At 44.2% G+C, this 72,089-nt stretch overlaps 1 protein-coding gene across 1 annotated transcript; it reads right to left on the reverse strand.

Annotated features, from left to right (window-relative positions):
* Positions 1-9,069: 9,069 nt before the first annotated feature.
* Positions 9,070-19,109, reverse strand: INSIG1 (insulin induced gene 1). The gene is made up of 6 exons (XM_074157139.1): positions 18,916-19,109; positions 18,259-18,629; positions 16,071-16,195; positions 15,227-15,393; positions 14,639-14,738; positions 9,070-11,351 (listed from the first exon to the last, which is right to left on the reverse strand). Exons 2-6 carry the CDS (start codon positions 18,611-18,613, stop codon positions 11,322-11,324), a joined length of 777 nt encoding a protein of 258 aa, XP_074013240.1. The 5' UTR covers positions 18,614-18,629; positions 18,916-19,109; the 3' UTR covers positions 9,070-11,321.
* Between the last annotated feature and the right edge of the window lie 52,980 nt (positions 19,110-72,089).

Below are 72,089 nucleotides of genomic sequence, written 5' to 3' on the forward strand. Positions count from 1 at the left end.
AGATTTCAAATTAACCATAAACATGACATCGGGATTCATTTGGCTGCACTGGAAAGGAGGGAAGGAGTGGGGTTGGGGATGGGGGGACCGGGTGGTCTGGGAGCCCTGCGCCCAGCATCGCTTCCCCCTTGCCCCAGCCAGGTACACTGGGCAGAAGCATTTACCCCGAAGAGCCTGTGAAGGTATTATTATAATTATAAATATATATATATGTACACAAATTATAAATATATATATATGTACACAAATTGAAAGATATGTATGAAACCACTCTGAAGTGCTGTCTCAGGGGGGTTCAGAGTGGCCTGATCCATCCTGGGGCAGAGCAGCAGCTCAGCCTCCTGCCTGCTGCCTTTGCTCGGCCACGGGAAATGGAGGGCTATAAAAAAATCTATTACAGATGAGTTAATTAATGGTAATTGGAAAAGGGACCTCCCCTACGTAAAATCGTCTTTCTCCACAAAAGAGCATTTAAAAATAATCTGAGGAAAAAAAAAAACCCACAACACCATAATGAAGCTTTTGAGCAAAAGACCTTGGTTTTGATGCCGAGGGGAGTGAGGAGGAGGAAAGTCCCCATGGCCCCAGCCCTGGCTTTGCCACTGCCAAATCCTGGTGACGGGAGCAGCTCTTGGGCTGCGATGAAACCTGCCTGCCCAGCCACCCCCTGGCTGCACCCCCCTTTTTGTTCCTTCTGCGTGGAAAAAGGTTTTACCTGGGGAAGGGGGACCTGGAGGGGCTCAGGCTCCGGGGGATGCCGCTGCGGGGCTGGGGTCCCTGCCCTCCCCACCAGCCCTGCCGCTCATCCCCTCCAGCCCATCTATCTTTCCACCGCAGCTTCAACTCTTTAGGCCTGGTGGAAAGTAAATCCTTTTAATGAGTCAAATAATTTTGGACACGAGAAATTTCCCCCCCCCCCCCCCTCCTTTGTAATTAGAGCTGGCCGCGTGTCTAAAATGATCTGCTTTCCAGAGGGAAACAATAATTGAATTGTTGGGTGTCTCCCGAGCTTTGCAGGGCTCCGGGAAGGCTGCGAGGGAAGCTGAGCCGTTCTCTTGTTAGCGTCTGCAATAAGAGTGAGACACCCTAGAATTCAATTACGCGGCTCCTCCAGGAACCGTTATAATTATAACGTCAAGTTGTTTTTTAAAATTTCATAATTACGTTTTAGGAGCCATGCGTGGGTATTGGGGAACGCGCCGGCCCGGCCCCGGCCCCCCGCGCCCACCCTCCTTTGCCGCAGCTTCTTCCCTGCCCGCGGAGCGGTGGCATCCTCCTCTCAGCACCCAGGGGTGCCCTCCCTCGCCATCCCTGTCCCCGGCACCCGTGCCACGGCCTCACTGAGACCTTCTCTGCCCTGGTGTCACCAGACGTCTCTCCCGAGCGCTGCGCCCCAGCGTCACGGCACATGCTGTGAACAGGCTGGTGACGCGTCCCCGTGTCAGATCTGCTCAACCCCTCCGACTCCTCTGCCTGCAAAATTGATTCCCACGCATGCCTATTCCAGAAGGAAATCGGGAAGAAGCAGATCGGAGTCGCCAGTTACTGACAATTCCGTATTCAGCTACTTAGAATTGGGTGTCCAATGTTGTCCTCCCTCTAGAAGGGTGAGATTGGGGGCACAGCGGGCGGTGCTGGGGGACCCTAGGAGTGGGGGTGCTGTCGGTGCTCCGGTTGGCATCGTCACCTTCAAAACCGCAAAGTTAAAACGCTGAAAAACTCTCCTGTCCCTTTTGCAGGAGGAAATTAACAGCTCGGAAGGGCTTGATGTGCCACTGGTGATGCCTTGCAAGGTAGGGCTGGGAGCAGCATCGCGTTTGGGCAGTGGTTGAGCTGCTTTTAGGCTCTATTTAGAAAAGTGGATCAGAGTGCTCAAATTTTACCTTCCTGCTGCAATGAGAGAGCTGTGACTCCTGTCTTGCTGCAGAGCCTCTGTTCAGGGCTTCTTCCGTCCCCTGCCCTCACCACGTGCCTGTTGCAGACCCACTGCCAGACTCCTTGCCAAAGCTGAAGGAGACCAGAGAACATTCCTGAGTTTCATCCAGCCCAGTTTCAAGTGGCAAACGGGGGGAAGGGTCTGGCTCAGCCTGTGGTCTGCACACTTTCCACAGACCTCCTTGCCAAGGTGGACTGGGTCTCCCCAGAGGTGTGCACAGAGGATTTTACTGTACGTCAGCCATGCCATTTTTCTGTACAGGGAGAAACTTGACCATGTCTTTAGCTCCCCGTACCCAGCAAAAGAGCCACAATGCACAGGGCCATATGCAGCAGGAGCAGGCAGCAGAAGGCCTGGTGTCCTCCCCTCCTGCCCTATGGCCATTGCTGAGAAAGTTTGACAGCCCCAGGCAGAAAGAGGGTATATCAAAATGGATCCCAGTAACCACCCATCAGCACCAAATCACAGGTGCCACCAGAATAACCTTGGTTTGGTAGCGCATCTTGCACTCAGCTGCTCAAACCAACTTCTCCTGAGCTTGGACCCAGGTCCTGAGGAGGCTGGTGCACACCATTGGCTTTATGGACCCACATCGCTGTCTGACCGAGGTGCAGAAGATGAAGAGCGTGTCTTGGTCTTTGCAGGTCAGTGCCCCACGTAACAGTTGTGGCACTGGGACGGGAGAGCGGAGAGGAATATGCAATGACTGTGCCGATTTCAGGCTGGGAATAGATTCACTTTTCATTCTCTCAGACAAGCAATTAGAGCCGTCTCCCCAAGCAGTTCCCACCCAGCAAGGAGTTCCAAAATATGAAAATTCTTCCCTTTCATATTATTTTCCAGATGTTCAGTCTTCGCTTCCCTTTATTAATGCTTCTTTTGCCAGGGTGACTCATTTAACAATTAGCTGAGGCATAGGGTGTAGCAGCTGTTACAGATATTACCTGTGCCTCTAAGGCAAAGCTTCTTACTGTTGTTTTTTATCCATCTCTCCTTTCCTTCTAGGCCTTTAATAACGTGTAAAAATATCTTTAAATTAATGGAAGCTCTGATTCCTCAACCAGGTCAACAGATGGCTCATTTGGACCTGCCTTCAATTAAGCAGGTGGAACATGCCCAAGGAGTAGGCAGGCAAATGCAGCTGTTCTTTTCCCAAGTCCCACTGCAGATCTGACGGGAAGGACTCATTTGCAGGCTCCTGCGTGAGGCTACTTGTTCTATCAACCTCATGACTTGTGTTCAGACTTCCCTCACCCGGCTGCACCTTCCAGGAGATCACTCCTTCTCATGACCATGAGCTGTGGATATGATGATCCTGAAGTATCTGTGCAGTGTTTGCTTCAGGGTCTACTTCCAATGTTTGATTGAGGGTGAGGTTCAAAACTTGAGCATAGTGCCATCTGAGATGTCCCACATCATCTGTGTGGCCTTCAGCTGCTGCTCCTGCCTATGGGTCTCCAATCTATCAGCGCCATAGGGATGCCTTGAATACCCTGGGGTATCTGAAATTATGATAACAAGTGAGTTCCACTGAGAGAATCACCGTTCCCTGGGTCGTCTCTTCAAGTCTGTATTCAGTATGGACTCGTTCACACCATGGAGGACTCCATCCCAGCAGCACTGCAGGCTGTTTGAGTAAAGATGAGGTAAAAACTAAGCAACGATGTCAGGATCTGCCCTGGTGATACCAAGTGCTATCTTTGCATGACAAGCAAAGATCTGATAAAAATCTAAGTAAAATCATCAGGACTGGTTATCCTGTTAGACACCATTACTATCTTCTTCCACTTCAGCTGATAACTCTTACTACTGTGTGGCTCTTCTCCTGCCTCATGTTTTTATTCACTCTTACTCAAGTTGTTCCAAAATAGCCTTAAGCCAGGTGCTTGGGAGGTGACCTATGGGAGGTCTGGTAGGAGGGCTACTCGGTCGCTGACCTCCAGCCCTGAGCTATGGTGGTCACTGCTGCTCCACTATGGCTGCTGCTCCCTTCTGCGAGCAGAACTCCAGACCTGGAGCTGCTTGTGATGCTCAGAACATCTCCAGTCCCACTGACTTCACCTAGATGCACCTCATGTCCTTGGGTTTGAATCCTTTCTGAGATCAGGACCTCACTGCCTGCACTGTCTCAGTGCTTCAGGGAAACAAGGAAAAATGTCTAAAACCAGAGCTTGCAAAGAAGCTCATTGCTGCAGAGCTTTGTGTGGAAACAAATGTGCTCTGCTTGTCTGGACAAGGTCTCTGTTGCACAAGAGAGACCCTGAAGTTTTGATTTTTGCCCTGTTTAGTTTGCTAACACTGGGTAAGTCAGCTGGTGAGTCTTCCTTAGCTCAAGTTTGCATCTCCGTTAGCTTCACAGAGATTTCTGGACTACACTGTCTGATCCTTGTAGGGCAAAATTTGGAGTTGGCTAGCGTGATGCCAGCTGGGATGTGTTGAACCTCCTTCCTACACCAGCTTCACCTCTTCCACTGGCCCAGCACCAGCAAATTTCCTGAAGAAGTCAGAGCCTCTTGCTCAGCCCACCAAGCACAGCTCCGCACAGTGCCCAGGCTCCTATGCCATGGGGTCCTGGTGCAAGAGCTCAGCAACATGGACCCCCCACCAGAAGGACAGAATCATAGAAGCATCTAGGTTGGAAGGGGCCGTTCAGATCATTGAGTCCAACCATCAACCTAACGCTGAAAAAAACCATCACTAAACCCTGTCCCTCAGCACCATGTCTACCTGTCTTTTAAATACCTCCAGGGATGGCGATTCCACCGCTTCCCTCTACCCCTGGTCTCCCAGCTGCACACCAGCAGTGATCAGGGATCACAGACAAGATTTCTTGCTTTTAGAAGACATCAGGTTCAAATTATACCTACCATTAAATTCAACAGTAGCTTGTTTTTCATGAAGCAGCAACAGTGCAATAGGTACTGGTATGAAAAAGTGAACGATTCTTGTAGGTTTCAGAGTTAACACACAGCCTGAGGTGTCCCATCTCCAAGAGCTGCTATTTGGAATTGTGGCAGTCTCCAGTACGACATGACAGCTACTTACCTGGCACTGCAAAGATGCTCTTCTGAGCCAGGGCAGAACAGGTGAGGAAATTTTTTTGTGTGTGTGTGTTTATTTTTTTTTTTAATCCTTCAGTTCATTTTCTGAAATGCAATTGTCAGAACAAGGCAGAGATTCTGCAGAACAACCCAGCTCCCTGCTTGCTCCCCCAGGCACCGAGGTGGGGGATGCGAGTCCTTCCAGCGAGCTGGCTTTTTTTATTGTGGAAAGAAGTTCAGAGACAGCCAGGAAAAGAAGGGAGGGGGGAAAAGCTTTAAACAAGCTGAGAGTAAAGTCTGAGAATGGAAATGTCCAGACAGCACAGTGTGCAGACTACAGATCTGGCACAGGTCTCTGCTGCCCTTCAAGTCACCATTGGGGTGGCACGGAGAAGGAGGAGGTCTGAAGGGTGATGAAGCCAGGGCCGGGAAATAAAAGATCGATGAGGCTGACAAGTAAGTAAAGAGAAACATAGTAAAAGTGATCAGGAATTTTTGGAAAAACCTTCCCCCCCCCCCCCCTCCCAAATGCTGATTTATCAAAACAAGAGGTAAATCCTACACCAACATATTCTTATGAATTTCTGTAACCTGAAAAATATCCAGGAAAAAAGTTTGGAGACTGAAATTGCTCATCACATTTTTATAAAAAAAAAAAAAAAAAGCATGGCTTAGATTTTGGAATTGGTGAAACACTGCACTGTTAAACAACTTGGACCACTTTTCAAAGGTCAGAATGAAAACAACGCTTTTCAAGACAGTAACAAGTGTTTCAGTTGACCCAAACTTTGGGTTCAGAGTTCTTGTATTCATTCAAAAAAAAAAAAAAAAAAGGGTCTGGTCTTATTTTTACTGCAGTCAGTGGCAGATCTCCCACAGCCACCTCGGATGGAGGACTTTTGTCATCGCTGGAAGACACGAACAGATTGTGCTGCGTTTGGGTAGTTGCCCTCGCATACCTGCCAGCCTGTGGTGACAGGAAGCAACATGAACCCACAAAGCCCCACATCATGGGTCAGACCAGTGGGTTTCAAGTGATGAGCTGAGGAGCACCCTAATGTGTCCAGGAAAACCCAAACCTCAGCGACTTCTCTCAGTAATCTCACCATCTCCTGCTCCTAAATTACGTCTGTTTATAACATAACATCTCCTTTGTGTCCAATCCCAGGGTTTAGAAACCTCCCACCCTATAAAAGGGATCACAACCCCCTTGTTCAACCCTGCATGTCCCAGCAGTTCATTGGTGATGGGTAGGAAAGGCTGTAGGTACTGCTGGGCATGTTCCCCGTTGACTGTGGGCCTTTCTGCATTGCCGGATAAAGTCCTCTCCAAGCTGTGGTTGTCCCAAGCCACCTGATCTGAGGCTTTCTGGTGTCTCTCTGGAACGCTGCAATTCCAAACTCGGCCAGAAAAGCCACCAGACCTTTTGTCTTGAAGAACTCCAGTCACATGAAAACAACTTACGTTTCTGCAGGAGCATCTCAGCGAGCCTTTCTGTCACAGGCCCTCATCGGATGGGACCTCAACTCTCTCATGAATCCAGGTTACCTTGCTTTAATTTTTGCGCACCTACTCTAAGATACCTTGGAAAGGATGAACTTCCTGTGCATTCGTATGCAGGTAAGAGACATACACAGCTTTCAACAGGACTTACATATATACGTGTGTATATATATATATATATATATGTATTGTAGCTGAAGCTAGTTCAGCTTGATACTGCTAGAATATAGTCCTCAAGGCTCTCTGAACGGGGCTAAGAATGTTCAGGGTGAATAAACGTGACCTCCGTGAAGTCACTTAGCTTTTGCTTACACTGTAACGTCAGCTGCTGTGATGGCACTAACCCAGATTCAACCCTGACTTCAGGCCAGATTCTGCAACGCAGGAATGTGTCATTTTCTGTCTGGTGGGAATCTGGAGAGAAAGGGTGGGGAAAAAAAAAACCTTTCCTCTCCTCCATCCTCCCCAGAAAAATGTGGGCCAGCTGTAATTCATTCTGTGATTATTACAGCTCTTGCTGTTTGACCTACTCAGCTGCTTTTGACTAGTTAGAAAGCAGATAACATCAGCACAACATCTCAACAATACTCAACATCTATTGCTTTAGGGAAGAGGGAGCTTGGAGCATCCCTGGAGTGACTATAGGAGTTGGCCTCCCCTTCCCATCCCCACGCCACACTCGCCTGGCTGCCACTGGGCACTGCTGGAGCCAGGGAGCTGGGAGAAAATGATCTAGCTGTGTTGGATTTCTGTGCAAAAATGCTGATTTATAACTGGTGTTTTAATCCCTAGGAAACAGCAAGTTGGTGTAATCTCTATAGCCCCTGCCTGATATTTAATATAATAGCACTTAAATACTACATAGCACTATATACTATAGCACTTAAACAGCTTCATACACAGGCATGACTTACTGTAACAGAGAAAACATGACTTGCAGCTGGAACAAAAAGAGTTTACTGTAGAGTAAAACTCATGTGAGCTCTGATCCTTTAAGACTTTGGGGGCAGTGATGCATTCTTTATATAAATTAACACACGTACATTGAATTCTGTCTTTGAAAGTTAACCAGATCAGGCCAGTAGCACCATCACAACCTACAAACTTTCTTACCCACACTGATGGGCATGAGGACTGCGGTTTTATTGCATATACAATTCATTTGTCCCCAGCTGTAGCCCCTGAAGATGGAACATCATCACTGAACAACAGGATTTAAATGCAGGGGGAGAACTCCAAACTAGGGATGGGTCAACTCAAGTGGCATTTCATTGCCCAGAGAAACAACCCACCACCTGTAGGTACCTTTTCTTGACCTTTTAGCTGGAAGAAGCTGTGATCACCCACAACTCTCACAGGTTTCCAAGACCCTCAATCATCTCTTATATAAAAGTACGCTTTGTTCAATTAATTCAGCGTGTAATGCTTTGTTCTCATGCATTTTGGAGCTACTCTGATGTGTGATAAGGCAATTGAGACTTAATTTCATTATTCATCTCAATATGTTCCTGTTGCACTTAGAGAACAGACTATGGGCCCTCCTGTGGCTAATTTAGCACCTGCAAATCCCCATGCTTAAAGCCAAAGGCTGAACAACCTGCTGAATGAATCTGCAGGAACTATGCACAGGTGGGAATTCTTGCTATTCTTGCTGGGAATTTTTTCTTTAGAAACTTTGTACACACCTTCCTGTCTCAAAAGGGGACCATCATGTCCTAGTTCTCCAAGACCAGGCAGTATCCCACTTTTATTTTTTTTTTTTAATAATATATATTTTTAATTCCTTTTGGCAAAATCTGAGCAGAGTTTGAGAGAAAACAATCTACCTGGAGGATCTGGGCCATCCTCAGATTAGAGCTGTTAACAGCTACCTCCTCAGCTCTCATGGAGCACGCGCTGCAGTTAAGCAAGCACAGGCTATTTAAGCTAAAATAGTTATGAAGTTCCTAATTAAGCCTTCTTCACCTAAGCTGAGAGACTCTGCACTGATATAGATGGAGATTGATCAAAAAGCCATTCTACCATTCCACCACAAACATAGCAGCTTCTAGAAGTCTGAAATAAATATTTAAGTGCATTAAAACCAAAGACTTCTTGTCTAAACTCGCAAGACAATTCCCTAAATCAGACGATGCAACAGTTTTAGAATTGCTCACCCTTATCAGCTGCGATTACTCATTCTTACTGTTCACACTCTTTAAGATGCTTCAGTTTAGTAATCATTACTGCAGACAACCAAGCTCCAACAGGAATTTGCATGCCTACCCTGCCCCTCCATATTTTGTTTCAAACTATGAATTTCAGCATCTTGGAAGGCAATAGTGGTAAGATTCTGTACCCTAAGTCACATAACCATAACACACACTTACACCGCTTTCTTGGCACAGTAGCAAAATTCTTTTTCTTCAACTATATACCCCAAGCTGGAACCTCCTCTAAAAGCTAATCTCTCAGTTTAGGATTTATTTTTTTTTTAAAACCACTGAGTACGCATGACTGAATATTTGTTATGCAACCATAACAACTGTCCCTTTCAACAAAGATTCCTGCATAATGTGAATACAGAGAATCCAAGGCAAACACGACTTGATCTTAAAACTTTAATAGTAAAAAAAGTGTAAAACCAAACACACCGCTGAAAACTTATCAGTAAGAATGAGAATTTAAGTGTTCAAATTCAGAATAGTGCAAATTTTCTTCACTCCCCTCCTGTCTCTTCCAAACTTAAATCACTTTGGTTAAGATACTCAGAAGTATTGGCAAAAAATGAACTTTTGACTTACATTTTTGGCTGCATTATTTCTAACGCATACAGATTTAGTTTCAGTCTTTACAAATAAATCTTAAATACTTCTCTATCAATCAAACAGCTGTAGACATCACTGTCACCTTTACTTACATCTGATTTTATGTTTTGAAACTGTTGTCAAGATGATTACAAAATTGTCTCCCCAGCAGGTAGCACACTTCTTAAAGCAGCTGAGCTGAGGACCTAATTTCTTCAAGTAGTCCTATAAAATGTGATTATTTAGGTTTTAAACATTTGAGGAAGGATCTTATACCAATGAAATTACTCGATTTACACCAAAGCAAGATTAGAATTGGGGTCTGCTCTGTAATACAGACTTTGTGCTAAACTTTTCCTGCTACAAAAAAGCACAAGCAGCAGTTATAGCTTTCCCATAGAAGAGTGAAAACAGCCAGAACACTGCTACCTTGTCTCAACATCTTTTTTGATGGGTCAGACTTTAACTGATGCCTCTAACTATATCTGAAGCCATGTAAGATTGGAAATGAACACAAAAAAAATAATAATTGCATAATAAAAAAAGGCAAATCCATAAAAGTTTACAAGTACACCATAACCACAAAATTGGAGTATTTCTAAAAATTTGGGTTCAATGAAAGATACAACAAAACTAGCTTTACTAGTTAAATAAATTATTGCTCCATTTGACTCCATGCAGCATTGAAATGAACTCAGAACCCTTTTCTCTTTAATCTCTCATAAGAAATGATCGATATTGAAGAGAACACGAGGCTCAGATTTACTGTACATTGCACTTCAACTTTAAGACCTAATACTTGCTATTTAGGTCTTCTGTGGTCTAAGCTATCAAATGAATATGTTGTGCTCACCAGAACTAAGTATTAAGAAACACCAAATGTTTAATGTAGTGACATAAGCACTTTTTTTTCTTTTTAAGAAGGCAATCACAGATTGCAAGTTCTATAGGGTTGTGAAAAAACAAGTAGTGATCTCTTTCAGAAACTGAACTGAGAAAATAAGCTGTTTGCTATTCTTCACATACAGTTTAAATCACATTTTAGGCCTGCTTCTGTTTCCAGCCATTTCAAGCCAAAACCCTGACGCAAACAGAGGCAAGATCAAGGACACCTCCAGGAGGAAACTGCAGATCTCAGGAGTTGGGGGCACATACTCAGTGGCCAAGCACTGGCCTGCAATGCATGGTTTTTCAGTGACACCAGACATTTAAAGATACCCAAGACCCCCGTCAGTGAGATACTGAAGCATTCTGCTTAATATTAAGCAGGAATATTGTACACACACTTAATTTCTTCCTGAATTGGGGCCAGAACTTGATTTTTGGAAATCTGGCTGGAAGCTTCAGAAGTGATGAAATTTATCAGGAAATTCTGACTGGAAAGTTCGTGTTAGAACAAGATTGTCTCCAGGGTTCACCTATCCTACTGAAGAAATTTAGAAATTCAAGACTAAGCGATTTCCAACCTTTCATCCCTCCAACCCTCTCCACCAAAGACAGAAACTTAATGCAGCATTACAAGTAAGGGCATGATTCCTTCATAAGACTCCTAAAAGCATTAGTGCAATGCCTTTAATCTGTTTCGATCACTCTTATTTTTAAATAACCCTATTTTTAAAAGATTTGGATAAATACTATTCCTATTAAACCATACTTCATCATTGTTAAGCACCATCGATCTACTTCCTTTGGGCACTGATACAAGAGCTTGTAATTAAATTTCAGTTTCCAGGCTTTAAAATACGGCAGCTGCTTCAATAACTTATATTGGAATCTAATACTTGGAAAACTGCCACTTCGCCTGAACAACTTGGTGTTAAACTCTTCCAGAGAACAGCCATACGCAAATGCTTATGCGGTAAATCAGGGTAAGATTTCAAGATAAGCAGTTAATTTCACTTGGCTATTCTAAGAGTGGATTAATATTTTTTTCCACAAGTCATTTGTGCAGTGAGCCCATAAAGAGATTATTTTTTCTAAATAATCTTCAATTTGAAACAGGAACACATCTTCGTAATGTTGCTTTCACACTGGCACCGTGCTCTCTTCAAAGATTTAGTCATTGTGTGGTTTCTCTGGAATACCCTATGGATAGAACAACAACAAACACAGGTTATATTTTAATGCCATTCGATAAGTGACTACATTATGCAATATTTCCAATGATTAAATAGTCAACTAACTTCAGGTAGGCTGACAATGACCTACCAGACATGGCTTCTTATAAAAGCTCAACAAGGATGTGCTCCTTAACTGGGGACAAAAAAAGTCACTATGGGTCTGTGCTGCCTCAATTAGTGCATCTGATAAAGCCATCTACCAATGGCATGGATTTTCGTAAGACTTTGTTAGCTTTCCTCCCTATGCCAGTTTATTACTTAGCAGAAGGTACACAGTGCTACACAGTGCTTCACTTAATGGGCATTAATTCAGTTGTGTTTTTTTTTTTTTTAAACAGCACTCTTTCAAACTCTCTTCAAGCATAAGTTACTTTACTTTCCAATCAAAGCCTAGTGTCAGACAGCCTTACTCATTTCCTCCTAAACCACTTTTCTAGTATGAAACTCTACAGTACGTCAGTGCAAGAAATGTAACCAACTTTTCTTTAAAGCAAAGCTTGTACTACATTCTTCTCATTCTACAGCCAAAATGCCAATGTATTTGCAAGTACTGAATGCATTCACAGTTCTGCAGCCTCAAGCAGTAGCAAACAACAGATACTTGTGAGGGCCAAGTTCTGAATACCACCCGAGTTTGCCAGATGTTGAGAAGAACTCGAAATGAAGTGTTGCCATCCCTTTAACCCAGCTGATGAACACTGATTGAGCAACTTTAGGTGTCATAATCAGCAGCGAGAGCTGATGATGGCAGCAGCAGCACCTTCATCTTTGAAATTAAGCTATTAAAGAAAATGTTGATTTTCATCCTCAAGCTGAGAGCAAAAAAACCCCCACAATAACAAACAAACAAAACCCAAAACCCTCTGCTGACAGCAGGGTTGCTTAAAGGTAACGCTGCACTTGGTTACTGCATGTAAGCTCACTTGAAATCCAGTGACTGAAAAGCTGGAATCATCTCCCAGCTAACATTTCTCAGGATGGGAGGGGATGCCTCAGGGACACTACTCATTCTACTTCTTCTAATTTCTTTTCTAACTGCAAAAGCCAGGCAGGGGCTGAGGAAGAAGCGAGGCAACTTTACTCGGCTAGAGCATTTGCCCCAGGTGCCGCCTCCTACTCCAGATGTGCCCAGAAAATGTTTGATCTGCAGCTGTCACATGCAGCCAAACAGCACAGGGACTAGAGGAGTATAGCTACAACAATAAATGTTTTATTTAGGTTCAGTTTAAAAAAATGCAATATTCCATCTTCTTGCCACAGTCACAATGGCTGACAAAACAGACTGATGCTTTTGGTCCATCTTTGTAAAAGAAAAACCTAGTAGACTGAATGCTACCATTCTGTTTTAGAAGTGGAATTCTTTGAATTTTCAGCATTGAATGCTTCACAGTGACTTGCAGAAGTGTTCCTCTGACTATGTTTGGCTTCTCCAAGTTTTTCCCAAGTAATGGTAATCTAAAACACATGAGAAGATACTTCTAGATAACCAGAAGAGAATGCTTTGCCTTGCCAACTTCTCTTTCTTTGGAAGAAAGATAACAAGATTGACAGGAAAGCTGCAGGCAGGAGCCAGTCTGATTTTAACTATATTCAGGTGAGATGCCAGGTGAAAAGAAGGAAAAGGAAAAAAATATTTAAATCCTATATGCCTAAATTTCTTTAGTTCTTTCTTCTTTAAGACTCCCTTCCTTTGATTTATAACATCAGAAGCATAGCAACTGGAAGTGCTGCATATGCCAAATGTGAAATACAGAACCGTAGCACATAACCGACTATAATTTTACTCTGAGACTCTGCTTGCAATAGCAAAGCTTAAATAAAACCATAGTAATATATCTTTTTCACTTGATGTGAGTGGAAAATTTAAAAAGAGAAATTATACCCTCTCTTTCCCCCATATATGTAATCCTAAGAAAGAACACATGCAGATAGCATGCACCACTGGGATCTGATGGGAGAGAAATGACCTTGTATTTTAAAGAAACTCAGAGCAAATCTAAATTGACTGTGAAGTTAAGATTGTGACCACAGTCCCAGGAAATCTGTAACTTGGTATCAGGTCAGTATGAAAAAAACCCCTCAAGAACAGGAGTAGGAATAAATTTACCACAGGTTTTTTTTTTTTTTTTTTAACCAGCCATTTCTATCAGAGGTTACTGTTAATTTATTGTAGCTGAGAATCAATACTAAAGAAATTGATCTTTAACGTTAGCCAGTGGTGATCAAGCAACGTGGCTCTCTTGCCCAGCTTGTCCACAAGCCTGTCCATCTGGAGCATCAAGTTCTGACTATTGACACTGGAAGTACATTAGCACCCATCCACTGGGTTAGCAAGGCCAGGCAGAAGAGACAGAAAGCCTGTTGCAGGCAAGACAGCTAGCTTTAGACTAGTCCTTTTATTCAGTTGCGGCTCAGCCCCAAAAAGCAGCTTTCCCCCTTACTAAACAGTTCAGAGACTAGTATTTCAGGAACTCCCAAGTCTACAAATGCCCTTCCTTCAGTAAAAATTCAAGGTACCTAAAGCACAGCAGCCTTAGAGAAGTGAAGTACTTGAAGGATGTTTTCCAGGATAAAGGGCTTATGTAGCAAGGAAGACAGAAGTTAAATCAATAGAGTATTAATTATTCCTATCCATCAGCGTCAGAACACTTTTCACAACCAAACCTTAGGCTGACAGGCAAGCATAAAGCCAGGTTTACTCTTAAGTACACTATAAGGAAATACTTAAAAACCTAGCAAATGAGACAGCCATCTATACTATATTATCCCATTTATGGAGTGATATTTGAACTACATCTTAAGTTTCTAGAAAGATTATATTTGATTCTAAAGTGGTGGACTTGAAAGGTGAAGTCCCTATATAGCACTAATCTAAGTAACAAAAATGCTTTACTGCATAAATAATTAGCAAAAGCCCATCTGTGTCTCAGTTTTCTAGCCAACTTAGACATTAATTCAAAGTACTGATGAAGCCGGAGTGATTAAGATTCTCACCAGAAGCAGCACACTGATTCCAGTCTTATTTAGGCTGTTGCTGGAAAAAGTTAGCTACAGAAGATACTCAATCACTAAGACAATTCCCACTCTACTGGCAACACAAGTTGTGCACTTACATTTCAACTCTTGGGAAGATATCTTATATACCTCCATCAATATGTGAGTCATACCCTTAAAGGCATAGTTTGTTCTTGGACTAAAAACAATGAAACATATTTCAATAGTTAAAGGAAATGCTAATTATACAGTAATTACCATAGCCAGTTGGCGTCCTATGTTTCCTACAGTCACACCTCCTGAGAAAAATATACATGGAAGCCAAGAACGGATGTAAAGAAAATCTGGGGATGTATACCTAGTAAAGAAAAGGAAATAAGTTAGAGACAAGTTATCATCATCGCCTTACACACTGTTAACAAGAGGCTACAGAATTCTCTCCCTGGGCCCAGGGAGAGACAAAGCCAAACCAGTAGCACAGGAAGAGAAATAGGGAGACCAAGTGAAATCTGTTAACTTAATAAGCTTCCAAAATGCTTTGGTAGCTTTAGGTCTTAGGTAGCAAGCCTTAGAAATACTCTCTCCTGAAAGCCAGTTAGTGATACACCAAGCCAGCAGAAGTTCAGTTTGCCGAGCTGTTACCATCAAAATTTGTCTGCTCCCCACCCTCCACCCCCAGTTCTCAATCTGATCATTTGGAACAACTGGACAATTAGCTGCCTTGGACAAACAAAATGTCTTCTTATAAGAAGATGACAAATATGTTAATAATTAACTTTCAGTGCATGTGACCCCATTTTTATCAAGACAAGACAGTTGAAATAGTATTTTAAAAGTGTAACTTACTGATAAACACCATTATATACAAGAAACTGGGTTATCAGAGTTGCTACAAAGGCTATTGTAATTCCAAGTCCAAGACCACTTCTTGAACGATCAAATGTCCACCAAAGACCCAGTGATAAGGCTGCTAGAGTCAGGGACAGCTGGACGTTGTTTGCAAAATCTAGTTTCTAGAAAAAGATGTTAAGGACAATCCTTTTAAGTCTGCAGACATCCTGCTGCTGCAACTGAACAAGGGAAGACCCAAACTCTAAGTGAGCATGATTCTGTATCTCTAAATACAACACATTAAAGATCTGGTTTTCAGACCTGCTGAGCAATCATAGTTCCTGCTGACTGTGACTGGAGTGTGAGTGCAAAGACAACGTCATTTTTTGTCACACTGAGCACCTAAAGGATATACTACATTGTAACACATTTTACTTTTATGGATTTTGTCTTGAGTAACCTATCCTTGCTCATTTAGGTTTTCTGCATCATTATTCAACACAAAGAACACTCTTACTAAACAGTTCAGTGTACCTCACTAGTTAATTGCATTAACTATTAGATGTAGACAACATACAGATTAAAATAACACAACTTATACTGTTATGCTTGCAGTTAAACCAGACATACTATGATGTCTATTCCCTCTCTACACCCAGACCTCCCCCCAACTACTGGTAAGTGACCTCTATTATCTTAAAGTAATTATTGCAGCATACTGCAGGTCTCACATAAGTTTATGCCTCTGCCAGTAGCACCGTCCTTACCTTTGTATTTCTCCCAGACATGAATGGGGGAGACTGTTTCATGACAAGAGACTAAGCACATTGAGCAACAACATAAACTAGTTCAAGGATACAGCACTTGCATGGTTAATGCCAACAAAAACTGCTATACATCGCATTACGCTGGCCCATTCTCTCTTGAATTTGTGTGGTTCCCCAAGGTGGCTGTCAATGCAGGGATACAGCAGGCCAACAACAGCTGCAAGAGAAGTAAGACTACTTGTACTAACTGTTATACAATGATTACTTCAATAATACTAAATATTAGTTTGGCAAATAAGTGCTTGACAAAGTATTGAGGTGCATATCATGCTACTGTAAGCCTGATGAAAAGACAATTACTACCTCCTCCCCTTTAGAAAAGAAAAAAACCAAACCACTCTAACAAGCAATATTCTATTTGAACCTTTAAAGCAGAGATATATATTGCAATGTTAAGACATCTGACTGCAAGCTCCTTTTCTCCCATGAGCATATATCATTTGACATCCTGAGCAGATGCTTGTCTTGTACCAATAAATAATAAAGCATAACAAAAAGTGTAATTACATTAAAGAATGGAATATATGAATGTGTATTTATTGCTTATGTGCAGGGCAGGCAGTTTTATGAACTCATTAGCTGGGAATCAGGCCCTGAATTAAATATTTGCCTGGATTCAAAAGTTTCTCGGCAGAGCTGCTTTCTCTCCTTCTGCTCAGCTGTAAGTCAGCCTACGCTGCCATCCAAATCAGATGAATTTTGATACCAAACAGAAACAGAGCTGAACTTAAAGAAGTACCTGCCATCAGCCGTATTTATGTCAGGGAAAAAGAACTACTGATACTATGAACCAGACAAGGTTTTTATCCTCATATAGTATTTTCTCAGCCTTATCAGTCTGCAAATTCGTTGCAGAAGAAAAACAAAGGCCACTGTTAGCTCAGTTGCTAGCACAAACACTAGATAAGTTTCATTCTTCTTAGCCTTACAACTCCATGTGTTGTCACCAACTCCAAGTGACAACAGCTCAGACAAGCTGCTTTAACTGTATGTAACATCTATGTTTGTTTGTTTCCTTTCCTACCCCCTTTCCTCCCCCCCCCCCTTAAACCCCTAAGAGGAATAATTTCTATGTTAAGAAAGCTACAAGACATACCATTCTAAGAAAAACATATGATCTTATGCTGAAACAGCTACATTATTCCGATGGCAGGTACCAGGACTTTTACCTTACGAGAACAGCTAAATGCCAAAGTTTAATCCAACTGTGACAGGACTATGAGGCTTCTCACTGGAGCACACCCCATGGCAATCTTTTTACTACGCAGTTTATCATTCATTCATGAATGAAACCAAAGTTTACGGTTTACCATTCATACTCCCTTACTATGAGGTCCAAGTACCATGTGACAGTATCACCACATTAAAAAAAACAAAAAACACATGGAAGGCATGTTTAAAGTACTTTCAATGCAAATTAAAAGATATTACAATGGGTTTATTTACTTATTTTTTCCTGCATTTTCCTTATTTCTCCCTCTCTCCCTTTAATTTATCGCCTTTTTAAACCCTTTAAACCCTTCATCAAGGCTTTATTTTGACAAGGAGAACAGGGAGTCACCCACACCGGGCAAATACCGGCTGCTCCGCCAACCCCACCGAGGCCCACGAGGGGTTCACAGGCCGTTTTGCGCGGCAGCTCTGGCTGCTCTACCTCTGGGGCGGCCAGGAGCGAGTGTCCAGGGGCGAGTGGCGAGCAGGGGCCGGGGCGGGCAGCGCGCCGCCGCACGTGACTTCCTTGTTTTTCGGCCCCGCCCGTGGCCAGTTCGCGCCGGCAGCCAATGGCGAGCGCCGCCCGCCACTCACCAGTTCGCCGGCAGCCAATGGCCGGCGAGGGGGCGGGGACCCGCGGCGCGGCCCCACTCGTGCCCCGCCGTGGGGCGGAGCGCGGGGGAATCCCGCGCCGACCTGGGGTCACTGGGGAAACACGGCGCGGGGGAGCGCCCGTGTCCAAAACACATTTACCCACACCGAGTGCAAAAAAGAAAAAATAAAAGAAAAAGTAAAAAAAGCCTTCGGACACGCGTGGGTGTCTGCCACCCGTGGGTAAAGCTGGAGTAGCCACGCATCCTTCCAAAAAGCCAGGGTTCGCCTCACTCGCCGAGGGTGGTGGACCCGCAGGGGTCACACTGGGCCCCCACCGCCTCGCCTCCCCACGGGAGGAAAAGAATAAATAAACCACGCTGGGGTGGGGTGTGGGGGTGTGTGTCAGCAACTCACCCGCTGCCGTCCCGCAGCACGGGGGCACCCACCAGGCGGAGGAGAAGAGGGTGGAAATCACCTCGTCGGGGAAGAGGGTGACGTTCCGCTGGATCTGCAGCAGGTTCAGCACCAGGGCCATGAAAGCGCCCACCACGAAGAGGACCACGCTCCGCCGCACCAGGTGCTGGCTCCAGTTCAAGGTGCTGCCGGTGGCACTGTTGGGGCTGCGCGCTCCGGGACCCGCCACCGCGGGGCCGGAGACGGAGGAACTCAGCATCTCGCCCGCCTTGGCGGCCGCGTCCCCCGGCGGGGGTTTGTGCCTTCCCCGGGCGGCGCAGGAGCAGCTCCAGGCGCAGCTCTCCAACCTGGGCATCGGCTTCGCCGCCGTCCTGGAACAAACACGCGTTGGGGTCGACAGCCCGTCACAGCGGGTCAGCGCGGCCCCCCTCTCGCCGCCGCCTCCTCCAGCATCCCGCGGGCGGGGGGCAGGCGGGAGCCCGGTGGGCGGGCAGCGCTGCCTCGGCCTCTCCGCGGCGGGGTCCCCAGCCCCAGGGGAGGAGGAGGCGGCGGAGGACAAGGACACCCCCCTCCCCGGCCGCTGCCGTCAGACCCGCGCATCCCTTTCTTCCCTCGGGGTCCGCGTTAAACCGCCCCGCCAGGTCCCCGCCCTCTCACCTCAGGGGACTGCTCGCGCCTCGGCCCGTGAGGGAAGGCACCCGACCGCCGCTCTACCGCCTCGCCGCCGCCGTCTTAAGGCTTATAAGCCCCCAGCCGCGGGTGTCACGTTACCCGCCGCCGACCTACCGGCGGCCGGAGGCAGCGAGGCGCCCCGCCGCTCCGCTCCGCGCCGTTCCGCCGCCCCTCCCCTCCCTCCTCCCCTCACCCGCGGGGCCGGGCCGCGGCGGGGCGGGGGCGGGGACGGGCCCGGCGCGAGCGCCGAGCGCGGGAGGCGCCGCGCCAGCCCGGGCGCCCGCGTCCAGTCGGGTGAGGCGGCCGCAGCCAATGGCGGGCGGGCGGCTGATATGACGTGCGGGACACACCACCCGCCTTCCCCCCCTCCGCGGTCTCGCGGCTGACGGCGGCGGGACGGCGCGGCCGCGGCCAATGGCGGGGCGGGGCGGGAGCGCGCGGAGGGCGCGCGGGTCGGCCCTCAACGTCCACTCGCCAACGGTCGTAACCGACCGCTGAGGGGGCGAGACTTGAGGAGAGGCCTGAGACGAGGTGCGGCCGCCAGCACGGCCCGGGGTGGTGGTGAAGGTGGTGGTGGTGGTGGAGGAGATACTGGTGATGGAGGAGATACTGGTGATGGAGATAGTGATGGTGGAGATATTCTTCCTGGCACAGGGACATAGACCTGTTGGAGCAGGTCCAGAGGAGGCCCTCTCAGAGGGCTGGAGCACTTCTCCTACAGGTTGAGTTTGGGTTGTTCAGCCTGGAGAAGAGAAGGCTCTGGGGAGACCTTGTAGCAGCCTTCCAGTACCTAAAAGGTGCCTACAGAAAAGATGGAGAGGGACTCTTTACAAGGGCATGTAGTGATAGGACGAGGGGTAATGGCTTCAAACTGGAAGACGGTAGATTTAAGTTAGATATCAGGAAGAATTTTTTCACTATGAGAGTGGTGAGGTACTGGTACAGGTTGTGCAGATAAGTTATGGATGCCCCATCCCTAGAAGCGTTCAAGGCCAGTCTGGATGGGGCTTTGAGCAGCCTGATCTAGTGGAAGGTGTCCCTGACCATGGCAGGGGGGCTGGAACTAGATGATCTTTTAAGGTCCCTTCCAACTTAAACCGTTCTATGATATTGGTGGTGAAGGTAGATGTGGTGGAGATACTAGTGGTGGTGACAATGATGAAGGTGGTGGTGGCCTCCACAGCCCAGCCCTTGCCTCCGCAGCCCAGCCCACCATGGTGGGTTGTCCCCTTGGGAGGTGGCAGTTAGTCATGGGGAAGGTTGAAAGGCATCTGGTGCCGTGTCTCCCGAAGATGAAGGGACTGGTGATCCTGGCTGTTGTAATTCTCCAAAATGATGGTGTAAGGAGATCGTGCCAAACCCAGATACTGCATCAGCAGCCAGCCATGGGGTGCACAGTGACCCCACACTCCTGACAGTCTGAGCAACTACTCTGCCAGCACTGGCAAAGCCTGGGTCATGATGCACCCAGCCTAGTGTAGCATCATTAAAAGAACTGTTAAAAGCAAGTTCACCCTCTGGATTCTGTAAGGGTCTGGAAACTGTTGACCTAGTAGAGACGGTTAAGAGTGTGTGTTGCCCAGAGAGGTGGTAGACGCCCCATCCCTGTAAACGTTCAAGGTCAGGTTGGACGACGCTCTGAGGAACCTGATCTAGTTGAAGCTGTCCCTGCTCATTGCAGAGGGGTTAGACTAGATGGCCTTTAAAGGTCTCTTCCAACCCAAACTATCCTATGACTACCTCACATCAGAGTTCAGCACCAAAAGTTGTCTACAGAGCAGGAGTCAGCCACTAGGCTTCTCTTTTAAGATGCTGATTCTTCAGGACACACTGGAGGTTAGTTTGTTGATAGTAGGAATAACTAGATTTCTTGTTTATTTAGGCTGGCCTCATTAGAGCCAGCAGGTCTTCTTTTTCACATGAGGTATGCCCTCTTTGCAGTTGGAAAGAATATAGGACCCAATGGCTTCCCAAGTGATGACACTGAGGATTTAAGAATAGTTGCTAGCCACGCCTGTGACAGGCAGAATGATGGTCCAAGTTCTTGGACCATTGATGTTCAGTGATGGTTCGATGGTGGCTCCAATTGTCTTTCATCAGTTTGTTAAATGTAACAAATAAAAAATACAGAATCAAAGATATGGAAAGAGGCATGTATATGGTAAAGAGTAAAATTCATCTAGGATTTGGCTATCCCTTCTGACCTTTGCTTAGTTCTAGTGGGATGCAGAGAGTTGGGATAGCTGAGCCTGCTGAGCAACATGCCTTTGGATGAGGTACTCGACTGTCTTGGTGATGGACAAATTGCAGTGCCACTGTTGGAACTGACAGAAGAGCCCAGTGTTTTTCTCTTAATGCTGACTAGCTTAGGATCAATCAGCCCAGCCCTGTCTCACAGACTTTACTGCTGGACTGCTGTATACATATACTGTGTACGTGGAATTGTAAATGTTCAGTTTCTATTGCTGTTTTATCTCAACAGTGTACTGAAACAGCTTTTAGTTTTGGTCTCATATGCTAAGATGGTTTGGATTCTTTTGCCAGATTTTTTAAAGACATGATTTACTTACCTGCATTTTTTTTCTGACCCAGTGGACCTGGACTATAAGTTTGAGTTAGCTATTTACTGAGAAAACGGTCTTAATATATTGTACGCATTTTATGGGTTCCTCTGCAGAAACATTTGATTTGTTCCAGGAAATCACATGCAGACATAACACTTCCTTCATGGCAACTGTGTATGAGTTTTGAATTGACACAGGCAATTTATCTGTACCCGTGGACTGCTAAGCAATACCTTTGGCAGCTCTAAATAAGGGCTAGAACTCATTCCCTGGGAAATTTTCTTCCTTGTTGAATCACTTTGAGATTTATCAACAGGACTGTGGATCTGAGATAAAATGACCCATCTTTGTGAGAAATCTCTTTCTGGAGTTGACTTATGGGAAACCAATATAATTCATCCTTGCTTGTGCTACATCTCTGCTTTATTTGAAAAGATATCTTTCTGTATTAGTTTTTTCCCCCTGCATCTTACCCATATTCTCAATGTCTGGCCAGAGTTCACATTCCCTTGTGCTGTGTCTGCTACTTTTCTTTCCTAAAGAACCTCTTAAGCATTTATTCATCCTCTGTTTTTCCTTTCCTCTTGGGTATGTCTCCTTTGCTACTTCCTGCAGCATCTTTTTATTACTTTTTTTTTTTTTTCTTATTCGTGATATCATGTGGTGGTGCCCCTCTTTCTTCCAGACTTCTTTCAAACAGCGGAGATGAACTTCTGAGATGCTAAAACTTGCTGCATCTTCGCTAAAACCGGGAGAAGCATTACGACCATGCACTAGCTGAGAAATTGGCACTAAACTTGTTTCTCTTGGAGTCACCTGCTTAGAATAAAGTTTAAATGCCTATTTATGTTTGTGTTGCTTTACAGTCATAACGCTTTACATTTCCTTTTAGAATCCTAAAAAGGATTTGGCATCTGCATGCTTTGATTAATGCCTGAAATTTTAAGCTTAATGTGTTTTTCTGGAAAGAAGTGCTCACATGTCTTCATAAGATTAATGACGTCATTATTTTTATCTCATTCCCTAGCAAAGACAGCAGAACCTGGAAGTACTCAGCATCACAACTCATTACATAAAAAAATAATTTCACATATTCTTTCATGTTTTCTGTATTAAACTCTGTGATGTTCTGGAATCTGACAACGTGCTTCTCTCACGATGACTATTTCATGGGCCTTTTGGGCAGGAAACTTAGGATATTGGGACATTATTTTTCTCCCTGCTTAAACTAGATCAAGAAATGAGCTGGCTGCTGATGCAATTTCAGAAGGCAGTGGTAGAGTATCATGGAGCAAGACCTGTATTATGCCTAAAGCTGCTCTCCCTCTGCTTCACTGGGGACTTTTTGGAATTTGTTTACCTTCAAGACTTTCTCCTATTGATACAGAGAATAGAAACCTTCCCAGTCATAAACTAAGCCTTAATCTTCTGTGTCTCTGTAAAAGGATTTAGTGACATGCATTGTTTGATTCCTGATGCCAACCTTATGTATGACAGTTCAAAAAATCTTTTGACATCAGCAGCAGTTTATCAGACTGAGTTCTTTGCTTTATCAGTGGTCTCCAGTGTAGTTGTGTGAATGCTCAGGAATCTGCAGTGAAGCCTGCAGATCGTGTGGTGCCTTCTCGGAGGTCGGCATACCTTGGTAATAAATGGCGTACGCTGAGTTCTGTAGCATAGTTTTGTGAAATTGCCCAAGTCCCAGTGCAGGAGCTCGTTAAAAACCAAAAGGGGAGTGATTACATGGTACAATAAGCAGTACGTTAAACGTACAGCCTGAACAAGACAAACTCCAGCCAGAATACTTCAGGCATGTAAAACAAAGGAGTAAAACAAAATGTGTTGGTGGTTAGTATATAATAACATGAGTAATCCACAGTGAGCAGGACTTAAAAACTTGGCTGCTTTTACATAATCTGAGGGTGAGAAACTGCAGTTGGAGTCTGAGCATGGAAATTAAACCCTAAGATATCCTAACAAAGCTCTGTTTTTGTGTAGTTAATAATATTGTAGCGGGCATATGAAAAATGTTAATTGAAGTTTTTTTGTTTAGTTGCCGACATTTCTCTAGCTGCTTTTTTTACCAGAACAAAACAGAAAGAACAATTATATGTAGGCTGCAGTCTTCAAGTGTCTATAAATTCATGTAACAACTATCATATAATTAGCTAATCAACATCCCACATGCAGCTGTGGCTACTGACTCACTGTCAATGAACCTCTGTCCTGACACAAAGACAGCATCTTTGTCTTGGTTTCAACTTCATTCATCGCCATTGTTCTGTATATTTATGTAGCAGCAAGTTCAATGAGTTCATACTTTATATTCAAGATGTTGGTTTGATCTGAACTTTATTATGAAAAAACACTATATGCTAGTTATATTGTTGTTTAAAAAAAATCACGTTGATGATATCAGTAGGTTTGTGGGGCTGGTATGCGCAGTGTTACCAAGGCAAGCTGTTCTATCCAGGTGTGACTAAAAATTGTTGGAATTCTGGTCTTACTATATTTGCTTTTATACATTTATTTATACTACCTTGAGATCTTTAAAGATACCACTTAGAAGTAGTGTTTACATCCTTTGGTTTTTTCAGCTGTGATATAAAAAGCAGGGCACTATAAGGAGTGGGCTTCCTTGAAAGTAAAATTGTTGGCTACAATGCTTTTGTAAATGAGTAGCTAGTCAATTGTCATATGAGGGGATGGCCAGTTTCTCATAAAAATAGTCCAAGTCATAATAGTCTAAAGAATAGGTGAAATAAACAGATGTATTGTGATAAAAAAAGCGCAGAAGGAGCATTGTCTTTTACATGCATTTATTTCTTGATAGAAACATTAATTGCATGAAGAAGAAAACTAAGTACATTTCTATCACTGATCCTTATACAACACCAGCTTTTGTAAAAGACTTCCTCCAAGGTGCGTGTGCGATCATGTCCATGGTTGATTGCAAGCTCAAATGTTTTTCCCTTGATTGGCCACTTGGGACTTGGTCATTCCCATATAGGATAAAAAGGAAATTTCCTCAAGGACTGCAACTTAAACTAGGTTCCCCTTACAGCCCTCTTCTTGTGGTACACAATTCCAGCACTTTTCATCTGCTTATGATGGCAACCTTCCTGCTTACTCTTGTCACATGGATCTGATGAAGATGCTTTTGGAATTCATATGCTGGCTTGTAGGGTTAACTGTGAAGCCACTGCAAAGGAGCTACTTCCCCAATACATGCTTAAAGCTTTAGATTTCATCATGCTACAGCTGGGCAGACGTGTAGTGACAGTCTCCTATAGCTATTCAGCTTGGAACGAGTAGTTCCACAGGAGAGGAAAGAACCTCATTTCTCAAACTCTTCTCACTGTCTCAGGTAGAAGGGCTGTTCCCATCTAGGAGAGCTAGCTGCAGCCTCGATGTCTGATGAGATAGCCAAGGTCTAAAACAGATCGGCTCTTCTCTGCTCTGCCCCTTCCTTCCCTGTCCTTACGGCAGTAATAACTATAAATAGAAGTGCTATGGCTACCAGGAATAGAGTCAGTATCACACACTCAGTTATATCTGCACGTCTTCATGTCCCTTAAACTCTGGAGTACAAGGCTGAGAGCTTTAGAGCTGTTGCTAATCTATGGGAAACACTTTCTTGCAGAGCTTTTCATATAGGATGGTTCTGCCCAATTCACATTGGTTTTAAAAAAAACAGTACTTCAAGATATCCGTAGCTTATCTTCCAGGACTATGTTACGACTGCACGGAAGAGATTTGAGGAGGTGCCTGAACACTGCCAGTGCCTCTTCCAGGCTGCCATCTTGAGAGAGTGAATACGTAGAGCTCATCTACTGTGAAGGGCAAGTGATTAACTTTCATTTTTTTTCTCCCATCATGCTGTAGTGTTGTATATTCAGAGAACAGTCTCAGTTTTGAACAGAACATTGGGAAAAGCTTTCCAGGGTAAAGCTCCCAGTGCAACCAGGAAGACCAATGCGGAGGAGAAACAATATCAGAGAGAAAATGCGTATGCAGTAGTCCATGAAGAGGTCTGAAAGTGTGGCTTCCATGTAGCATCATGATTAGTACTGTAAACATTGCCACTTTTCAGGCAAAGTCTTATGATTCCCATTTCAGTGATTACGTCAGCACTCTTAAATGCAGTTCACTGCACTAGGTGGTAAGAATTGCCGTTGGGTGTGTTTTCAGATTGTCAAGCTGAACTTTAAGTTAAAAAGTGCAGCATATAGGAAGTCTACAACTTTGCCTGGAGCAATACTTTAGAAACTGCTGAAGCTAGGTTATGCTGAAAAATGTGTTTACTTAAAGCCAAACCCTTCAGCTTTTACTCATAAAATGACACACTTGTAATAGTATCAGGCCACTTTACATGCAAACTCAAAGGACATAATTATGTGCTAAATTGTACTAGTTATACCCTAATGTAGCTCTTGCTATCATTGTAATGCAGGGTTGGACCTTATACAACAGCTTCAAATATGCCACAGTAAATTTTACTATTTTTACAGATACTGCTAACAGATTAGTCTTAAATTGAATACTAGGTTAGGATTCTGCATGTTTCATCTTGTTAATGATCTGAGCCGCACGCTGCCAGCTTCAGTTACTTATTCAGGCTTATTTGGGGATATTGCTTATGGAAAATGCTGAAGGAGTTCAAAACACATAGGAGAACAATGTGCATGGTGTAGGAACGTGGACTGCACCCACTTGGTCTGCTCAGATGGACACACGAGATGGAGGTACCAAAGTTAGTAGCTGTTGCTATTGGTTGCCCTTGGAGAGAGCAGGGGGAAATGGTACGTGCAGAGTGCTGCTGAGATCCCAGTTTGTCTGGACTGGCGTTGGGAGGTGCCCTTTTCTCTCCTCTGACTGCAGTGAAAGCTTCTGCTTTCTTTATTCAGAAGTGAAGTAGGATAGATTCAAGCTTTGAGGTCAGGGGGCAACTAGATGTTTCTACCCTGCTATCATACGGAATGGTTTATAGGTCCAGAACTCACCCAGGTTTGACTGTTTGGTCAGGTTTGTTTGTGTATTGCCTCACAAGGTCAGGTCTTTGTGACATTTGTAAAGATGAGATCGGTGCCTTCACATCTATTGCAGAGGATGTGATTGCAAAAAGACCTCATGGCAAACATGCATTAACCTCTTGGGTGTTACTAGTTTCTTATGTCCCGTATCTGCCAAGTGAGAAACAAACACAAGGAATAAAGAACCAGAATCCCATCAGAGGAAACAGAAGAAACAAATACGAAATACCTTAAGATAAAATGGCTTTGTGTCCCATCTGAGAAGATAAAAAGTCTCTGCATCCCATCTGAGAAGCTGTTGGTCTTCTTATAGGCCAACCTCGGTATCTATTCAACTGAATATGTATTTAATTTTTTCACATTCACTGGAGGAATCTCCGCTGGAAAAATCAGGCAGGCATCTATTCCCTGCTTCTGAATCAACAGCACAAAGATTTGTGGATATCAAAGAGAACTTGCCCCTATTTTTTAACATTTAAGAATCTGCTGGTTTTGCTGCTTTGTGGTTAGCTGGTTGCCTGTGTTTGCATGTGGAAATCTTTGTTCTTGCGCTGTGTTGTTTCTCTGGAATGCTATGAGCAGTTGTTTTTGTTTGTTCATACTCGGGTGGAGCTAACTGTCTAATTGGGTAAATATTTGCAATGTTTTACTTGCGTGCACAGAAGACAAAGACGGCTGGATTCCTGTTGACATAAATGGCCTTTTACACCGGCCTGGTAATGTAAAGATTTAAATAAAATTGGTAACTACAAGGCCACTTCTTATGGTCAGACCATATAAAGTGGATTTAGTATAAATAACTGTCATGTCCATATTTATTTCTAATTACAGATGGACTATATTTTCCAGTGTGAAGGTCTTGTGATTACAGCCGTGAAGGGGGAAGCTGCCTTATTCACTGAGTTCATGTTCAAAAGTGCTTGACTTCCACTGGGACTTAGCCCTGTTGAAAAACAAGGTACTTATTTACCAGCCTGTCTTGGGATATCAAGATGTAGATACACAGATGTAGAAATTTCCTAAGTGAACATTAATAGATCCAAATGCCTGAAGCTGTTTGGAAGATTGCAAGCTTGTGGTGCTCATGGAAGGTGTGTTTGTATATATAATAAATACCTCGTATAAACCTCACCAGGTGACTGTTGCATGTGTTATCATTAGCTAAGCTACAAAGTACACCATAAAGATCTACACACTTATGAACAGGTTGTAATGAAGACTTGTGACTGACGAGACTGTTAATAGGTAATTGAGCCTTTCTTTGTGCAAAGGTTAATAAAAATGGTTGTGACATGAGGAAAAGTGAAATTGAACTCCACAGGTTGAGGTGTTGTGTAGACCTGACCCCAGTTCAGCTTCTGTGTAGCTATAGCTACGAAAGCCTGGAGTTTATTGATTTATCCTGCCTAGTCTTGGAAGAATTGCATAGTGTCATAGTGCCATTGCCTCACACATGTCTTAAGGGAACAAGTGCCTGTCTGTAGGTCTAAGAAAAAAACTTTAATATATGAGAGTTTTATTTTATTAACAATTATTTGTTTTGTTTGAAATTCTCACTGGTTTCTTCAAGGTTCAGCTATTCTTGTCTTCAAAAAACAAATAGGAATAATTTCGAGTTTCAACTCCATAGGGGCAAGCAGTGATGCTCTTACACTGGCTGGTATCTTACTTCATTATTAGTTCCACTGGGTTCATCAATACTAATTGTGGTGCAAAGTATCCCTCAGACTGAGTAAAATTTCCCAATCTGTTTTAAGCCTTTTATTACCACAGTGTAGCCGTCCACTCCTTTGCTCCCCCTTGTCCTTTACTGCAGGTCCCAGATTTTTGCCTTTACAATGTGTGTATTGAAGCTCAGATTGTCTCTGAGCAAGCATTCATTGCCCAGGTTGTCAGCCCTATCTCTACTCCTGCATAGTTATTCCTGTTGCCCATCCCTACACTCCCTGTGTAATCGTTCTGTGGAGTAGAATGGGCACGTGAGCCAGATAACACAGATTGCCTTGCTGTTTCCGGCTGTATCCCTTCTCTGATCTAATCCACTTCTCATCCATCCATACGAATGGCGTGGTGAGTGGGAATAAGCAGCTGGGATGGAGCCTGCTGAGGTCAGTTATACCACCGCCTGTTTTGCCTTCCCTGCTTGGAAAACGTGTCTAGCTGCAGTTCATCACCAAGTCATTTCACAAGGGCTGTTCAGTCTCCTATGAGCTCATACCTGGCAACTGATGGCAAACTGACTAACTTGCTGTTGGGGTCCTTGTAAAATCCTTTGTAGATTCTTGTAAGCTCATGTTGAATATTTCCCTCAGTCATGTGTAACTGGAATTTTTAAAAAAGCATGTATGATTCTGTGTTTTTCCTTGCTACCTTCATTCTGAAAACATCTTGAACTTTATTTGCTTATTGACCTTTATACAGTTGTAAAATCAGGTTAAAATTGGTCAGTGGTTTTAAAAGTAGAGGATAAGTATGAAAGCAAATACTAAACAGGGCAGCAAGGCTGAATAAATCATTTTTCATTAAGAAAGCAGGCTAAAAATGGTACCGCTTCCCTTCCCCCACTCCGTATTGGTTAACATACTAAATATATACAGACAGTCTTCCTTGTAATTTTGAGATTAGTATTACCAGTCCTATTTCTCTACCATGTTTTTCCTGCTTCTTGGGTGTAAACAATCTGAAGTAATAGTACAGCGGCACCTAATCCTCATCTTCTGGCAGCCACCCATGGAAATGAGTTCCTCATTCAAGTCTCGCCTTTTCTGCATTTAGTGAGGCTGGTGATACGAGTGTGACTTGCCTAGGACATTTCTCACTCTCCATCAGATCTTTATCCCACAATCACTGTGTTTTCTGAATACTGTCATCTGGTTTTGCCCCAAGATCTGGACAAAGCTTTCTAACCTGGATTATATTATGTATTCCATTGACTTTACTGTGAATGCTCACCTAGTTGGGCGAGCAGAATTTTTCCTGTTGTTTGGTCTTGGGATATTACTGAAGACTCATTTAAGTCGCAGAGAAGCTTTCATGAGCTTGAGGAAGGACTACATCCTTTTCTGCTTCTACTTACCTACCTGGGTCTGCTAGGAGTCTTGTCCATTCACAAAAGAAATTTCACCATGAATATCTGGTATTTGGATTGGCAGCCAGTCAGAAATGCCTCATCCAATGACTTTCCCCACAAGCAAAAGTTAAATTTGCACTTGAAATTTTTAAGCACATGTTTAAAGTCCACAACCTAAGTTGCTGAGGGAGGTCATTAACATTTTGCTTTGTATTAGGAAATACTCTTTACCAATAAATTTCAGTGGGAAAAGCAAAAACCTGGGTTTGTTCCAAAAGATTCATTCATGAAAAATTCTGTTGAATGAAAATTTTTTTAAAGACTTAAAGTGTGTTAATCTAGACTAACTGTATGTGTTACAGATAACTATTAATTCAACCGATGTTTGAGACAACAGTATAATATATACTGTAAAAATTACTGGCATACCTTTAATGTTCCCATCTGCCTAACATATCTGGATTCTCAATAGAAATAAAGCCTGCTATTTAATGTTGAAGATGAAATTGTCCATTGATATCTTTCCCAGGGGAAAATAGAGAGAACAAGGACTGGGAGAAGGCTGTTCAGCAAACACACTCCTCATGAGGAGCAAACTTGCGGAGTAGCTTGTCTTTAACTCTTCCCAAGCAGTGCAGCGTGTCATTGCTTTTGCAATAAACCGTTCTTCGGGAACAGATACAAACCAGCTGAAAAACAATTAAAAACACAATTTTATGTAATACTGTCCATCAAACAACTTTACTCAGTCTTTTTGAAAGGCTACTCTTCAGCATGGAAAAAAGGACTGGCAGAAGTGCAAGGAGAACAGGGAATATTTATGACCAGTGGAAAAACAGTTGGCCTTTTGCCCTAGAGAAATGGCTTGATGAGAAGATCTTCTGCTTAAACCAAGCATTAGAAAAATAATTTGGACCTGGACTTGAGTTAATGATGTTTAGCAAAACTGCCGCAAAGGCTATTTTACTGTCCAGAGTGGTACTGAGCTGAATGAATGCTCTAGGCGTCTGTTGTGAGCTAACCCACAGCTGCACAGTTGTTCAATCCTACCTTTTGGGAAAGCTTGAACTTGTACTGAGATATGAAATTTTTAGCTCAGTTTTTTTGCAAAGATTTGTTCCCAATTGCTAAAATCCTGTTTGACTCATCTTTTGAAGTTCCTTTACAGTTTATTGCATCAAGAAGGCAAACAAAGCTTTATCCTCCTCTGGACAGCTATTAGGAATAGATCCACTGACTCAGCTGGTCAAGAGGACAAAAAACAAGATTTGAATCTATTCCAAACTAATGCACATAAAACTTCTCTCCTTCCCACAGTCTGATGTACTAAGTATGAACACATAATAAAGAACAAGAGAAAATACAGCAAACTTTAATATTTATGACTGGATTAGCTACTGTAGCAGTGTTGCTAGTGTCCTCATTTTGCTGGTAACCACAATGTTTTCTTTTTTTTCCTTCAAACTGCCTGAGCCATAGCTGTTTTACACGGATTTCCTATTTCCTTTCCTCATTTAGTCCATCTGATAATGCCACCAGATATTATTTCGGCTCCTGAGAAGACCAAAAGGGGGAGGATCCAAATCTGGTTTAAATTTGCTTTCCTCTGCTCACACCTTAATCTGTGTCAAGTTCTGCTGGATATGCTGTTCCGAGAGACAGCTCAGGCTTCCTTATCTGTCTTAGTAGCACTGCTTTGCTTTTCAAATCAGCAAACAAGAAGCCATGCCGTAAATAAGCCACTTAATTATCTTTTGTTTTGGAACTTTTGGGGTTTTGATTTTCTGAAGAAAATTTGGATATCACTGATAACCATTAAAACATTTATTTTTCCTTGTAGATCATAAATTGAATGGAGAGTCTGTAGTCATTTGTCTAACATTTCAATGTGGAAATCAATTCTCAGTTATCTACGCATGGCTTCTCTGGATTGCGGATTAACCAGGCTGGGGATACACTGACCTCAGTTTATTTACTACATGGAAAGTTGACTTCAGACCAGTAGGCTGTATCGATTCAAGCAGAGTGTTGCATGAACATCTGTCAAATCCATGGCTCCCTCCAGTTCAGCAGCAGATTATCTGCGTCACGCCTGTATGAAGGCCTCTCCAACAGGCTCCGATGACGGTGTGCAGAATCAGCTGTCATGATCAGGCTTCCTAGAGGAGAGCAAGGCAGAGATATAACACTTCTTTGCACTCTTACCTGGGCTTATTTATGCTCTGGGACCTATGGTGGCACCTACAAAGTCCCTCAGCTGTCTGAAGCTGAGAAAACAATCTCCTTTGCTCTTTAAACTCCCAGCACAGATGACATTTCACAGCTTTGAATAAACTAATTAGTTACTAGTTAGTTTAATTTGGTTAGTACTAAACTGGAGTAGAGTGAATACACTGTGCTTGTAGGCATAACTTGTTACCAAAAACTGGCCATGGCCACAGCAAGCTCTAGTTCCATGTGTTTCCCTGCTGATGGCCCCAGAAAAATGGTTTTCCTTTTCACCTTCAGCAGCAAACATGGACTGCTTGACCGTAATTTGTGTTTACTTTAATAGAATGTTGTGAATTTAGGCCTTAATGCAGGTCATTGGTTCAATGGTTCAATTTTAAATGTCTAGGTGTTTAAATAATAGACTTTATGCTAAAATGGTATCATCAAAAAGTCTAGTTTGTTTTGTTTAATTGAAAGAAATTATAGATTTGTATTTACCTTGCTATCTTCATCTTTTATTATTCCAAAGAGATTGTGGATAGAGGTGCTATCTCACCTTTAAGTGTGTTCTTGCGATCCTGTAATCAGTCAAACCAGTAATTTATGTTTCTGTTGAAAGCAGGTGAGAAGTAATTAACTCATGTATTGCATCCATGTCTTTGAATCTCTTTCATTTTCAGGAAGTATCTGCACTAGCAGGCTTTTTTAAATTTCAGACTCTTCAAAACTCCTGAGCTTTTACAGGAAAGCCAGCACTCTCAGCACTGTACAGGAATGCTTGAAGCCTTGCAGAACTAAGTCTCAGGAGTTTGATCCTGTACACATTGAAGTCGTTGGCCATATTCACATCAACTTCAATGTGGCAATTGGAATCTTGGGGTAACAAGATTATTTCTCCCGCTGAATTACTGGTCCTGGTTTTTAGGATATTTCCTCATTCTGTCACGCACATCCAAAAGTTGTTTATTTGCCCGTACGTGCTTCTGGCAGTCTGTATTCCTAAATTACCTATTTTTGCAAGAATCGAATGCTTATGACGGCAGGAGGTTTTATTTGGTCCTGGCTGGGCTGGTGTGCTGACACCGTTGCAGTGAGAGTGCTCTCGGTCAATGACAGTGACAGTGACAGTGCAAGTCCTGGTTAAGCAAACTCATGACTCGCCGGCTCTGCAGAAGCTCCTGTATCAACCACTTACTAGCAGCAGGTATTCTTGAGGATGGGCTCATACAGGTGTGTTTTCTATTAAGAGAACTGAGGCTAACTCCAAGGTTAACTCTATGGCTAACTCCAAGGCTAAGTAGCAAGCATGGCTGGTGTAGTGATGGAAAAGAGGAGTTGCTGTGCAGAGCACACTAGTAAAGGAAGAAGAACACCCTCCTTTTATCCTATTAACTTGGTATTGAATCACTTATAACTCATGGCTTCCTCTGTAGTTTCATCTTACTCAGCTAAAAATATTAAGGGTGTGACGGATCAGCAGAGGTCAGGTGAGACTGGATGGAAGGGGAGGAGTTGCTCTCATTTAGATTTTTTTTTTTTTCCAAAACAAAGTTGGTCACACCTCTAATAGCTACGCTGACCTGTGTTTTCAGGTAATCTTAATAATAGGTTGCTAGAGTGCTTAGCTTGTTCAGTCCACTCAGTAATTAGAACCAGCACCAAAGTAATAAAATTGAGCAGAGGGGTGAGGTCTTATGAACATAGTAATTTGGCTCCAAGTACAGGTCTGTACAGCTTCCTCTTGGATGGAACAGGGCAATCATCAGATAAAGCAGCAATGTGGCAGCTGAGGACAAGAAATGAGCATTTAAGTGACCATCGATAAGATCATTCCAGCCATGCAGGTTAAGGAAAGCAGAACTAGCAATACTCAAGATGGATTTGTTCTCTTTTAAAGTCTCAGAGTGCTGAGAACTTTGTGTTTTTATTCAATATTAAGGCTGACACCTACAGCAATATCCGCATGCTGAGGCAATGTTTTTAATGACTCAGGGAAAGATGCTGCCTACTGGATCACCAATATCCAAACCTGAAGAACCTAAATGTTTTTCGGAAGTCTGAATGTGATTAATCATAGTCTTGTTTTTTTCATTAGGTGTGAAATAACCACAGATGATAGGACTTCACTTACATAACAGTAAAAAAACTACTTGGTTTAGTTTTCTACCACAGAATCCGAAACCTGTAACCTACAAATAGTATGTTGTTCACAAGAACTGAGAAAGGGATAGAACAAATAACTAGAAGAAATGTATATATAAAATAACTGTACTAAATATGAAGACAACATTTCTGCTCATGAAATTCCTAAACTAGAAGTTGCTAGAAGCTGGGAAAATATTCTGGAGGGCAAACCACACAAGCTTGTGCTGTTCTTAACCCATTGGCCATTGTCAGACACTGGGCTAGCTAGACCTTTGATTTGATCTAGGATGGCTGTCTTCTGCACTCAGCATGTTGCCCTTCTTCTTTGAACACCACAAGTAGTTGCATCAGATTATAAGAATAGACAGTGGGTGTCCCAGACTGTCCCAAAAATATTTAATAAATCGCCAGGTAAACATTGTATGAGGACATGACAAATGTAAGAAGGACACAGGGTGAAAACTCAAGGAAAGGCAAAAGTGATTAGTCATAGAAAATATGTATTTCCCAAGACCTAGAATGTACTAAGAAAGTTCCCCAGGGATGAATGCCATTTAGTTTCAAAAGCAGACTAAGTAGGAGGTTGGAAAATACTGTAAAAGAAATTCTCTCACATTTTCACCTCTTGACATACTAGCCTTTTCTTTACAACATCTGTTATAAGAAGTGCTTTGCGAATAATTTGGTGGTGTTTTTTTTTTTTTTTTTGTTACAGCAGAAATCATTCTGCTCAGCTGCTGGCTTGTCTGTTTTTCAAGCAGAGATATGCCAGAACATCATCAGAGTCACAGAGATTACCCAATATTTGCCTGCTTAAGTGTTGGCAGTAACTGCTGGCAAAGGGAAAACATCTTTTTTGGCTATGTAGGCTACTTTCATCATATGTACCAGACTGAGCGTAGCTATAGAGGCGTACAACAGTTATAGACATCCAGGAAGAAGGACCCTGAGGCCTTAATTTTAAGCTCCAGTCCTGCGTTTACGCATCTGTTAATCTGGAGTAGATCACATTACATTGATCTAATCTTAAAAAAGTTTACCTGAAATTTAAGTATTGGATGTACTAGAGAGTTGTGCTGTATTCTCTGCTATACTAAATGGATACTGCTATCTTAATTTTGGTGGAATCAGAACACTTTCCAGTGGATAAAGATAGGAAAATAGGAGCTGGATCCAGAACTTTTCATGTCCAAGTTATTAAACTCACCAAGAAAGATGTTCCATTGACTTGCCAATGATAAATGTTATCCACATTGAAGTGGCAGCTTTTACCATCACAGTGGCATCAGGCTGACTTACCTCTTCTTCCAGTTGGTGATTCCTTCCAGAAGAAGACTAAAGAAGCAATCCAGACAAGCTTTCGCTTGATCTGGTGTGTGTATTACATGGCTAGAGGACTGCAGTCACACTGCAGGTGCTGAATTCAGTTATATACACACAAAAAATAAGTAAGATCACAGCTTAACTCTGCTAAAATGCTAATTCAAAACTGACCTCCTGTTAATCTTTTTGCTGGAGTGATTACAGAGCTTGAAAGAGCTGAGAAAGGCCAAAAGCTTTATAGTTATGACAAATTGCAAACCAGCTGGAAATAAACAGTGGAAAGGGAAGCACTTTGTTGCGATGTCTATCTTCAATTGCAAGCAAAGCTAACTTGTTGGCTCCGGTGCTATTGTTGTTCTGACTTATCTTTGATTAATGCATGTGGAACTTCAGGAGCCCTGGAAAAGTGCTTTATACCTTTTTCATAACTGCCTGGAGTTTCTTATTAAGTAAGCTGTCTGTGAGAAGTTACAAAGCTCTTCTGCTCCCCTTAACATTTCAGAGGAGAAAGAATTTAGTGTTTTCCCATACTGCGCTGTAACAGGGACAGAGGCGTGTGTCTTACACCCTACCTGTTAATTGGGCATTGTCACAGGGTGCGATAATTTCAGAAATCCACTGATAACCACAACAGCTTCTTTCCTAAATGCCTTGAGTGCCTCTCCTTCTCTCTGCCTCTCCCGGAGCCACAGCAGACCTCTCCGGCAGCCTGGGAGACTTCGCTGCCTTTTGGGTGCTGCAGCACAAGACGTTGTTATGGGTCTGCTTGTGATCCTTCTCCCCTTCTGAGGCTCAGGAGTTTCTCCTCTGGCACTGCTCTTTCCTCTTTGGAAAAAGCCTCTGCCTCCATTAACCACCTTGGAGTTGAGGACTCCCACTCCCATCTGGTGCAGCCACTGACGCCACAGACGCTCTGCTCTGAATGAGCACTTTTCTGGGGAGACAGAGGTGCTCTGGCCATGGAGGTAAGGAGGTGAGAGAGAATGTGGCTGCCTTCCAGCCCTCCTCCTCTCCACGGCCACAGCAGCAAAGCTGTGCAGGCAGTGGCCACCAGCCGGGAGGGAGTGGGAGAGACAGGGCAGTTCAGTGCAGTGGAGGGGTGCAAGGTGGTGCAGGAGAGGCAAAAGACTAATATTGCTGGTCTGGGGGGTACTGTGGCACTGTGGCAATATAAAGGTCATACATAAATGTCATATGTTAACACTGTTTGCGCCATTCACACTTACGGCTGCAGTACTGTAGGGCTGCTACATTTAGCATCTTGTTAGTTTATACATGGAAACATGATATAGGAACAGAAAACCTGTCAGTATTTCCTACTATTACTGGTGAAGGCACTAAAAAAAGAAAAATACACTTTCAGTGAGAGAAACAGAGCAGTGAGTGACTCTGAACCATTTGCCACCACACGCAAACTTTTCAAGGGCAGCTGTCTCCTGGCCTGGATTGTGAGCACACAGGGCTCTAACCCAAGGTGCTGGAGCTGTTGGAGCTTTTGCCTTGAACTGCTGGTGCAGGTGGCAAAGTGCGGGTGGGAGAAGGGATGTCAGTGTTTATTTTTTTTCTCAGTGGTGAAAAACAGAGGGTTGGGCCGATTGCTTCACCTCTTCAGCGTTCAGGGAGTCATCGCTCCACCGACCCAGCTCCACCTTTCACTCCTGTGGCTGCAAACCTGATAGTCAGGCAAGTCTGCATATATTATTCTACTAGATAACAACTTACAAAGTTCCAGTTACTTTTTGTCACCCCGTTTTTCATTTCAGTCTACTTGTAAGGATGGCCGAAAAATTATCTTCTGCTTCGGTTTCCTTATGCTGTTGCTGGAATTAATTGTTAACTAAGCTTCTTGTGGGGAATGTAATGAAAATACAGTCTGATAGTAATACATTTCTGGCATGACTCATGGTTACCAGTGGAAATATTTAATGATCTTTTTGTATACATGTAATAATTGCTTTTTCTGTATCACAATAATAGATTGCTGTACAATTACACTCTTGTTCTTCTTCACATGAGAAACGGGCACATGAGTGGAACAGAATCAGAAAAGCAGAATGTCGCTCATATCTTTTCAATATTCATCGACTCACTTGAGATTCTGCAGTCTTTTGAATAACACTAGACTTTTATAATCAAAGTGATTGTGCAGCCTTAAGATAAACAATTCATAAGATAGCTAAAGTTCATTTTCATAACAAAACTAGGCATTAAGGAGTTATTCCGAAGGCTTTCCCTAAAGGTAAAGACTCTGAGGAATGCAATACATTACAGATAAATCCTCCTAATATAAAGCAATATATTCTCAGTTACACAGAGATGAGCAACACTTACTTTTCTCTTATAAACTTCTGCTGGAACCTGACTGTTGCTGAAAAAACCTGTCTCTTTGAACAAAGGAGTCCCTGTCTTGTGAGAGCTCATTACCCATATGATAACAGTATTCATTTCTCTTGCACTATTCATCGGAGGGGCAGCGGGCTCCTTGCAAACATCTAATTAGGTCTCACATCATCCCTGAGCAGCAAGTATTATTTTACCCATTTTACAGTTATGGAAGTTGGGCAGAGGAGCTGCAGCCAGTGGCCCAGAGCCACCTGTCCTGTCACTTCCCCAGCTCGGAATAGACCCTGGATGTCTTTACTGCCAGCTCTCTGTTCCAAGCTGTAAGCCATGACCTCTTGCAGAAAGTAATTAAAAACTAAGAAAATGCTTTGACAAGCTTTCGAAAATGTTATCGGTACAGCAGATTTCTGCTGGGATCAGAGTCAAGTTTCCAGTGCAGCTGTAATCATTGTCTGTGTTGCTTAAGCTTTTTTAAACCGGTCAGAAGACTAAAGACACACCTGTATTCCTGATACATCGCAAAGTCAACCACAGTTCCTTGTGCTTGTGTTTTCCTTGGCACCCTAGCTCCATTTATCGCGGACATTTAGAACCCCGAAGTCAGTGGCGCAGCTTCTTTCTGTCCTATGGATGCAGGCAAAAGTTGCCACTGTCTGCATAAGCAGATTGAGAACTAGTAATGATTTGTTGTTGATTTATTATTTTTAAGACTATTTTATTTCTGACAATCTACTTTTAAGAATATAGAAAGCTGTTAGAAGACGTATCCTATGTTAGAATTCATTGCAGGTCAGCTGCCAAAACATGAGTGCCCTTACATTTGGACTGATGTTAAATCATAAACCTTTAGCTTGTACATTTGGTTAGGGGGTGGAAAGAGTTAATCTGCAGGGCAAGCTCCCTTGCCAACTTTAGAAAAAGCAAGTTATGCAAAAGTTGAGGAGAAGTGAAAATCACTGAGGAAGTGGATCTCCTGAAAGGAAATGTGACATTTTCAGCAAAATCCCACTAAACCTCCTCCTCTTGGCATCACGTACAGGTGAAAGCGATCCCGTGCCTGGACCTGTGGCAGGAGGGTTTGCACCCAGAGGCAGGGAATGCTCAACCACAGGGAGGTGCTATCTCTGCCTCTGTTCAACCTGGCTGGAAAGGTTAGAAATGTTAGAAAGAGGATCTCAGATGTAGAGAGGAGGGGTCAGGATGTCAGTTAGAGCCTATTTTCCAACATCAGATTACTCGGCGTGACATTTGCTAGATCAACCCCATTTAATTCTCATTTTAGTGTAGTGATAACTTGTACTCCAGCGTAGCCATTCGCAGAGCCCTGTGCCACGCGGAGTGGTGCTGCCAGTGCTGCAGCATTCAGCATTGCCAAGAAGCCATTACTTGCATGAATTTTGCTCCTTCTCCAGTAAAACTACAACTGTTTATTCATTCTAAGGCATATTCAGAGCAAGGATTCAGAACAAGAATTTTACAGAGCACTTCTTCAATTTGGGGAATAGCTGAATACTGAATGGGGTGCATTTTCTTAGCGCGCCCATTTAAAAACAGTGAGCAGCAATCAGCTATAAAGGCAGAGAGTAAGTTAAACTATCACCTTACACATAACCTGATGGCCAGAGAACCCTGAGCTACTAATCTTTCACCCTTCCGGCTTTTAATGAGAGCAACGTGCCAGCATCGTACCGCCCCTGCTGCTGCTGGGAACTGATGCCGTGCTGCGTGTGGAGCGTGATGGCGTGCTTTGCCGAGCTGCCTTGCCCCTGAAACAGCAGGACCTCGGGAGTGTTGAGCGACGTGTTGCTCTCTTGGAGTGGCACTTGTGCAATGTGGCGGCCTCTAATACTCTCAGACGACTGGATCAATGAACAATGCTGCCAGCTATTGGCAATGATAAATCTCCCCTCCGTTTATACACCCTGTTTGGATTCCGCCTGTGATTTAGCATCTTGGCAGCTGCTGCAGAACTGTCTGCTTTCAATCAGTTGGCTCTCTGCCCTGTCTTCCAGCCTATCAATAAATCAGGAAGCTTTCCACTAGTTTCTCAGGGTCTGACTGTGAGATGCTGGGCTTAACTCATTAGAGCAGGACTTGAGGGATGTTTGGTACCTTGTGGGAGCAGCTTCTCCATTCATAATGTCACCCCACTCTACCTCTGTTTGGCACAGTGACTGCTTTCTTCAGCGAAGTTCTCACCTTCTCCTGCCTCTTTACAAAGGATTTTTCTTCTACTTGGCTGCCCAGAGTAGACAGATATTCTTCACTTCAGCCTGTTTATACAGAGCCTAAGCTTGGACTCATTAGTCTAATAGATTTCATTGCCAACATTTTGTCTCCTACAGCTTTTATCCTTGCTTGGTTTTTCCAGGAATAGCTAAAATAAAAAGCATTAGTTTAATAAAAGACATTATGTCTGCCTACAAGCCTTAGTTCCTCTGATCATCATAGCCTTGTGGCAGCACGATTGTTGCTATAACTGGCATTTTTACCATATTTTTGTATAACCTTGCCCAAGCAGGATAAGTAACAAAGTACCAGTATTGCTGGTGGTGGTAGAGCTTCACTTCAGCGAGGCTAGTGAGATTTCAGAAAATCCTCCATGTAGATATAGCCTGTGGGAGCAATTTACCCTTCATTAAACAGAAGGCTGAAAGCTTTGACGATGTCATATGTGATGTGAGTGAGTACTTGTGCCAGCGTCCTCACAAAGCTCTGCTAATGGCTTTCAGTCCTGCCCTCCAGCACTGCTGTTCTTCCAGGACAGGGCCCTCTGCTAGTCAGTCTTTTGCTGTAATGTATTATTTTATGGCCTTAAGCTGCTCCTTTGCTTTTCTCTTTAAAACACTGGCATTTTTACTTCAAACCTAGGAAAATTCTACCACGGTTTAGATCAACAGATGGGTGAAGGAGGATGTGGGTACCCGTGTACGCCTGGCCTTGCCCTGCCTCGTGGCATGTAGCATTGGTTAGAGCTGGGCAAGGAGGCAGCGATGTGCTCCCAAATTAGAACGAAAAATGCTTTGTTTCCATCCCGCTCTGGCATAAATGACTATGTAGGTCAGTGAGGAAGAATGAATCATGCTGTGTGCCCTGTACATTTTAAAACCATGTTCTTTGTATAGAGGCACATGCAGTTTCCTGGTGAGAGCTACCAGGGGCTGGGGCTCAGTCAGAGATGGTTTCCAGCTGAGTGGACGGAACTTGCTTGAACCACAGGGTAGCTTGAATCCAGTACTGGTTTTATGCGTTTGCCCTGATCAAGGGAGAAGAAAGACAGTTGCCTGGTGGAGGCGTACATGCAGAACTGAGCTAATCCAGGTTTCAGTACAAATTTTCTCATAACTTCTTTTTTCTGAGCTAGAGCAAGTCACTTGGAATCCTGTTTCCCTGGCTGTACTTAACACACATCTGCTGATATCTGCCCAGAGAAGACCTGAGCACTGCTGCTGGTCTGAACTGAACCACAGCCTGCTCCCACTCATGCTGGTGCAGATTAGCAGTGAACTGGGACCCTAGCCCAGATATAATTCTGGTTGTCTTTGTGCCTTATCAATCAGATGTGTGTAAACAAACATGTTAATTTGAGGAAATTTTTGTAAGAATAAACACACAGCTGATATAAAGTACTTGATAGTACAGTGAAGCCTCATGGGGACCACTCGTTCCCTTTAGCTCTGGGATATGGAGTTCAGCTAACTTGTTTATTGATTTTCTTTCCTGGGTGTAGTGGCAGCTTTACCACTAAAACACTGGCTCAGTCAGGAATAGGAGAAAACTAAAAAGAATAAAATCCTCAGTTCTGCCATTATCCTCAAAGCAACTTTAAAACCTGAAAGTGAAGATAAAATCTCAGCTAACGTTCGTTGTCTGCAATAGAAACCTAGCATTGAGCCACTCACCTTAGGCTCCCTTTATAGCACAGCTGTCCAGATTTAGGTTTTACTTTGGAGGAAGCTGAACTGTGCCATTGTATCCCCTCACTGTATTCCTGAGCTCCTTTGGTTTAAGGGAATCAGGGGTAAGTGCCTCTGGCACTGCTGGATGCCCTTTACCAGGTGGGTTCCACAGGGATGTACTTGCAGCCCAAAGGACCCGAAGGTGCCTCATCCCAGTTCTCCAGCAATAGGAGAAAAAAACCTAAATACAGTCATATATCTCTGAGCAGAGGAAATAGAGACGGGGAAATAATGGGACGAGCATGAGCAATTCTGCCCAGCGTGTGGTTAGCTAACGTGATGAGCCAGCCTGGGTCGTGCATTGGCCATCGTGCGAGTGTGGGGGCTAAGGTGAGTCCCCATGCCTTGCTGGGGTTGGGAGGCAGGCGTGGGAGCAGGGCAGGGTTCGGATGTTTTCCTCTATAAGTCCCATGTCAGGTGGCAGCTGGAAAGCGGGACCTGCTCCCGAACACCATCAGCATTCTTCTTAAGAGCTTTTTTCCCTGTTAATTGCTTTGTAACCAGTTATGATTAGATAGTAATGATTCATGGGTCTAATGATAGGAAGTGCTCATTAGCACATGGGCAAGGGAGCAGTTCCCCAGAGCACGGACATTTACCAGAAGGGAATACATGAGATATTCGAGTTTCCAAAACAGGAAACTGAAATTTTAGGAGATAATACAGCAGCATATTCTCCATTACCATCATCTGCCACAGTCTAGAGGAGGACACAAAGGGAATCAAGTCTGCATAATACAAACTCACATAATTACAGCAGTATCAACCTGACTTTAGCCACTTGGTTTGGAAACAATTGCCCCCAAATATTGGCCTTTGACTGTAGAAAAGAAATACTCACGGGAGAAGCTTTCATTTAGACAGCAAATTAGAGGCATAAATTAAAAAAGAAAAGCAAGTCACTTTGAAAGTAGCTACCCTTGGTGTAATACGGTGAACATCAGTGAGATCTGCTCCATGACTAGGGATGCTGGGTGCTGCAACCAGCTAAATGAGCATCATGTTATAGCAGCATCATCTGTGTGGATGAGAAAAGGCAGTTAATTTACTTCCGGAGAAGGTGACAATCTGGGAATTCAAGGGCCAGTGTAATCTTCTGGCAGAATGATCGAAGTGGTCTAAACCCCCTGAAATTCACAGTAAAAAAAAAAAAGGAAGGGAGGAAGAGATGGGGACACAGCTCTGTCCATGAGAGACAGACAGTGCAGCGCCATGCTGGATCCCCACTGAGGTCTCTGGGGCACATGGACACACTTCTAGCTGTGACATTTAGTTCCAGAGCAGAACTGCCCAAACCGATCCCGACACGAGGCACAGAAAGTACTGCCGGATTGTTCTTAAAATGCAAAAGCAAAAAGTTATTCCTGTAGAGACCTCTCTCCTCCCATTCCTTGCAACCCTCATACACGGACCAGGCAACAGATGGCTTTGCATTGCACTCTGAGATGCATTTAAAGAGTCCAAAATAAAGAGATTTAAAAAAAAAAAAAAAAAAAAAAAAAATAGCCAGCCAACCTATGTCCAACCTCTATGACTGCGTGTGCTTGTGGCACAAGCTTTGTAAGCACTTTTTCTAGTTGAAGTAGCAGGAGGATCATTTTTAGGATCAGAGGCAATTATTCTGGTCTGGAATTTCAAGACGATGTTGACTTTTACCACAAATACACAGAAAAGATTAGTTCCAGCATTTCACAATAGCAGGGTCCCAGGAAAACATTTCCTCAGTGAGACTAATGGGGCCCCAAGTTCTAAGTGGAGGAGATATTCCACTCTGTTAGAGGAGAGAAAAACAAGGAAAATCAAGGTATTGTCTGCCATTGTTATCTGCTGGAGACCCAGCTGAATTTCTGCAGATGGTAGATAGCTTTGCCAGCCTTCACAATCCAGTGGCTTTTCTTCATATTTGTTTTGCCTTTAGGGAAACATGCAGCATTTAGCAATTAGATGTTGATCCAACTGTACAACAAGGTCAAGGAAAGCTTTTATGTTATTACAGTTTTTTTCCCTAACATAACCAGTTTTAGGGAACATGCTCATGTGCCTCATATTGTGGCAACAGTGGAGGAAGAAGTCTGTGACTGCAAAGTTCACAGTTTAAAATGCAGAAAAGGCATTTACTGGGAACTCAGAGAAATAAGGGATGCAGATGAAATAGGGGCTTCCCAGGGACCCCAGGCAGCAGAGATACACCTGTGAGAGATGCTCTATTGCTTTATGAATTCTTACTAACATCACTGGGGTTTTGCGGATAATCTCACAGCTTGGGCCCATCCTCGCAGAGACCCAGCGCTGGCAGTGGTAATAACCTGCAAATTAAGAGTTTTAATTATGCCTTTCTCCTGCATGATATCTTATGTTGTGCAGTTCAACCAGTTGTTTCTTATTCTGCATATTGCTTTCTTTTGCATCACCTGACTTTCTGCATATCACTCTTTCTTCTTTCCTTTGCACAGTGGCCTCAAAACTTTTTGGCATAAATGCCACAATAATAATAAAACCCCCTCTATCTCCCTGGTGTCAGGAAGGATGCAAGAATTAAACATACGTCCAGCGTACAGTAATACAAATTGATTTGAACCTAGCTGAAAACCAATAAGTAATAAGGATTTGTTGGCTTTCCTACCTCTTTGTATGACAGCAGTAGGAGATAATATCAAAACTCACATACCGAAACACTCTGTTGAAAATAACATTCAGAGCAAAAGTAACGGGTGGTGGTTAAAAGTACATCCAGGATCCTGTGGACTTGGGTCTGTGCTGGGGACCCCTGCCAGTGCAGAGCAGTTACCTGGATGTCGGTGAGAGGCGTCTTGGTGGAAGATGATGCAAACTGGTCTATGGCTATCAGAAACTCATTGTGAATGCGGAAGAGGAGGATGAGCTCATGTCTGTCTCCAGCAGGCATGCCTGTGATCTGGATGCCAAGTACAGCCATGCGTCAAGTAGGGCATGCGTCAGAGGATTCAGATGCTATCATTGGCAGGGAGCACCAGAGTCAAGATCCGAGGCCAGGAATCAAATTCTGCTGGGAAAGACTGAGGGAAGGGAGAGCAAGCCTTTTGTGGAGCTGGCATTGTCAGTAGGCTCTCATCAGACTTGGGAACTTTTCCTCTTGTATACTGTGGTGAATTTTGCAACCTGATTTTGCTGAGAGAAGCTCACTTTGGTAGGTCAAGGGTAGACTCTTCCAGAGGCCCTGTGCTGATGTTGAGTAACACCAAGTCCAGCGCTGCTAAGGTCCACATCTGGGGCTGTTTTTATTTCCTCCAGAGGAAGAGGCTTCTCTTTATCACACAGTGAGACCCTGGCTGCAGCAGCAGGGCTTGAAGCAGAGGGAGAAGCAGAAGCTGAGATCTGAACCCAGCAGGAGTTCAGATTGCAAAGCCATGGTATTGCAGGAGAAGACAGAAGAGAGGCGGCAAAGCCCTCTTGTTCAGCACTTCAGGCCATGTGGCAAGATAGGCTGGTTTTTATATTTTCCCCTTTAGCTCTTACAGCACCACTGCAGATCTTTGTTCAAAACCTCAGCAAAAACTCAGTCAGAGCCATTGCCTTGAGAAGGTAAGGCAGAGTTAATGTTCCCCATGAGGCAACAGCTCCCCTAAATCCTTGGAGGCTTCGTGGAAGAGCTGTTTAGCTCCACAGCCAAGACCTTGCCTGTATGTAAGGAACGGATCCAGATCAAGAGCCTCCCTGCTTTGTCCTTGTGTGAGGCAGTGATTTGCTCTGTATCAAACACTTGGGCAAAAGAAGCTTTCCCCAGTTCCTTAGTGATGCGGTGATTCCATCAGGAGATAAGACCTGGTCATGCACCTACGGTCTCACCTCCTCTCCTTCCCCATGCTGACCCCATGCTGACCCCATGCCAACCTCATGCTCTAGGTCCCATGGTAGAGGCCTTTGGTGCAGTGGCTTGGAGCTCTGCTGCCATGCAGCCTGGACCTGATCTGGGTGACAGGGGAGCAGGGCTGCAGAGTGCACCATCAACTGCACATACACACAATTCAACATAAAACTCCAAAGGTCTGGTGAAAAGAATCACTGTTTTCCCCTTCTCCATGCACTTTCTTTCCTTGCTTTGCCTCTACTACGCCAGCCTAAGCACAAAGACCCATTAAAGGCTTCTTGAAATCACAGGAAAGACTCTCCATGATCCAGAAGGCTGCTGACTCGGGCCATATTTGCTCTGTACAGCTCCTGGGCAACAAGTCAAATGCGAGCTGCGTTTATGATCTCTCCCAGCTCATGGAGAGAACTCTCCCAGTTCTCAAGGAAAGCAAAGGTGACAGCAGAAGTCATGCAGGAAAAAGGCCTTGGATAAAGCCGTGTTAATCTTGGTTTTACAACTGCTTTGTGTTTTCTGTTCACTCCTCTTCCTGCAAGCCAAGGTTCATAAAAACCTGATGAGGCCAACAGGAGTCTCTCCATTATCTTGGGAATGAAGAACCATTATCTTGGTTCTGACCCTGAATCGTCTTGTTGCCTCTAAGACTAAGCTACGTGGCCAGCAAAATGCTTGACTCCTCCCAGTTCAGCTCTTGTTTGTCATCCTTGTGACAACCTGCATGTATGGTATCATCTTTGACTATTGCTTGGTCCTCTTGGTCCCTGCAGCCTGGGCTTTGTGCAGTGCAGGATCTCAGCTCAGCTGCATCTCAGCACGCTCTTGCTGTGCTGCTGAGCCATTTGCAGCAGGTCTGCTGTGTCTTCTGCATTTTCTCTTTATAGAACACCCTCCCAGGTAGGTTTATATATGGCTTTGGCAATCAAGCTGCAGGCTGCAGAGGGACACAGATGCTGGGTCCCGTTGTTGGAAGGTGGGATGAAAGGGAAGAGCACCATATCCACCTGGGCAATAGCTACAAACAACACCCTTTGAAAAAGGCGCTTCACCCTCTTTCAGTGACCAAACCCTTTAGTGTCCTGGCCACAACTGCATTAAAACAACTGCTGGAAGTTCTGAGCTGTATACTGTGGTCTCTGTCCCCCGGTTAGAGCCTTCTGCCTTATTTTTATTCTGTCGCACCAGCGGTGCTTCATGATGGTGGTCTGAAGTATACCTTTTCGTAAACAAACTTGTACATGCAAATTAGCATTCAGGAACTGAAATTGTTAATTCTTTCCTACAAAAATAGCCAGTTTATTTTTGAAATCTTAAGAGATATCTGATTCGGATGACTTGTGTGGCGTGGTTCATACTATCCTGAGTGTGGCTATAATAGAAATAACCTTAGTGTTTTTCTAACATACAGAGACTTGATTCACTGGAATCTTGGGAAAAAAGAAGTCTCTGTGCTAAAATACCTTTGGAGCATAATGCAATATAGACTAGTATTGATGAGAATATTCTGCTCCGATGAAGGTCAGAAGAAAGATTTTATGCCAGAAGTGTTGATCTATGATAAACTGGCAGCTCGTCTTGAGCTGGCAGCTGCCTGCCCTGCCTGTCCTGCCACCGAGTCATCCCGCAGAGAGAGCTGCCCTCCTTCCCCACGGACCCGCCTGCTTGGGAGCAGGGCAGATCTGCTTCCCAGGAGAGGTGTGACGCTGAGCTGGTCAGAAGTTGTCTGACAAGTCATTATTCTAGAAAATGCTAATTATCAAATAGAATTTCACCAAAACACACTGGCTTAAGAAATTTTCTTTTGGGTTGTCCCCATGACTCCTCAAGGACACAGCCTTGCACCGCCTCTAAAGTCTTTTTGGTTTTACCTTTCCTGAGTGAAGTGTTCTGTTTTTCTAGATGACTTTCCATTTCGGGTCTTAACATTGTGAAGTCATACAAAACAAAATATAAAATCAAATTAGAATTTTTCACTGTGTCAAAATCCAACATTTTGAATAACAAACACATTTCCTTCAAGTTTGCAAGTAATATCAAAATTACTTGTTTTGTTATGTTGTCTAAAATGGAAAAAAGTCCAAATAATGAAATTTGCCATGAAAAACAGATAATAAGAGTCTTTATGTACTTGAAAAGGTGTAACTCAGTTTAAAATAGTATTTTTTTTCTATCTTTTTTTTTTTTTCTCTTTCCTTTAACTATCAGTGAAAATGCTCTTGCAGGATCAGGACCTAATTAAAAGAGACAAAACCTGCTATCATCTCCTATATCATCTTTTCAGCTTCCCTTCTCAATTTTGGGTAAAAAGGAAAACAGCTAAGTGCTCTTCATTCCGGTATTCTCAACTTTGCCATTAGGGATACAGCACTTTTGGGGACAGCTGTAAGGCAACCTTCAAGCCTGGAACTTCAGACACATTTTTTTTTTTGTGTGTGGATTCGTCTGCTACGGAAAGTATTTGAGTGGAGCTCAAATAGGAAATATTGTTTATTCGTAGTAGCAGGCAGGGTTGACAAGTTTCAGCCACGTTTAGAGGGGTCATGGCTGGGCTTTTGATTTACCAAATAGTAGCAAAGGAGTAAGTTTGGGTTGCATATATTTTACCCTCTTTCATGGCAGTAGGTTTTTGTACCCTCTAAACCACAATGGAGACACTGTTTTTATTAGGCTGTAGATTTCCCTTCCAAAATGTTTGAGCGTGGCCAAAGCAAAAATCCCAAGAATTTGGGCTGTTGCTCGGCTGAGCCTCCTCGCCTTGGCGCTCGCTTGGAGCCTGTTGCAGCTCCCGAGGATGATGGAACGGCTCCCACTGGGAGCTGGATCAAGTTTTGAGCTGCTTCTCGCTGCTTGTTTATTTGTCCTATTCTCCGGGCTTGGCAGGTGGCATTTTTGCTCAGTGATTCATTCTCCAGCACATGTATTTATCTAGGCTGACATTTTAATCATGCAAATAAGGATCTCCTTAATGAAGAAAAAAATTAATTTCACAACTGTTGCTACAAACACAGTGACAGTCCTGCTAATGTCATTACATTTATAATACAATCAGTGGCTTTTCCATAATTACTATAAACTGGTGCACTTAACAGCGGAGTAAAGGTTACACAAAGAGCTGTATGACTCCTCTTGTTCACTTGCTTTTTTATCAAGAGTGTTTGGCACTCTTCATATGTCCTTTTGAAATCTTTTGGTCATCACTGCTTCATTGCTTGTACCGCAGATGGCTTTGCCTTTGTCAGAGGAACAGACAAAATAAGTGGCAAGGAGACAACTCCTCTGTGACCTTTTGTGGCTTCTTGTCTTTCACATCGCAGTCTGCAGAGTAAACACAGTGACTCATTCTCTTTCAGTAAATAGCTGTCTTCCCCAGGTTTTGTTATTTGCAGGATTTTTCCGTTAAAAAATCTGTACCCGAAGAGCAGCGGGATGTGAGTTATGAGCAGCCACCCGGCTGGTTTCTGCCTACAGACCATCACAGATTTGGCTGGCAACAAGGACTTAAAATACCTGGGCAGGACCATCCCCTTGTAGCACATGTTCTTCCACAACACACTTCATTTTTCAGTTCTGTTCCAGTACAGTGTATCATCAACAAGCTTAAAAAAAATGGTTATGTAGCCAAAAAACAGTCAGAAGAAAGGGCTTCCTAAGGGGGAAGGGTGCTAAAACACTCTGAAATTAGCTGAAAACAAGTGACTTGTGAAACTGTGGTGTCAGGATACATCATGCAGCGGCAGCCTGGGATAAGGAATAGCTGTTTCAGACCCAATGCCTTCTTTTTCCTCTTTTTCTTTGAGAGGCTGTGAGTGAGGTGCCCAAGGCCCAGGTGAAGATGACCTTAATCCCCCAGAGTGAAGGGGGGCTGGAACCAATGCGCGGGTCTCAAAGTGATATGAAACACGCTCAGGTTGTTGAACCATATGAACCACCTCTGCGGAAAAGTGTTTTAGGGTTTTTAACCTTGTTATCAAGGGAGGGTTTAAAGATGTTTGAAAACATCTCTCAAAATAGAGCTTTTGCTCTTGAACTCAGGGCATTTCCCACAGGCACTTGAGGTTGTTCCTTTAATACATTTCATGTGTCAATAATGTCAGCCTCAGTCTTTCATTTTTACCCAAATGGGACAAGTTTCCCTGGTGGCAGAAATGTAGGAAAAGCAAAGCTTGGCTGCTGAGGGAAAAGCTCTCAGGAACTGCAGGTTTGCTGCCAGACCTTGGGGATTTCTCAGGAGTCAAAGAGGAGGAGGAGAACAGTAAATGAAGGCAGAAAAGGCACAGAAGCAGGGAAAGGACTAGGGAATATTAACAGGGGATGTTCAGCTTGTCAATGGGCAATGTAGAAGTTCTTCCCAGGTCACTTTGGTCCATGATTGCCACCATACTTACTCTGATTAAGGACATGATATATTTAACTGACCTATCTAAGCTGGAAAAGTCCTGGTGCTGATGGAATATTGGAGCTGCATTGAACAGGTAAAACCTGTATCTGCACCAGCAGCAGTAACTGTGCATGGTACAGGCTCCTTAGGGCCGGCAGGGAGGAGGAAAGAGCAAGGAGAGGCTGGAATAGGGGGAACATATCGTGGCTGTACCCATGCCGCATAGCACAGCACTTTTGCCCCCTCAAGTGCCTACCAGATTCATGGCCCGTCATTCCTGAGCTGCCAGCAGCTACTTCTGCAGTCTGACATGTTCAGGTCAATCCATCCACACGTTTCCACACATTGATAATCTTACTTTTAGCAGATGCTCTTTTTGCGAAAGGGAAAAAATCTGAAAGACCTTGTCATTCAGCACAGACATTTGTTTTCGCTGCCTGCTTCTCCTTAGAAGGTGTCCAAGCCTGCAGCTCACAAATACTTCTTAAGTGATGCCTTTCGGTAATAGAAATGTCTAGAATCACGGGCCAGGGGATCCGTTCACACATATCGAAGTGATGCCTGTGCCTGGGCTGTGATGACGGCATTGTTACTGCTCAGGATATTTCCTTTCCCATATTCACCCCAGGGAGCCTCGTGCCTCAGTGGGAGATCACATCCCCCCTGTGTGACAAGACAGTTTGTTGCCTTTGCTTCAACTTCCAAGAGCCTGGAACACGCAGTTGCAGCGAAGGACCCTTTGAAGTGTTACTAGACTCTTCTGGATCTTCATTCAGGGCTGAATATCGTATGTATTTCTATTAGATAATAACCATTCGTTGTGATATGTCTCTTTATCTGACACTGGAGCGTGCCTTCAACCAGAGCTATAAAATGGTGCCCCAGCACAAGGGTTTGTAACGTGCTTCTGTTCTTCCGCAGCCAGCCCTCACAGCCCCCAAGGCTTCTCGTCTCATAGTACCAACCTCTGTTGTTAAAGTGTCACGGATCTCATCTTTGGAGACTGAGATGGAAAAAAGAGGATGACTGCTATGGCTTGCACAATGATTTTTATTTGCCTGTGGTTTTCCAGCCTTTTGGGGTTACATTTTCAGATTGTTCCCTGCAGGGACAAAGTCTTGCAGCCCATTTTTGCAGTGGTAGCTGACGTTTGTCCATAACTGCATGACCCCAGGAGCTGGAACAAGTAGCAGTGAAATCACATTATGAGAACTGGCAACTGCCTCTTTACCCGTTGGACATGGGAATAATATATATCCTGGCTGTCCCAGATAAACCTTCCTTCTTTCCCTTGTGCTCCCGTGCTGGTACCATGACCACAGCCTGGTCTGCAGGTTGTCCTTGCCTGCTGTGTGTGGTGTGGCATCAGCGCTCAACGCTGACAGAATACGAGGTTCTGGAGAAGAATTCATTCTCTGCAGTGCGAGACGTTGGACACCGTTTGCTGCTGGCGCGCCAAGGCTGGCTGGCGTGTGCCCTGGCAGACTACTGCCACCTGTGTCTGTGTCCCCTCCTCTTGGCCACAGACCCTCCTCAAACCCTTTGGGCTTCTCCAGAAATGTTGAAGATTTCTCCCCTGCAGCTGCAGAACGGGACCTTTTCTGTGCTGGGATCAACTGATTCTCTTTCACCTATCAATTTCTGGGACAGGAGAGGGGTCCTGGCCCTGAAGGTCTCATCTTTTCCCTGCTCAGCACACATTTGTGTTTTCTGAGGAATGAAGCATTTTTGTGCACCTAATACCTGGGGCTGGTGAGAAGTGTGAATGCTGCTGAACGGCCTCAGAGTGACGTGATGCTCTGGGGGTCCCTGCTGGCCTCTGCTGCTCCTGCTGGGATGTGACAGCTTGTTTTCTACTCTGTGAGTCGCTGGGAATTTATTGCCATGTTGTGAACTGATTTTTGGAAGCTTTTGGGGATGGCATTCAGGAAACATAACTGCATAGTGTGCAGCCCTGTCAGCAGGATCGGCATCTCAGTGAGAGCCAGGGAGCCTGGGTGCAAATGGCGTCCTGCACTTGCAGTCCCCATGGCCAGACTCGGAGGGATGCAGGGAAGTGAAAAGTTTTAGATTTCTACTATAATCACTGTGATTAACCCAGACATAACTTCCAGGGATGTCAGTAGGAATCTGCCTGATCATGGGCTGTGTAGTGCTGAAAACAGGACGGGTTTAGCACAGTGAGCTTAAACGAGACTTGAATTAAAATCTTATGAGAACACATTTTTGATTAGTTGATCCTATTCTTGTGATAATAATTTTTCCAGATGTCTAATAATTTTCCAAGTATAATATGATAATATAATAATTTTCCAGTCTGACAACAGAAACACGACCAATATCTGACATGCACAGTTCATTCTGCCTTTACATCAGGAAGAAAACTGTGGATTTCAGAAGAAAAATGCTTCTGAGCCATTACTTGCAGTGGTTTGACTAAAAATAAGGCTTCCACGGGCCATATTAAAAATGTATAGAAAAAAATGTTAAGGCCAAAGCCTGAGCTGATGGTCTCTATTCCAAGAACCCCAAATCTTGCGAGCCCTTGTGTGGACTCCTCACAGGCAGCAGGGTGTGCAGAGGTATATGATGTGTCTCATAGAGCCAGCGACGGCAAATTTGGCCTTGGAAAGCAAAATCAGCGTGTGAGCAGTTATGCTAATGGCTGCTGCCGTCTCCTCTCCCCCTTCCCTCCCTCCACTCCCTCCTCCTGGAAGGACATGAAAACTGTTAGTTGGGGCGTCACCTGCTGAGGATAAAAGTGACATTTCTGAGACACATCACACGGAGGAAGCTGAGATGTTTTGATCCGTCTTAGGCAAGGCTGATGGCAATTTAAAGAAGATGTTTTCGTACGTGCCCAGATGTCATAGCGCCTGGCTGATGGACAGCAAAAATGCTGGTGGAAAAGCAGTGCTGTATAGGAGCTCTCCTGCAAGAGTGGCTGTGGAGGCAGGACCTGATCTTTAATTAACTCAGCCATCAGAATGGAAACCACAAATACTTGCAAGAGTTGTTTGCTATTTTTTTAACCAGCACTAATAAGGTAAATATTAAGGATTTATCTGAAACCCTGAGGATCTTCAGTCCACTGCCATTCCTTCCCTTGAGATTTAAATCCAGATATTTATTGTTAAGTAAATATTTTAAATTTTTAATACTAAAAATTTGTCATTCAATGTTACAGTGCACACAGCCAAAATATATTAAAAATAATATATATTTTCTAGCTAGACAGACTCCTGTGCTGTGTTAAGCCAAAAGAGAGAGCACAGCTAAGCTGGTAGTGGTGCCTGGGTCAGCAGCTGCTTAGACATTTCATTCCACATCTTCTCTTCCAGGTCTTTCTTCCCTGCTCCAGTTTTCCTCTGTAGGGTAGGAATCCAGCAAGCACAAGCTCTGTATGGTCTTCAAAATTCAGAATGGACTTTGAAACAGGACAAGGGTCCCGTATCCCAGGTGTGCGGTGCTGCCTTCTGTGCTGCCCTGTGCACCCTTCACAGCTCATTCTGTTTAATTCAGAAATAGTTATGCGAGACTGCAGTAGCAAAGAGCCAACACTAGATAGCATTTTATGTTTGTTTTGAGGAAGAAAGGCCTTTTGTTCTTGTGTTTAGGTAGATTCTGAAAAAATTCTAAGCACATATTTTAGGCGTGATTAATTGTTAATATTTTCTGGCGATCTGTGCAATGTCTCCTATAAATTCAAAACAACAGGCAACAAAACTATCTTTTTTTTCTATTGTTTTCTTGACATCATTGTACCAGTATAGAATTTATCTGCATTTCTAAAGTGCCTAATGCTATTTTGCCTCTAGGTGCTGAGGTAAGAGGCTTATATTTGATCTTTGTGTAGGCCATGTTCCTGATCCTATTAACATCAATGTGAAATCTCCACCAGGCTGGGATCCAGCCTGTCATATGCTTGTAAGTACTGTACGGGGAAATAATATCACAAGCAGTTACAGGAGCAGTGAAGGTGAATTTCTTGTGATCTATGGAACAACAAAATAGCTACGGATGGGATTTGGCTCACAGATTGAGACACACATACCTTGGTGTCTATATGTGGGTATGTATATACCCATGAGGAAAATGCTGAGTTGCCATTAGAGATGATGGGGATCCAAGGTTCAATTCAGTGTCCACATGTAGACATCTATCGCCATCCAATATATCCTAAGATATCTGAGACATCCACATACAACCTTTGTGAGAGACTTGAGCTTCTGGAGTGTCAGCTGGACTCCAGACTACAGCACTTCAGAGTGCACCAGATTCCTGCATCTGGGCAGTTGAATTAAGCCTCTGGTCTCCTCTGACTGTAGTGGGAATTAGACACCTTGCTCACATCAACACCTGCAATGAAGATTCTGGCTCAGGTGTTTTAATTTTCAAGCTGAATCCCATCCTTGGGCAGGATTCAGACACCTAAACCTGCACCTAAACCTTCAATGCCATTTGAGACGTCCTCAGGTATCTGCCTGGCCTCCAGATGCTGACCCAGAAAGTTGCAGGTCTACTATAGGGTCCCATGAGAAAAGCTCTAGGAAAACATCTTGGATACCCTAGGGTCTCTCAAAGGGCTCTACAGCCCTGCGTCTTGGCAGCTGACTACAGTTGTGCACATTTGAACAGATGTCTTCAGGCTCTGCTGAAACTGTTTATGGCCAAGGAGTTACTCAACTGCAGCACTGGATTTGGGCAGTCCCTTGGTTGCAGTGCCCACCCCAGCACCAGCAGGAGAAGGGCATGACCCTATTTGCCCATAACCCACAGAACTCCCACTGTAGGGTGCTTGGTGTAAGGCAGAGCGGGAACAGGCAGGGAACAGATCCTGAAGGATCCCAGAGGCTGCTGCTAATGTGGTCTCCCACCTTGAGACGGAGGTGGTGGAGCCCAGCCGTGGCAGACAGTCTGCTGCGGTTCCCCAGGGCTCTCATGCGATTGCAATATCTAGAAACTGCACAGCAAAACTCCTCTTAAAATATGCTGATCACACAGGAACTTGAGGTAGTTGTGCCGCGGTGCCTTACAATAATTACTTGGCATCGCTTTAGCATATGAAATTGGTTTTGATGAGAGCTCTGATTGCTCTTTTTACGCAGGTCTTGTTGTGAAGCCGCACAGGAGTCAAGAGTTTTGAGGTTTTGCTTTCTTTAAAACACAGTTTCAAATTCCTTTGGTGAGGGTTTGTGGCAAGGCACGTTCCTCACTGTCATTGCCACCCTGAGACCTCATTTTTTAGCATTAATATTGGTGCTGATATATAGTGTGTCTCTTAGGTGTTCGGGGTGCTTTAGCACTGCTCAGAAGCCATCACACTACCTCATGCTTGCGCCCTCCCAAGCGGGAAGCAAGTGGGCTGGAAACTGGAGTAACTTGAGGATCAGCTGCACGAGAAACAACTCGCTCCCCTCTGGCCTATTGGGGGGTTACCAGCCCACCTGGAGCTAAATCTTCCTGTCTCTGAGTCCTGGTCCTTAGTGCCATGCCAGAAAAGCCCAGTGCAGGTATCCAGCAACAGCTGGTTGGAAAGCTTGGTTGGAAAATGCCTGGGGCATGCCGGCATTTCAACCTCCATTTCATCACGGCAAAAATCAGAATAATGGCAATTTAGGTGGAAAAGGAAATGTAGACAACAACAACAACAATAACAACAAATGCAGGAAAAAAACCCCAAGCTCAGTTTGAAAGCATTCACAGGTTTCTTTTCGCTGTTCCTGGGATCTGACTATCTTGATGCTTATCCCAAGTCAGGCAGCGGGATAGTTGCAGCCCGAGTCGTAGAGCCGGTGCTGGGACTGGAAATCGTGGTTTCTGATACAGCGTTTGGCTCCCTTGGCCCTGAGATGTTCTTAAAGGATTAATCTGTGAACGCACAGATGTGCCCATAGAGGTCTTAACTCCGTGCTTCTCCTTCAAGCTCCGCTCTCCGAGGATGTTAAAAGCGTGATGGAGAACTGAAGGATTCCTTGCAACTGCATGTTCAGATGAATTGATTGCAACTGGTTATTGCTGTCAGGGATTCTCTAAAGGAAGAGGATGAGTTTGAACAGGATGAGTTTGAACAACTTATTGAATTCTGATCTACTCCCTGAATTTGCTGGGCGAAAAGCAGCACGGGGTTTATGCACTGGTGTTTGCACAGCAGAGGTGTGACTGCTGTTATCTGCCCTGTGAGCCCCCACATGCAGCCTTTTGTAGAAAATAGGTTCCTATTTTGGACAAAGAATATGCCCTTCCGTCCAAACAAAATACCGCCGAGTTTGACCCCGTGGCTGAAAGCAACCCGCAGTCAAAATTGATTCCTCACTGCTAAGTTAAGATAAGGTGCTTTTAAACCAAAAAATCAGATAGCCCCGAGCAGAGGGTTGCAGTGATCTAACAAGATCCATTAAAAGCTGTGTCTGCAGGGGCTTTGCCTGTAGCTTTCCTCTCCCAGCAAGGAAATGCTCACACATGTCATCTGGTCTATACTGATAAAATCTAAGTATGATAACAGGGGCAGGACACAAGGAATGATTCTGGAAACTGAATTCTTCTGGATTCCTAAATGTGCTTTTAATGGTGACAGTCAAAGCCACAGACTGATGTGTGCTAAAATTATTACTCTTAAGCCAGAATCCATTCAGATTTGTGATTAGAATGTCAGGGTGTCTGTTTCAGTAATTTTCTGTACCGCTGTTTTTATGTGAGGTATATATGAAGTTGTCACATTTGGCTGAGGAAATCGCTCTCCTGCTATTTGTGTGAGCTGCAATTTGCATGGTACACTGCAAAATGCAACACTGGCTCCTCTCTGATGATGCTACAACCCACTAGGTGTGTTCATACAGAGGTGGCTTCCCCTCTCCATCAGCATGGGAGAGGTGATGAAGTTGTTTGCCCGCTCAGGATGGGAAGGAGAGCGGCTTTGCTGGTGCAGGTTTCCATGCCGTCAGGGCAGGGTGAGCTGTGCTGTGCACCACTGGAGCACGAGGGTGGGCTTTCAGGAATGGGGACTGGTGGCTCAGTGTCCTCCTCCTCCTCTGCACCTTTGTGCACTCGCAGACCTGTGCCTGGGCACTGAAACTTTCAAAATCCCCTGTAATTCTTCTCAGATAATAAATAAGCTCAGGCATTTTACAGCTGTAAGTGTTAAACCATGAGAAATGCAAAGGTAACTGCGTGTGTCCTGGCTATCATTGCTTTGCTGCAATTCTATGAAGGAGTGCAAATGAGCTCCAAAAAGCCAATTTCAGCTTTTACACAGTCAGGTGGCTGTGCTGCACCAGCTGCATTTTAAGGCACTGCTCCTTCAAGTGTTGCCTTAAATTTAAAACCCGTGGACATTTAACCCCTAAAGACGTTTACAGCCCCTTTTAAAAGTGCTTTGGTTTTCACAAGGCTCATGGTATTTTAAAAAAGCTCTATGTTTCTTCTTCTTCATTTCATGTTTAAGAAAATGAAGAAAAAAGAAAATAGTACGAGGGGACAACCACTGAAGCCAGACTAGAGTCTGTGCCTCAAGCCCTGTGAGGGCCACAGGAACGGGATCCCCGAGACTCGGAGAAGCCCATGGGACATACCCCCAGGCAGACTGCAACACTATGATAACGGTGTTTATCTTTTCAACATTGTGCCTGAGAAAAAAAAATGTGTAAGACAACTTTTTGGGTAAAAATGTACCTTTTTTCCCAATAACGTTCCCAAATCTGAAATTTCAAGTGATTTTTCCATTTGTAAGACATTTTATGTCCTTCTCAAGTAGTAGATGAATACTGTAGGGAAAATGGAAAAAAATCAGCATTTTTCTTGGTCAGGTGAAAAGCTGTGGCCAAGAAGCTGTAAATAAGGACAAAGTGCAAATGGAAGGTTATTTAGGCTAACTTAACATATTGTGGTTTTGCAAGATTTATTTGCAATAGCTAATCTTTACATGCTGATTACTTACCTGTTCCTTTTGCCTCCTCCAAGTGTTTTCCACACACGCCCAGGTTTAATGGGTTCAAATTAAAAGAAGTTTCCTCCGTGGCTTAAGATAAGCAACAGCCAGAGCTGTACCAAAAGCTTAGAGAAGGTGGGAGCCTGGTGTTGAACTGTAGGGGGTAATGTTGCTACACATACTCTGCCTGCCAGCTGCGAAAGGTAGATAAAGCTATTGACTGTTTGTATTATTATGTGACAAACTAGATCTCCGCGGAAAGAATAAAAACATGTTATTATTCCTAGCAGCCTCCTCCCTTTGTCCTCGCCATCGCTCATTTGCAAGGGCGCCTTAGCTCTTCATTTCTTCTGATAACGCGTTGTTGTATTCTGCTTGATGGTCTCTGTCCAGAAGTGGCCACCAGCCAGAGAGACCTGGGTAAGAAGCAGGGGAGGGTGATCTGTAGGTTCAAGGGACTAATGAGATGGTAATCACCACCCACTGCTGTGTTTTATTGTTTTGTTTTTTTTTTTTTAATCTGGAAGGAGGTACAAAAATATTAAAAAGAAGGGAGGATGTTAATTGGAGATGTTAGCAAAGAGACATTGGGGAAGCAAACAGCCCGCTCTCCTTGTGGGCAGGTAGGTTAAGCCCTGCCCGATTGCACAGCTGCCATAAAAGGGAAGGGGCTTCCTAGATTGGATGCTCATCACATAATCCCTCTCAAGGATTAGTCCTGGTCTTGCTGAAAACCAGGCACTGTTGGGGGAAATGGTGAAGGAGAGAGGGAAATAAAATGTATGAAAGAGGAAAAGAAATTGGAGCAGGGAACACTTAAAAGGCAATTTAAGCATCTCCTCACTGATACAGGCCATTGTGAATTTGACGCTACTGAATAAAGGTAAAAGAGGGTTAACAATAAGGAAATAAAAAGATCACAAATACAGTTTTTAGCCCTGCTGGTGTCTATCGAGCCCCACATGTGTCCTAAAAACACTCTTGTCTTCTCCATGTACATGTGCCTGTGGTGTGAAGGGCATAGCCCTAATTCCCCAAAATATCTGAGGCACCAGCAGAGACACCCTCACCCGCCACTTTGTGGAGACCTGAAGACCATCCTGGGCAGCGATGGAGACCAAAGGCAACGCGGTGGAGTGCAGAGGTACAGCCCCCAGCACAGGGAGCTGCCAGCAGCCTGGATACAGATGCATTTATCAGCCTTTACTTGGGCAGCAAAGACCACCAGCTTGGAGATGCTGCCTGGGGCTGGAGTTCATTTGGGCTGCAGGTTGCATGAGTGTGACCATGAGGACAAGGAGAGATTCTCCATTGAAGGCTTTAACGAATGTGTGGCTCTCTGATAGGAGGCCAGGGACTCCTGCACTAACTGCACTTTGCTTTTGCATAGATAAAAATGTTACTTTGAGGTGATGGCAGCATTTGCATCTTGATTTCGTGTTTATTTATTTGGAGTGAGGAGAAATGAACTGAAGGAGCTTGGTCTGGTGAGAGCCCAACTGGGTGGCTTTTGGCCCCATGTCTTTGTCTTGCTTGCATGTCCCAAAAGCTAAAAGGCAAGCTGGATCATCAATCTGCTTTTAAAATCATAGAATCATAGAATTGTCTAGGTTGGAAGGGACCTTTCAGATCATCTAGTCCAACCATCAACCTAGCACTGACAAAAGCCATCACTAAAACATATCTCTAAGCACTATGTCTACCTGTCTTTTAAATACTGCCAGGGATGGTGACTGCAGGCTTCAATGATGCCATTTTTATCAGCCACCAGGGTCTGTACCAGCGAACATCGTCATTTGTGACTGGCAGCTCACAGTGTAACATAGCACGTGCTCTACATGCAAGCAGCAAAGATGCTTTTTTCCCCCTGAAGACATCTGAGCTCAGCTCATCAGTGCAGCCTTTGCTGTTGTGTGCCCTTTAGAGCCGCCTGCGATGGCTCCCCGGCACAGCTGCTCTGTCTGATGAGCCTATGCCTCGGCAGGAGAGTTTAACGGGATAAAAAAGTGGTTGGCCATAGGGTCAACACCTCTCCTCTGTCCCTTTGAGCATCCCGGAGGGTGTTGTCTGACACACCTGACAGCCTCCATCGCAAGCTGAGGCCATTGCTTGGCATTGCCAGGGACAGTCACCTTTCCGTATCGCCGGGTTGCTGTGTGCACGGGGTGTCGAGCAGAGTTACGGTTCGTACTCTTGAGAATGACAAGGGCTACCGCGGTCCGTAATTGAGTTCTGCTCTGCACTAATCCGAGTGCTGTCAGGGCTGCGAGATCAGCCATGAAAAGTGTCCTGCTCCACACAGCCAGCGTTCAGTGCACTCCCAGTGCACTCCTGGTCCCACACAGAGACTGTGTAGCATGACCGTACCTTTTTCTTATGTCAATACGAATATATTCATGCTATGAAATAAGGCTGTACCACTTTTGCATCCTTGCCGGGCTGGTTACAGTGCTGAAAGCGATGAATGGCTCTACTGGGGTTATAGTGGTGTGATGCCGGGCAGAAAACAACAAGGATTACTAGTTCTGGATACAAATGCAGGAGATGGGCAGAATTAATGGAGTACTACATCCTACACTTAACAGGGGAGAGGTGGGAAGAGATAGCACTAGCAACAGGCTTATTGTGCATTTGAATTCTGGACAAAGTCTGTATCAATCTCGCAGAATTTGAAACAAATCATCATGTATTTTTTAGCAATTTTCAAGAAGCACCTTTCATTAAAAGTGCTTGCACGGAAAAAAAATCTATTAATCTCTGCTAGGTTTTCCTTTTTGCTGTATGATATGGGCTCTTGATTAACGAGGGGAAGGCTGGAAGGTAACTAAAGACTTTTTTGCTAGTTTTCCATTGGTTTGCAGGCTGGATGTTTTCCCTCATAGCATTGCAGATGGGAGGAAAGCCCTGATGGCTGCAGCCTCTCAGGTCCCACTCCAATGGGAAATGGGTCTTGCTCTCTCCCCCGTGTCAAGCTTTGACTTGTCACATGAATAAAGAGGTGTTAAATATTAGCGCTTTTGTTTAGGAGCAGCTTGTATTTTCTTTGCATGGACACAGATGACTTCACCAGGGAGGCTGATATTTTATCCCTACACATTTCCTGCCCCTGCATGCACAGCCCATCCCATCCATGCAAAAAACCTTTTCTTCCCTCACTTACCCATTGAAGAAGATCTTAGGCAGCGGGTACCACAGTGATGAAGCCTCCCTAGCCACCAAACCAGACTTTTCTGTGAGAGCTCCTCTTCTCCAGCAGCCTTTCCAAAGGATCTGTGATGAACGAAAGGAACCTTGGCAGGAACTGGGGTTTTCACTGCTTTTTTTATGCCACGTCTGCCACATTGAGGCTCTTAGGTCTGATCACAGTACAGCTAATGCAGGAAAAATAAAGCTGCTCCCAAGACAGACTGACTGACAGACTTGTCATGATGATAGTACACATATTTGAAATATTATGGCTGCGTTCTTGAAAACGATAGCTAGGGTAAGCTGTTTCCTTGAGTGCATGTGGTAAAAATAACACCTGCTTTGCAGACAGTGGATTTGACAGCTGCGAAGATATAGTGTAGGCATCTCCAAAAACATGGTGTATTTTAGCTTTGTACACCAACTAATGGGATTCGATATGGAAAAAGGGCAGGATGAGAAATGAATTCCTAGGTACAAGGGGAAGAGCATGGTGGGGGATTTCAGCTCAGTGGAACTAATAAAAACCATCAGCCATGCCTTTCACTTGAAGGTACATCACTCATTTCTCATGCTGTGCACGGGTCCAGCGACCTGTCACTTGTGCTGCTCACTGGGGTTGCTTGGCAGGATCCAAAATAACATTGCAAAACACAATGCTGGTTTGTTGAGCCTGACGTGTTTAGTTTTTCTCTGTGGAGAAGTTTTTGCTGAATCTTAATGCAGGCTGCAGACAGAATCCTGCCTGAATTCCTGGTAAGCATCTCCCAGAGCCTCATTTGCTGCTGAGCCCCCTTGCAGGGCTTCTGCAGCATTGCCTGCAGAAACCCAGTGTTGGTATCACTCTGCGGTCAACGGCTGCAAACCCCAGCTCCTTTATAAGAGGGTGCCAGAAATGGCGGATTTGCTTTAGCAGGGTCAGCTGTGGCTAGGAAGTCAGGAAGTCATTCCTCTATCGCTTTCTAGAGAGGAGGCACAGATGGGTCTTAGATTCAGAGTAGTAAAAGGATAGAAGAAACCAATTTCTGGACAGGAATCCACATGGTGGTTTTCACATTGACTACAGGAAATGGTGGCATTGCTTCTCACTCCTCAGAAAACCACCAAGGTATGAATCCTTCCTTAATTAGTTCGCTTTGGTGGCTAATCACCTTCTCCACTCAAAAACTGTGTTCTGTAGTTGATTGGTAATTGTCTGGCTGTAACTTTTAGCTACTGGTTCTGGTTTCATCTCCACTTTCTTCCAAGGATTTCCTTCCTTTAAAGGTGTTTATGCTCTCTGATCAAACCAATTTTTTGATCTTCTTTTTGATAGAGTCAGACAGACAGAGCTTCTCAGTTCTTGTACTAGTTAGGCATCTTTTTCACTTTTCAGATCTTTCTGTGGTTTCTTACTAAAACCTCTCCCATCATTAAACATCCATTCAAAAATGCGGTCAGTGAGAAACATGTTTGGTATTTTAGTCTCCCTAGCTAATCTCACCAATGGTATATGTATAGAGGTAAAAATTACTTTTCTAGTCTTGTATTTTTCCACCCTTTTGTGGGTCTTTTTTTCCACTTTGTTTAAGGAAATATAATGTTGAGCTATTTACTCATTGCAAGTTACAAATTCTTATCAGAGATGCAGTTTTACAGGATACAACCATCTATCCTTTAGATTTGCCCTGATAGCTGTGTTCAAACCTTTATGCATTTAGTTTTACTTTATTTATCTGTATTTCTATAAAACAGGTTTTACAGAAATAGATACAGCTTGTCAAGAAATCCTGACACCTCTGTATGCTGTCCTGAGTCCTGCTGCTGTTGTGTTCCTCCCTGATTTCACTTGCAGCAGCCACGTCTCTCCTGAAAATGAGATGATCATTTTAATTTATGAGCTGAAAAATACTGGCAACGAACAAGATGATTTCATAGAAAATAGTTCTTTCTTAAATTACTTTGATAGTGTTCTTTGGTGAGCTAACGAGTTTTGCTGATAGAGGTCAATTGAATGCACTGTCGTTACACTTTTTAAAGTGTTATCATCACATGGTATGCTCTGACTTTGTTAAAACTTTGCATAAAAAATGGTACAGCACAGTACAGTAATTACCAGCCAATTTTTTCTGTTGGCATTATACCTCTCCCCAAGATGTATCTTTATATTTATCATGGGGTCATAGAGCTATCATAAGTTGAGGAGAAAATATAAGTGATTGGTGAAAAATATCCAGATGACACAGTGATTGTTGGCATGATGAGAGGACAGACATATAATTTATATAGTGTGAGCTTAATCACTCAATTGCTTGAACATAATAAAAAAGATATTTTAAGGCACAGAAAGAATTTAGGTGCCCGAGTTCAAAATTGCAATTCTGACTGCCCTCTTCAGCAGGTGAATAACATTTTGGTAACTTGTAAAGTTCTTCCCTTTTTTACTTAAAATATAACTGTCCTAGGGTGAGAACAGAAGAAAGATGGTGTCAGGCAAAGCATCACCCAGGCCTGCATCCTATCTCCAGCAGAGATACTTCCAGTGATACTTCCCCAAAATACTCCCCACTTTGCAGTGATCTGTGATTCAGGACCTTCCCAAGCCAGAAGGAGTGTCTTTGTGTGAAATGACTCATACAGGCTTCTTCTGCCATGCTTATGTCTGCTTACCGTCAGAAATTTCTGGTACCTACCACATCCTGTAGCCAACCACAGCTTAATGACTTGCTGCATAAATAATAAGCTCCTTGTAACCTGCTCTCTACTTGTTTCGTTCAACCGGTCACGATTCTTGCATGGGAAAGGTTGTTCTTGCTCCATGTGCCGCTCATACAGACCTCTGCCTTCCCTCTTGCCTGGTGTCTTCTGCAATCCTGATGCTGGGATTGAGGCAAGTTCCTTCACAAGGACCTCCTCGCAGTGCTCCCTGAATGTCCCTTAGCCTCAGGGAACATCTGACTCTAATAGGACGGGGCTTTTTGCAAAATCAGCAGTAACCAATTTCTTTTGAAACATGACTGTGAAAAGGAAGCAGCACTTGTGCAACACCCTGCTGCTTGGTGAGCAGAGCAGAACATGGAGCAGCCTAGTTTGCTTCCTATCCCAGCCCTTTGATTAAGGGCGCCAAACATTTATATTATGTGGGGTGTTGCCTCACAGTAGCCTGTTGTGTTTTAAGAGAAGGGACAACTCAGGGTCAGCTCTTGATGGCCAAACACACTCACCTTCAGGATGATTGTGGGTGGGGTGGGGTGTGGTTGTGGGCGTTTGGTTTGGTTTGGTTTTGGTGTTGGTGTTCTGGGATTTTTTGGGTGTGGGTTTTGTTTTTTTTTTTTTTGTTGGTTGGACTCGATGATCTCAAAGGCTCCATCCAACCGAAAATATTCTGTGATTCTGTGATACTCAGGGCTGCAGACCATGAGTTGAGACCTGTGGGCCTTGCATCAGGTCTGGAGGCCAGGGAAGGGGACTGTCCTCTATATGGAGACGTTTAAGTAGCTTAAGTGCATATATTGCTTCTGATGACCTTTAGGTTGCTGAAATGAAGATCGCTGGCTGATGCAATGAGCACTTTGACACTGCTGGAATGACTTCATAAGGTGTCAGTTTTGCTAAACCTCATGATTTTGAGCTGTAGCTCTTCCTGTCTCAAGCAGAGAGATCAACAAGCTGTCTGCTCACTGCCGATGAACTGATGCCTTCCCACAACCAGACCCAAGGCTGAAATACGGCTCTCATGTCCCATAGCACCACCTCCACACCCCTTCTTGATGCACAGACTCTCGTCTCCCAAAACAAGAAACAAAGAGCAGTTCCTTGCCCTGGACCGAGCAGGGGAAAGTGGAGTATTTGTGTGAGTAATCCTTGTACATCGAAGGTTAATTTTTCAAATGGTGACATAAATGTTGGTAGAGTTAAAAACATCATTTAGGGTAATTCGTCATTTTTGAAACCACAACTCTGGAGCCTGCCCGGTCTTACCTACAAGATATTAAATGAAATTAACTAAAGGATACCAAAAAGACATTAATTTCACAGTTTTTGTTCTTTTGAGCCCATACCTGTTGTTTTACAGATAGCTGTTTATTCACATATAAAATACAGAGATTAATTAATGATCTTATTGTTATTTACTCTTATAATTATCAAAGTACCTGGGAGCCTCTGTCAAACATATTGATTTTAGTCATTCTTGTTGCTGAACGCATAGAGTTGGTGGAACTCACCAACAACTTGCGGTCTAAAACTAGGGAAAACTGACATGCAGATGAGAATATAAAAAGAAACAGTTTTAGCAAACACCTAGGTAAAAGCAGAGAGTCAGAGCCTACTTACAAATAATGTTCTCCTCCTTTTGCAGAGGAGTTCTCTGTGCCACTCTATTAGCAAAGCCAGCTGATATTGCTAAGTAATAATGCTGTGACCCAGCACATGACTTGCTCCAGACACTGTGGGTGAAGACAAGGTGATGATGGCTTTGACATGCAATATTTGCAGCTGTGGTACAGGACTGCAGCATTTCCCCCAGGAGAGCCTGTAGCTAACTATGCTGGGATGAAGCCCACCCAGCCCACAACTTAGGCTCACCCAGGAAGACGCTGTGCTCCCTTCTGCTTCCCCATCCCATGCCTCCATGCTGCTGCAGTGGCCGCATCTCCTACTTGTAACACTACAACCTTCCCTGAAGGGCAGGACAAAACATCAGGTTCTTCTACATCCACCTTTATTTCCTTGTTGCCTTTCAATTCTTCTGCTTCTTCCAAACAAAAGTGCAAGTCCTCACATTCCTTCCCATGGGAATCATCTACCAGCTCCACCCTGACTCTTTCCCAAAGCACCAGCTTCTTTGGCAAGCTGGGTTTTGTTGTGGCCTGTTTGCCATGGAGCTACTTCTGATGATGAGCTGCTGACCTCCACGCAGTCCCCAGTTGGATCAACCTTCCCCCTTGCCAACCTGTCTGGTCATTAAACTTTTTCTTCAAACTCTGCATCCTCTGATCTGAGGTTATAACTTGTCAGTAGACACGTGAGACTGCAGCCAGGCAAAGATCTGGAACCACAGATCCAGAAACATTGAATTTTCTTATGGCATGTGACATGGATGGTCACTTATAGCAAAGTCCTGTCTTTTTTTCCATCCCAGCTGAATTTTGGGTTCGTCTTTATGCCATCCTCAAGCCCAAATTCCATAGTCATCTGTCACAAAAATGTTAATGCTGAGCATCCTTGGCTGCTATCTATTGTGACTGTGAGTTCTGCATGGCTTTGAGGTCAGATCTTCTCCCATGGGATGTTGGGAACCGACCCTTACACTGCTTCCTTCCTTGATGGGAAGTCCAACAGTTGCAATCCCATATATTCCTGCTTCTCCCTCCAGGGAGGAACTCAACTTGCCAAATAACACGCCTATGCTAAGGTGTCACCACATAGGCGTTTCCGTAAAAGTTCAGTGTCTCAGCTCCCATTTCCTTCCATGGAATAAGTCAGCAGACCAAATTTAGGTGTTTATTTGCTCCAGGGTGGATTGAAAAGTTCTCCAGAGTCAAGGAGAGTGATCAAAGGGAAGGCAGTACTGACACATAAACTTCGGTGGCTTACTCTGCAGTCTGAGTCCTACCCTGGCCTTGTAAACCCTCCATGATGCCCACAGAGAGAGACAATCACACCCAAGGGGGATTCCTTGAGTGTTTGTTCTTAGCATGGCCAAAAGGGAGTTGGGATGAGTGCTCGTAGCACCTTCAATAGCAGTAAGGGTGGGTTTGCTGTGAGCACCATGATGTGAAAGCAGGGCAAAGATGGCACTTGTGGTTGATGAGGCTGAGCAGGAACTTCAAGTGGGCCTGGAACATGAGCAAATCTTCCTGAGAAGACCTTGCAGAATGGTCTTCTGGTAACAAGACATTTTTAAGGACTTAATTTCTCTGTGGTGACATTCAAGTGCAATTGGTTGCACTCAGTGGCTTCTTCTCAAGCATCCATGGGAAGCAAGCAAACAGCACTGCTGCTGTGCTAGTTCTGGCCATCGTTCTTTGTCCTCACCTGTCTACTAGATAAAGCAGCAGTGTCCTCATAGATTTAAAATTACAGTAAGTGATGCTGGTGGAGTATATTTTTCTTTCAAGGCAGGCAAGAAAACTTTTCCTTTTAGACCATTCTCGTGGCAGACCACTGCAGTATTTAGGTGACTTTGATGTATAAGTTTGATTATTACAGACTGGGCAGTGAGCAGCATGTTGAGAGCTCTGGTTTCAGTTGACAGCAGTACAGAACTGCTCCATCAGCAGCTCCTGCAGTTTGGCTGCAGTAACGACATGCCAGCTTAAATTGGGAGGACTGGTCCCAGCTGAAGCTTCTCAGAGTTGGACTTCCATGAGAATTATCGCTAAGCAAAATCTGTGGAGAACCCCCTGACTCTCATTTACTTTAAGCAATAATCAAATAAACTATAATTTATTTTAAGCGATACATTGCATTTCCAAGCAAAATTCTGTCTGTGCGTGCCAGCAGCTTGATCTAGACTGATGCTGAGCTACAAGTGTCCCTCCAAAACAAGTGGCATGATGCTGCTTGGGCATCTTAAAACATCCAGAAAAGCCAGTCTGTGATGTGGGTTTCCTGACCTGACAGCAGATGGAGACAAGAAACAAACTTTGTGCAGTGAGCTGCCACGCTGAGGGCTGCAGCAGCCGAGCTGACCCATGAACTGCCTCCCATCTCATCCTGACTTGTTCCTCGTGGTGTTTTCTCTTCACTCAGGTCTTTCATAAGCCTTTTGATTTGTTGAAAAATATTTCTAGTTTTCAGGTCTGTTCTTTCATGGCTCCCCAACACAATGTCCAGTGCTTCGGTTTAGGAGCTTTTCAGAGCAAAGAAACCCCTCCCAGATTCAGCAGATGAGTCTCAGGCTGATACCAAGGAAAAGCTCGCGCTTCCTCCAGATCCGTAGGCATGGCTTTGGCACTACTGGTTCTGAAGTGAAGGACCTAAAAGACCCCCACAGTCCTAAACCAAGCCTGTCATTTACATTGTGCTCTGTCATGGCAGGGCATGTGTGGATGTGCCCTGGCTTTCTGCATGGCTTGCGAGGAGCTCTGTGGAGATCGGAGCCCTTGGGGACCAGTCAAGTGGTCAGGAGCAGTGCCGGGAGACGTGACTGATACTAAATGGTGCCTTGGCAGCACCTCTAGCTTGCAAAGTCCAGATCAGCAGTGACGACCAACATATTTGGCAGCACCCAACAAGACTGTGGGGGTGCTCAGGTGCCCCGCACACACCTGAAAGAAGCAGATAAATGAAGCAGCTGTTTTAAACAAGCCTTCCCAGTGTTACCTGATCTTCTCCCGGTGGGGCCATTCAGCCCAGGGTGCACAGGTGAGCTAGGTAGATGGCTGGGCAGGATGGTTGGTGCCACATTGAGTCTTTCGTGGACAGACGGATATTTCCACAACCCCGCTGGAGCTGGAAGGAGATAGGTTATTGCCTCCGTGACTCCTTTTTGGGCCAGGGAGGAGATTAGCCTGCAGTGAGGCTGTGTTGTGATGAACTAATACTGTAGCTAAATGAATCCAGCACAAGTTGCTTTGGCTGAGGAAGTTATCTTGTGACAAGATTAACTACTGATTAGATTTTGTCAGGACCTGGAAAGAGTGTGATTTGTAGGGTACATTTTAAAAACACTGTGCAAGGAATTATGTGCAGGAATCCTGATGGTGGTTTAAACCCTTAATTCCCTACTCTTTCCCTTGAAAGCCTGTCCTAAGGACTGCACAGTGAATTTATTAATGGACCAACACTTTATTTTTATGTAGTCATCACAGAAAGGGTAGCGTTGGGTTGGTTTCCCAATTACATTAGGCAGGAGACAAATGCATTGGTGCAGTGTGTGTGCAGAAGTCTTTGGGCATGGTCTACCTGTCAGGCAGAGTCATGTGCCTGTAAATCTCCTCTGACAGATAACATATTGCAGCAGCAGCAGCACCAGGAAAAAAATGTGACAAAACAGCTAAAGTGTGAAAAAGTGAGGGGGACAAACATTCAGCAGCTCTCTGCCAGGGAGCCGAGTGCATGGGAGGATGGGCCTTAGGCAACACATGAGCAGAGACCAGCTGCACTGAAATCTGATGCAAAAACTAATAAATCAATAACTTTCTCTGCCAGTGGCTGGCACACTGAAGTGAAGACAGGGCCAAGGCAGAGCTTTCCCCTCCCAGCCCCGTACCATCCTCTGCTGCTTCCCCTGCCTACAGCAAGAGGAGCATCGCTTGGTGGCATCTCTCCAGCAGGCTCCGTCCCTTGCGGCTGTGGCTGCATCCCAGCACGACAGACATCCCAGCGGCTGCATAAGAACGAGGGCTGGACTGAGATGTGAACTATGCCCTTTTACCAAATGACGAATGTTGGCTGTCACTGTCTCCGTTGATAGCAGCCCCCAGTAGCTGTCGGACACCTACCGTTTTGTAAATCTAATCATGTTTCCACTAACAGCGTTTTATGAACCTCATCAGGTTGCAATGCAAATATTTCTGCAGCAGCTGCTCCCAGAGGAGTGACGTGGTGGAGAGGCTGTGAGCACCCAGCAAACACAAGCTGCAAACAAATTTCAGTTCACGCACGTGCTCCAGGAAGGAGCCAGACAATAGAAGTGTGACAGGAACTAGACAAAGCTTGAAGGCTTTGGTAAGAAACTTTGACTGCCAGAACATCTTGGAAGTTAGAATAGACATATAGGTTTCAAACCACACAGTCTATCTATCTGTTCTCTTACAAAAATAGCACTTCACTTAGGAAAGGGATCTGACCAGCTGGCATAGGTTTTGTCTGAGATCCTTCCCCACTTGCTTGGTGCTCAGGAAGCAAAGAGCTTGTGTTACCCGTTGTACAGGTATGGTTATCCTGCTATGGTTAAAATGGACATTAGTCATTGCATGGACAGCTCTTCTTTGGGTGTGATGGTTGGGGTTATGGTAGGGGAACAGCCCTGGATCAGGTCCTCTGCAGCATCCCCCAGGGCTGACCAAAGAGCACCAGCTGAAGGTGCAGAGCATTGGCGGTGCCCCCCACCCTGACCCACACCTCCAGTGTGTTTCAGCAGTCTTCTCTCCAGCACACTGCTGGCACACACTGGGACAAAAGCAAGATTAACTTCAGAGCAAATCTCATCTTGACCATCATGAGAAACAGAGGAAAACTCCAAACCTACAGTATAACATTTTGAATTCCACTTGGTTGAAAGCACAAAAGTGTAGCAATGACACAGTTGTCCCAGTGGCAAAGCCCCAGCTGCTATTGAAAGCCTAATGGATGTACCTCAGATGCAGGCATTTCTTCCCCAAGACCAGAGATAATCCTCCTAAGTCATATAATAAAACCAGGCAAATGATAGTGCTTAGTAAGTTTGAACTAAGTCTATGGCATTAAACTGGGACAAAATCCTAAGGGTATGATGCTCCATCCATGCAGACTGTGCTGCATTATGGTAGTAATCACATCAAACTATCTCCCTAACCGTATCGCCCTAATCATTTTTGGGAAAAGAAGCAGGAAAATGCTGTCAAATGCTTTCCTATATTCCAATCAGAGGTGAGATGAATGCCCACCATAGGGTAGATCTTGGTCTCCCTCTAGTGATGGACCTACCAACAGCAATGGAAAACCTGGCTCCAGCTTAACATTTCCATCCTTCACCTCCACCTCTGGCCTCATGCCATGGTGGCCCAGGATGGCTCTGGCCCTTCACTCAGCACAGCCAAGGTCTCCTCACAAAATTAGTTCTTGACATCTTTCCACCACAGACCAGTGTACACAATTCCCAGTGCTTGGCTCACAGGGTCACCTGCAACGTTGATTGTCCTCTGAATGTATTCTGGTTTACAACCATGCTAATATTTCACATACGGATTGCTGCATCATGCAGGAAGAGGAGACATGGGCTTCTGCCTTTCGTCGCTGGAGAGATGTCATGGAGGAAATCTACCATTGCAGCCCCACAGTGTTTATCACCTCAGGGAAAGGCAGAGATAACCATGAAACATGTAGAGACATATGGCCCTTCGACAAAACACAGGGACATATCCACAGTGCCAGTGTGTGTGCTCTCCGGGAGCATCCAGCTCTGATGTTTGCTGCTAGAGGAACTGGAAGTCCTAAAGCAGCTGCTCTGAAGTCATTTGAGGTAGGAGCCCACTTAGACAGTGACACTAGGTCCTGTGCAAGTGACATGGGGCAGCCTGGGAGGCTCAGAGCACCCATGATCACTGGCGTTGGGTTATGAAGTAGCTCAGTGCACATTTAGCTCTGTGAAGTCCATAAGGAGGTACATGAAGATTTTGGGCCATGTGTTGCAGGCCAGTTTCATTGGTAACCATGAGCCTGACATGCGAGGACTTCATGTGCTTGGTGACATTAGCTGTAATGTCTCCTGAATTTCACAGCAAGGTCTTTCAAGCCTGTCACTTTTCAGTGACATTGTCTCTTGTAGTGCTTCTAATTTTCTATTCAGAGCTTTGTTGTGGGACGTGATTAAAATTAGGAAGTTTCTGAAAGTCATGCTCTTGAGAGGAACAGGCAAGGGGAAGATGCCCTGAGCAATGCATCAGCACTGTCTGGAGAGACAGTTGGGAAAATAAATGAAATATTAATTAGCTGAGACATACTTTTAGCCTTTTTTCTTTTCTTTATATATCTTTTAATTTTTAATGCTTTTGGCTAAAGGGTTTCCTAGTAGAAAGGTATCAGTAAAGTTGGTAAAAATAGTTGGATGCCCACCTTGAAAGGAGAGCTGCAGTGGGTATGATCTTGCACCTAAACAGCTTCAAGCCAGGAACACGGACAGTGCTGTAAAATTAAAGAGATTTTATCATATGGAAAATTCAGAAAATAAACAACGATGTTTTTGTGGACTGGACCTGCTGTTCCTCTGCCACACAACTGATTTACCAGGGCAATAACACTGATTTTTTTTCCTTATTGTCTTTTTTACAGTCAGATGGCCAAATAAGAGGGCATTTGAAAGTTAAAATTCTGTAATTCTCCTAGTTTTTATGTACTGAGATTTTGAATGTTTAGATTCTAAGCATAGCTCTAAATAGAACTCAAACATTAAATTTTTAAATCAGCTCTAGTGGCAGGAGTTGCTAAAGGCACTGATAGTAAAAATTCAAAACCAGGTTTAAACTCCTCATTAACAAAATTAAAGTTA

The sequence above is a fragment of the Numenius arquata genome, chromosome 12 (genome assembly GCF_964106895.1).
Source record: "Numenius arquata chromosome 12, bNumArq3.hap1.1, whole genome shotgun sequence".
Lineage (NCBI taxonomy): Eukaryota > Metazoa > Chordata > Aves > Charadriiformes > Scolopacidae > Numenius > Numenius arquata.

Excerpts from the sequence above, each read along its gene's own strand:
- INSIG1 (XM_074157139.1), bottom strand. The coding sequence starts at position 18,613 with ATGCCCAGGTTGGAGAGCTGCGCCTGGAGCTGCTCCTGCGCCGCCCGG. Across the intron at positions 16,196-18,258 it reads GTGCTGCGGGACGGCAGCGG|CTGTTGTTGGCCTGCTGTAT; the intron begins GTGAGTTGCTGA and ends CTTCTCTTGCAG. Across the intron at positions 15,394-16,070 it reads GCATTAACCATGCAAGTGCT|AAACTAGATTTTGCAAACAA; the intron begins GTATCCTTGAAC and ends ATCTTTTTCTAG.